Source organism: Bubalus bubalis, chromosome 7 (assembly GCF_019923935.1).
Source record: "Bubalus bubalis isolate 160015118507 breed Murrah chromosome 7, NDDB_SH_1, whole genome shotgun sequence".
Classification (NCBI taxonomy): domain Eukaryota; kingdom Metazoa; phylum Chordata; class Mammalia; order Artiodactyla; family Bovidae; genus Bubalus; species Bubalus bubalis.
The window spans coordinates 20,406,627-20,478,715 of NC_059163.1; the positions used below are offsets into that span (position 1 = coordinate 20,406,627).

At 40.5% G+C, this 72,089-nt stretch overlaps 1 protein-coding gene across 2 annotated transcripts; it reads right to left on the reverse strand.

The window, feature by feature from the left end:
• Positions 1–406: 406 nt before the first annotated feature.
• On the reverse strand, positions 407–33,260 carry LOC112586152 (vesicle-associated membrane protein 714). 2 transcript variants are annotated; one of them, XM_025289832.3, is made up of 6 exons: positions 32,969–33,229; positions 23,485–23,555; positions 19,518–19,614; positions 17,280–17,381; positions 9,484–9,642; positions 407–549 (listed from the first exon to the last, which is right to left on the reverse strand). In XM_025289832.3, the coding sequence occupies exons 1-6, from the start codon at positions 33,080–33,082 to the stop codon at positions 412–414; spliced, it is 681 nt and encodes a 226-aa protein (XP_025145617.3). In that variant the 5' UTR covers positions 33,083–33,229; the 3' UTR covers positions 407–411. The 2 variants fall into 2 exon arrangements, with proteins under 2 accessions (XP_025145617.3, XP_025145619.3); XM_025289834.3 differs by lacking the exon at positions 9,484–9,642 and having other exon boundaries at positions 32,969–33,260.
• Between the last annotated feature and the right edge of the window lie 38,829 nt (positions 33,261–72,089).

Sequence of the window (72,089 nt, forward strand, 5' to 3'; positions counted from 1 at the left end):
AAAAGCAGTGGCTGCTGCTGCTGTCGCTTCAGTCGTGTCCGACTCTGTGAGACCCCATAGACGGCAGCCCACCAGGCTCCCCCGTCCCTGGGACTCTCCAGGCAAGAACACTGGAGTGGGTTGCCATTTCCTTCTCCGAAAAGCAGTGGAGCAATGGTAATAACAAAAACAACTCCCCACCCCTCAAACCAAATGGGGTTTCAGAAATGGAAGAGATACAAAGACAACAGTCAAGAGACACCAAAGAGACAAGGAAATACAGCAACCCCCTCTTCCTCCTATCACTTTATCATATGAGTCACCAGGGAAGCTCTCCTACCACTACTAGAGAATGCTTTTGTAATTGGTGGTGGTAGAACTCTCTAGTTACATATAACAATTTATTGGTATCCTTGCGGATGGGGAGAAGGGTCAAGTTGGTATAACGTTTGTACTTAAAAGAATGATGATGATTGAAAGAAGAATTGCCATGCTGATGATTATGATCTTTTTGCAGTGTTTCCGCCATATCCTCCTAAGAATCTTCATTGTTTGGGGGGATTCTTTGGCCTGAAATAAACAAACAGATTTCATGATTTCTTATTTCTGGATTAATGTGTACCCTGTAATACATATTAGAACTATTTAGAAGAATGGATTTAATTTGATTTTGATCAATCACAAAGTCTCAGTAGGTCTGAGCAGCTGTTCTAAAACAGTACACCAAGATTCCGTATGGTGTTCAGCTGTACTTTTATTGGCTTTTAAAATTTGTGATGTTGAAAAGTTACTCTCTGAACTCCAGTTTCCTCATCTTCATGATTTTATAAGTGTCACTCTCCCTTACAATCCTATTTAAAATTGCTAACTCATCTCCATTCCAGCAACCCTTTTCCCTTTCAATACATTGTTTTTTCCCAAAGTACTTAACCTCTCCTCTAACAATATGTAATTTTTACTTTTATTGTTTGTTGAGAATGTAAGCTCTATGAAGGCAGGGATTTCTGTCTGTTTCATTCACTGCTATAGTCCCAACAGTGAACCAACGATATAAAGCAGGTGTTTAGTTAATGTCTGTTGGAAAAAAAATGAATGACTAAATCTGCTTATTAAATGAGGATAATAGTACCTGCCACAGAGTAGCTCAGATTCTGAGAATTCACCAAGATAGTGAATACAGTATATCAAGACTGGATATAAGAATAAATTATGCCATTATTAATATTTTGATGAATAATGAGATGGATTTCCTTAAGTATGATACAAAAAGTTTCATATCTTCACCTAATTAACCTAAACAAAACAGCTCACTTTTATTAAATATTATTAAAATTATTGAAAGAATTCAAGGAGCAATAAAGAGAAATGAAATGTGGCCACACAAAATTATAAAATCCTTATGCCCACCCTCCTATTTGGTCCACTCCTTTTTAAAATATATGTAACTGCTTTTCATCTAGTCATGATACAAGTGAATTGCTTGATGCTTACATGGATTTCTGCTGTCTGCCACCTGGATAAGGAAAACTATCATATTTCACTTATCTTTCTTCATGCATCACGTCTGCTGCTTTAGTCTCAGTGTACAGTGATTTTCCAAGAACAAAATCAAGGTGGATGCTTGCAGCGCTTACTGTAAGTGGCATGAGTCCTGGTATGCCACTCAGACGGCCTCATGACTCTAGTTTATGACAAGTTATGGGAGCCCAGGTTTGTATATCCAAGATGATGCTGATTATTCCCAAGGACTTGGAGTATGGAAGCTAGCGACTAGGTGTACTTTCCAATGTGTTATAATGCTTTAAGTGCAGGCACTATAGGACGTGCACTATATGTATTTCTGCACAATACTATGTAATACTCATAATAACCTTAGGTTAATATTCCTGTTTTACGCTGTTGAAGAAAAATGAGGCTCAGAAAGTTTGAAGTTACTTGCCTCAGATTTAGAGAAAGTGACGGAGCTGGAATTCAGATCTAGAATTGTGTGACTCTATACTGCCTTGTGTAGAAATACTGAATTAAGGTATAAATGGGCTTTACATTCTTCTCTTAGGTTATTTATTCTCTTTTATTAATGTAATATGCATGTACAGTTTGGGCAGTCAGAATTCTGTAAGGCGTGTTAGTAAAAAGTGCCTTCTCCTGTCCTGCTCCTTTCCACCCCAATCCTATTTTTCAGAGGTAATCTCTTTCAGCTCTTGTTTGTGTATTTTGTTAGTTGCTGTATCCCTATTGCCTGGAACAGTGGTTCTCACCTGGGGATGCTTGTGCCTTCCCAAGAGCATTGGGCAATATCAGGAGACATTTTTGCCTGCCATGAATGTAGGGGTTGCTGCTGGGTGTCTAAGGGCTAGGAGCCAGGGATGCTGTTGAACATCCTACAAGGCCTAGGGCAGTCCCAAGTGTGCCACGGTTGAGAAATCCTGACCTAAAACAGTGTCTGATGTATAGTGGGTGATCAGTAAATACCTGCTCAATCCATCTCATTTAGCTGTCTATTTTTTCCTGGTGTTCATTTTCCTATGGGTTACTAGAAATATTTACATATTATTATACATATATATTACTAGAATATATATATAGTTCTTGATTTTTTCTGTTTCCAACTATAGAAAAGAGGATATAATAATTCCTACCATACCTCCCCCCCCCAAAAAAAAATCCTTCCTTTGATGGCTCCTGTGTTGGATCCATTTGTTTTATCTATTATTTAAAATTTAAAAAAATATTTATTTTTAATTGAAGGATAATTGTTTAACAGAATTTTGTTGTTTGGGGAAACAGTGTAAGACTATCTTTGTAACCTGGGGAAAGTCACCTGGGAAGCCCTAAATAATACACAGAAAGCATAAATCACAAGAAGCAAGACATACATTTGCCAACATGGAAGTTAAAGACTTCTGTACTGGTAAATGGATAAAGAGATGTGGTACATATATACAATGGAATACTACTCAGCCATTAAAAAGAATGGAATAATCCCATTTGTAGCAACACTGATGCAAATAGAGATTATCATACTACATAAGTCAGAAAGAGAAAGATAAATACCCTATTATGATATGACTTTTATGTGGAATCTAAACTATGACACAAATGAACCTATCTATGAAATAGAATCATGGACATAGAGAAGAGACTGGTGGTTGCCAAGGGGGAGGAGGAGGTTAGGGGAAGGTTGGAGTGGAGGTTGGGGTTAGCAGATGTAAGTTTTTACACATAGGATAGATAAACAACAAAGTCCTACTGTAGCACAGAGAATTATATTCTATAACCTATGATAAACCACATGGAAAAGAGTATAAAAAGGATATTCATATATATGTATAACTGAATCACTGCTGTACAGCAGAGATTAGCACAACACTGTAAGTCAACTATCAGATCAGATCAGTTGCTCAGTCGTGTCCGACTCTTTGCGACCCCATGAGTCGCAGCACACCAGGCCTCCCTGTCCATCACCAATTCCTGGAGTTCACTCAGACTCACGTCCATCGAGTCAGTGATGCCATCCAGCCATCTCATCCTCTGTCGTCCCCTTCTCCTCTTGAGCCCAATCCCTCCCAGCATCAGAATCTTTTCCAATGAGTCAACTCTTCGCATGAGGTGGCCAAAGTCCTGGAGTTTCAGCTTCAGCATCATTCCTTCCAAAGAAATCCCAGGGCTGATCTCCTTCAGAATGGACTGGTTGGATCTCCTTGCAGTCCAAGGGACTCTCAAGAGTCTCCTCCAACACCACAGTTCAAAAGCATCAATTCTTCGGCACTCAGCCTTCTTCACAGTCCAACTCTCACATCCATACATGACCACAGGAAAAACCATAGCCTTGACTAGACGAACATTTATTGGCAAAGTAGTGTCTCTGCTTTTGAATATACTATCTAGGTTGGTCATAACTTTCCTTCCAAGGAGTAAGTGTCTTTTAATTTCATGGCTGCAGTCACCATCTGTAGTGATTTTAGAGCCCAGAAAAATAAAGTCTGACACTGTTTCCATTGTTTCACCATCTATTTCCCATGAAGTGATGGGACTGGATGCCATGATCTTTGTTTTCTGAATGTTGAGCTTTAAGCCAACTTTTTCACTCTCCTCTTTCACTTTCATCAAGAGGCTTTTTAGTTCCTCTTCACTTTCTGCCATAAGGGTGGTGTCATCTGCATATCTGAGGTTACTGATATTTCTCCCAGCAATCTTGATTCCAGCTTGTGTTTCTTCCAGTCCAGCGTTTCTCATGATGTACTCTGCATATAAGTTAAATAAACAGGGTGACAATATACAGCCTTGACGAACTCCTTTTCCTATTTGGAACCAGTTTGTTGTTCCATGTCCAGTTCTAACTGTTACTTCCTGACCTGCATACAAGTTTCTCAAGTCAATTATACTGCAATTAAAAAAATAGAAAAAAACATGACTTCTGTCCTAAAAAAGATACTATACACAAAGCTAAAATCAAGCCAAATATTGGGAGAACATATGTAAACTTTATACAACTGCCTAAGTATTAGGATGAAGAATTATATACTCATTCTTTATTCTAATAGTTATAAAATCATTGTTTTATACATTAATATATATTACAAACTATTAAAAAGATAAGCACCCCATTTAGCAAAATGGTCAAAGGATATCAACAAACAGTTCACTGAAGAAATTCTAATGGTTAATAAACATAAAAATTGCTCATTGTCATCCAAAATGCAAATTTAGACAATATTTTCTTCCCCCGTCAGATTGTTAAAAATTATAATCTCATAATCCCAAGTACTGGAAAGATACAGAACCTTTCATACAGTACTGATGGAAGTATAAATTGGTACAATCTTTGGAAAGCAATTTTAAATTATTTGCTTAATTCAAGGGTACATATATTTTAAGATCCAGAAATTCAATTTCTATGTATATATTCTAGATGGTTTAAAATAGGATCAAGCATCCCAAGGGGTTCAGATGACCCACTGGAGAGCAGGAAAGTAATATTAGAACCTCTATTTGTCTTAATCTAAAAAACAAGGAAATGAAAATATTTAAATTTTAACATATGGATAGCCACTTACATCTTCCCTAGGTATGGTGTAAAATAATTAAATCATGAAAGTTAAGGTGTTTTGAGAGTAGGGTGGAAATTCCACAGTGATGAAGAGTTGGCCACTGCAAACTCCTTTATCCATTCTCTTGCAGTGTGTTCTAACACCGACGATACATCTGGGTAAGTGAATGGATGGGTAATATTATTTAGTTTTAACTAAGCTAAAGAATAGACGTGGCTTAATTATATTAATACTAATAAGGCAAACCTAAACAACAAGAAAATGACAAAGAGAATATATCTCTGCTTCTAGTTTGAATAGTCCACCTTCCATATTTAAAGACTTTAAAGTCATTTGTAATCAGATCTGACTTTTAATCGCATTGCTATCATTAAAATACATTATTAACACATGTATACCTGTGGCAGATTCATTTTGATATTTGGCAAAACTAATACAATTATGTAAAGTTTAAAAATAAAATAAAATTTAAAAAATAAATTAAAAAAATTATTAAAAATTTTCTTAATTAGAGTTTTATTTTCTTAAGAAAACAAACTATTTAATTTTATTTCATCTTTGTCTCATTCTTTAAATTTCTACTTTTCTGTATGTTTTATATAAGATTATTATAGGATAATACATATAATTTATATATATTTAAATGCATTCTCAACAATACTCGACAAATAAATGTGCATGATCAAAAAATTCTGTAGACCTCTGTCTTAGAAACATTTTGCAAGCGTGTACCAAAAGACATGTACAAGGGTGTTCAATGCAGTGTTGTTGATAATAAAGAAGTTGGAACCTACATTAATGCTGATAAAAGGGGAAAGGACAAGAACACTATTTCTTCAAATAGTAATGAGATGCTGTCAGAAGCTAAATTGATAAATTAGAGCTAAGTGTATCAAAATTAATACATTTCAAAAAATAATAATGTTGAACTAAAAACAGATTGCAGAAGGAGAAGCTCATTAGAATGTCATACATAACAAAGTTAAAAAATGCAAACCAACTATAGATACATATTATAGCAAAGGAATCAAAACATGCATACAAATGATTCATATCAAATTCATAATAGTGTTTCTTCTAGTGAGAGAGTGGAATGAGCTTGGGAAAGATTCAGAGGTGACTTTAATTACATTTATAATTTTATTTCTTTGAAAACCAAAGGCCCATATCCAATGTGGCAAAATGCTAAGGCCATATAAGGCTGGCTGATGATTACAAGGGTATTAGATATATCATTCACAGAAAATTTTCACATACCTGAAATAAATGTTGAATGATATAATACTGAATTTAGAATTTAATGATTGTGATTTCAAAATGCATTGTAAAAATGTAGACACTATCAGTTATCCACTCTTTGGCTGTTACGCTTTATCCATCTTTTATGAACTTAACACATACTTATATTGCAGCTAGGCTTATACTAATATGTCTCCTGCAATAGATTAAACTTTGAAAAGTACCTCATTCATTTTTTTTAATCCCTGAAGACGACAAGCATAATACCCTCTACATAACAGGCCCCCAAAGAATGTTTATTAATGCATGAATCTAAATGGCTCAAACAGTTTTATCTGAACTCTTTTGTTATAATTCTCATAAAGTACAACTGAATCGTAGACAATGATTTTCTTTATTAATTCTTCTTTATAGATTATATAAACTGATGTGACCTATTCTTTTTCCTGCTATAAAAATAATGTAGAGGGTTGCCCCTGGAGAAGGAAATGGGAACCCACTCCAGTATTCTTGCCTGGGAAATCCTATGGACAGAGAAGTGTGGTGGGCTACAGTCCGCGGGGTCTCAAAGAGTCAGACATGACTTAGCAACTGAATGCGCACATACAGGTTTCTGTCAACAAACTGCCCTTGTTTTCTAGGGCGGCTGTAGCAAAGCTCTACAAACTGGGTAGCTCAGAACAACAGTACGCGTATTGTCTCAGAGTCCTGGAGAACACATGTCTGTCAAGTGTCAACACAGTTTAAGGGATGGTCCTTTCTTCTCTTCCAGCTTGTAGTGGCCCCAGGAAATCCTTGAATTTCCTTAACATGTAGATATAACACTCCAAAAAAAGAAAATGTAGAGGGTTGCTTTAAGTAAGTAATGTTTAACTTAACTAACATCGAGTGCTTGTTTGCTGCACCACTTATTATATTAGTGCCCAACATAGAGTTTGGTAGATGGTGCCTTGTTCTTCTTCTTACTATTATTCTTATTATTCTTAGTGCCTAACATAGAGTTTGGTAGACAGTAGATCTTCAAGAGATATTTTTCAAATTAATCAATAAATAAAAGATGCAGGGACTGCACAGATGAGAGAGGGATAGATTCAGCCTGAGAAATGGATGAGGAGATGATTCTTGAGTTGGGTTTTGATGGATGAGTAGAAGTTTTCCAAAGCAAGGAAAAAGAAGGAACAGTATGCATACAGGTATGAAATAATGCAACATGTATTTGGGAGAACAAGTAGTCTGATAATTTTTGAGATTTATAAACTATAAGACCATGACCTCTGGGTGATGTGACTGGCAATGTAGTCAGAAGAAAGCTCATTAAGTTAGGGAGGCTGGACTCTACCTCACTTGGACAGAGGTGTACCACAGGGGGATTTTAGGAAGGCTATGGATAGGGACTTCCCTGGTGGTCCAGTGGTTAAGAATCCACCTTCTAATGCAGGGGACATGGGTTCGATCCCTGGTTGGGGAGCTAAGATCCCACAGGCTGTAGGACAACTGAGTCCCTGGGACTCAACTAGAGAGAAGCCCCTGTGCTGCAATAATAGATACCGCATGCTGAAACTAAGACCCAGCACAGCAAAAATAATAATAATAATAATAATTTAAAAAGAGGGCTGTAGATAATGCTCACTACTTGCATTTTAAAAGAATACTCTAGTGTCACTGTGGAGGATGAAATGGAGCAGAGCGGGACCAAAAATAGGGAGAACAATTAGATCTGGGAATTACCATATTCAGACAAGAGGTAACTGACCTCAGAGTGAGACAGTGAGCGGCACTGGAATGGGCACAAGGTGGGTTTAAAAGAGATTTAGCCATTCTATGGAATACTATATAGCAATGATAAGGAAGAAAACATTAACATGCAACAACAAGAATATCAAAAACATTAAGTAAAAGAAGTCAGACACAAAATACTATACACTGTATGACTGTATCTATAAGACATTCCAGAAAAGACAACACTAGAGTGACAGAAAGCAGATGAGTAGTTGGTTGGGGTCAGGGGTGGGTGAAGAGTCAACTACAGAGGAGGGCAGATTTTAGGATGGAAGAGCTAGCCTACAACTTCACTGTGGTCACACAATTGTTCATAATTATCACAGTTCATCATACTCCATACTTAAGAGTGCATGAATATTATATGTGAATAATACCTTGTAAATTGTTTTGAAAGGTAAAAAAAATGAGGCTTATAATATAAAAGATTTAGGAGGTTGAACCAACAGAACTTGGTGAGTAAAAAGTATGTATACTTTGCTTTATATGGTTTCTAGAAAAGATCTGTAAAAATAAAATTTAAAATGCTCACCACAGGGAATTCTGTGGCAATCTAGTGGTTAGGACTCTGTGCCTCATTGCAGGGGGCACAGGACTGATCCCTGGTCAGGGAACGAAGATCCCACAAGTCGTGAAGCATGGTCAAGAAAAAAAAAATGTTCAGAGGGAACTCTTCAAACCTTAGTGATTGTTTTAAAACTGTTCTCTAATAGACAATTTCAGACATATAACAAAAGTTGACAGGATGGTATAATGAATCCCTATATACTCAACATCCAGATTCAACCATTGTTAATTTATGGCCAATTTTTGTTTAATTTATACCCTATTCTACTCCCCTACTCCTGAACTATTTTGAAGCAAATCTTAGATGTTACATAATTTCATTCATATATATTTTAGTATATATCTCTAATAAGTAAAGACTCTTCAAAAACATACCCAGAATGCCATTATCACACCTAAAAATTACTAACATTTCTTAATCTCATCAATATCCAGCCAGAGTTCAAATATCTGTTTCATGATACTGTAAATGTTCATTTTTGTAGTTTATTTGAATCAAAATCCAGTAATGACTACATATTGCAACTGATAACTCTTCTAAATCCTTTTTTCGGTAAGTTTCCCTCTCCTGTTCCTCTTGGAATTTATTTGTTGACTAACCTGTGTGTTTCTTAATATAGGAAATCCTTCAGTTACACAAATAACCATTTTTCTCCTTTAATAGGCTTTAAAATTTGGGTTGTTTAGAATTATTCTTTTACTATTTTAGTTGCACTGCAATAATCTTGGATAAAGAGACAGTCTGGTGATATAGGATCATCTCACCAAGTGTCCCAGAATGTTTTTGCTGTGGGCAGTTTGCCTCCAGAGCAGGGATCCTATGACTTAGAGCGCTGTTTGGGTATCAAGACAGCTGTGGAACACTCACAGTTGTTTGCGGATCATCCGTTCTACCAGTGAAGATATTCAATCTGTCTTCGCTTTCCAAAATTTTATCGATATTTTGGGTCATAACATTTTTTACATCAGTTACTTGACTCTTCAGTGTGGATATCGAGCTGTCAACTTGATTTGTATTGTATTTCATCTATAGAGAAGTGAAATATAATATGCATTTAATTTTCTATAAGTGAAATCTATTGTAATATATTGTACAAATCAGAACAAAGGTGTCAGAAGGACATCTCACTGGTTTTTCAGCATAGAGAATCAACTGAGCCTCAAATTGTTCTACCTTAATCTTGCAGAAAAAAAATGGGGAATGGTGAGAGAGGGAATATATCAATGTATTCAACCAGCAATGTTCTGAAGTGTTTTTTTTAATTTAAATTACTTATTTGTATAGACTTTCCCTGGTAGCTCAGGCTGTAGAGAATCTGCCTGCAATGTGGGAGACCTGGGTTCGATCCTTGGGTTGGGAAGATTCCCTGGAGAAGGGACTGGCTACCCACTCCAGTATTTTGACCTGGAGAATTCCATGGACAGAGGAACCTGGCAGACTACAGTCCATAGGCTCACAAAGAGTCAGACACGGCTGAGCAACTTTCACTTCACTTTTTAGGTTGACAATAAAATTGAGTGGAAATTTCAGAGTTCCTGCATATTCCTTACCCTGCCCCCACCTACACACACAGCCTCCCTCACCATCAACATCCTGTGCCTGAGTGGCCCATTTGTCACAATGGTTGACCCTACAGTGACGCATCATTATCATCCGAAGTCCATAGTTTACCTTAGGGTTCACTGTTAATAGTGCACATTCGGTGGATTTGGACAAATGTCTAATGACATGTATTTGTCACAAGAGAATCATACAGAACAGTTTCATAATGGCCCTTAAAATCCTCTGTGCTCCACCTATTCATGCTTCCCTTCTCCCTAAGCCCGAGCAACAACCGGTCTTTTTTTACTGTCGCCATAGTTTTGCTTTCTCTAGAATACCATATAGAGTCACACAGTATGGAGCCTTTTCAGATTGGCTTCCTTCACTTAGTCATATGTATTTAAGGTTCCTTCATGTCTTTTCATGGTTTAATAGCTCATTTCTTTATAGCGCTGAAAAATAGTCCATACTGTAGTTTATTTATCCATTCACCTATGGAAAGACATCTTGATTGCTGCCATGATTTTGCAATTATGAATAACACTTGTATAATATCCATATACAGGTTTTTGTGTAGATATGATTTTTAACTCCTTTGGGTAAATACTGAGAAACACAATTGCTCGGTCATACGGTAAGAGGATGTTAGTTGCATAAGAAAGTGCCAAATTGTCTACCAAAGTGACTGTACCATTTTGCATTCCCACCAGCAGTAAATAAGAGTTCCTCCTGCTCCACATTGTCAGCATTTGGTATTGTCAGTGTTTTGAATTTTAGCCATCCTAATAGGTAAGTTAGGGGTACTTCATTGTTGCTATAATTTGCAATTCCCTAATACATATGATATTGGGCCTTTTCATATGCTTATTTGTCATCTGCATGTCTTCTTTGGTGAGACATCTATTCAAATATTTGGCCCACTTTTAAAACTGGGTTGTTTATTTTCTTTTTGTTGAGTTTTAAGAGTTCTTTGTATATTTTGGATTATAGTCCTGTAACAGATTTGTCTTTTGCAAATATTTTCTCTCAGTCTGTGGCTTGTCTTCTCTTTCTCATGACAGTTTCTTGATCCAGTTTGACAGTCTCTGTCTTTTAATTGGTGTATTTACACTATTAACTTTTAAAGTGATTATTGATATAGCTGGATTAATAGCTACCATATTTGTTCGGTTCAGTTCAGTTCAGTTGCTCAGTCGTGTCCGACTCTCTGTGACCCCATGAATCGCAGCACGCCAGGCCTCCCTGTCCATCACCAACTCCCGGAGTTCACTCAGACTCACGTCCATCGACTCAGTGACGCCATCTAGCCATCTCATCCTCTGTCGTCCCCTTCTCCTCCTGCCCCCAATCCCTGCCAGCATCAGAGTCTTTTCCAATGAGTCAGATCTTCACATGAGGTGGCCAAAGTACTGGAGTTTCAGCTTTAGCATCATTCCTTCCAAAGAAATCCCAGGGCTGATCTCCTTCAGAATGGACTGGTTGGATCTCCTTGGAGTCCAAGGGACTCTCAAGAGTCTTCTCCAACACCACAGTTCAAAAGCATCAATTCTTCGGCACTCAGCCTTCTTCACAGTCCAACTCTCACATCCACACATGACCACAGGAAAAACCATAGCCTTGACTAGACGAACCTTTGTTGGCAAAGTAATGTCTCGGCTTTTGAATATGCTATCTAGGTTGGTCATAACTTTCCTTCTAAGGAGTAAGTGTCTTTTTGTTACTGCTTCCTATTCATTGCTCTTGTTTGTTATTCCTATTTTTGTTGTCCACTCTATCCATATTAAAAATATATCTATATCTGGAGAAAACTGTAATTTAAAGGGATACCTGCACCCAGTGTTCACTGCAGCACTATTTATAACGGCCAGGACATGGAAGCAACCCAAGTGTCCATCAATGGATGAATGGATAAAGATGTGGTGTATATATAACTGAATATTACTCAGCCATAAAAAGAATGAAATGAGGCCATTTGCAGCAACATGCATAAACCTAGAGATTATCACACTAAGTGAAGTAACCAAAGACAAATACCATACAATATCACTTAAATGTGGAGTCTAAGAAAAAAGATACAAATGAACATATTTACAAAACAAAAATAGAAAACAAATTTATAATTACTAAATGGGGATGTAGGGGCAGGGATAAATTAGGAGTTTGGAATTAACATATACACACTACTATATATAAAAATAGATAACCAACAAAGACCTAGTATACAGCACGGGGAACTATACTCAGCAATATTTCACTATACTCAAAGTACTCAACACTTTGTAGTAACTTATAAGGGACAAGAATCTGAAAGAGAATACATGTATGTAACTGAATCACTGTATTTTACACCTGAAACTAACATAACATTGTAAATCAACTGTATTTAAGTTAAAAAACAGATCTTTAAGATATAGTATATTTAAAAAATAAGCTGCAGCTGCAGTAGAGTATTAAATAATAACTTATTAAGCACTTTGTGTGTGCCAGGTACTGTTTCAAGCACTTCACATTTATTAGCTCATTTAATTCCCAAACCTTTATACAAAGTAGTAATCTTATCATCTTTTATTTTCTAAATAAGAAAACTCAGACTGAGAGAAGTAAATATATTGCCCAGTGTTACATAGTCATCGACTCAATGGACACGAGTTTGAGCAAACTCTGGGAGACAGTGAAGGACAGGGAAGCCTGGTGTGCTGCAGCCCCTGGGGTTGCAAAGAGCTGGACGTGACTTAGCGACTGAACGACAACACAACTAGAAGGAAAACTAGGATTTAGATCAAGAAGCTCTAGAGATTAAACCTTTACCTGTTGAATTAATGATCCCAGTTTTGTGAATTTACACACATATATATATATATATATAAACTTCTGGAAGGTTCACCCCAAACTGTTGAGTGCTCACCTCAAGAGTGTCTGTTTGACAGTGTAAGAAATACTTATGTTTCACTTTCTATACCTTTGTATTATCTCACCTTATTACTGAGCATTATTTTTTAAATAAAATTGATATTAAAATCCCCTATGCTTTGGCAAGTGATCACATCCACCTTAAACAGAACTCTCATCTTGGTCACTGGACCATGCAACTTAGGACTGACATTCTGTGAGGAGCTCACCAGTTGGATTTAGAAAAGAGGGAGTTGCTAGCTGAACTGTGTCCCCCTAAAAGCATGCTTTCAAGTCCTGATTCTGGATACCTATGAATGTGACCTTGTTTGGAAATAAGGTTTTGGTGGCGTGTGCTAAGAAATGTTAGGTAGATGCCTCTGTGGCTCACAGGTTAAAATTTTTATTAAGACACAGTCAAGATAAATGGTGAATCTTTGATTTTTCTTTTTATTTCTTTTCCCTTTTTCTCTCCTTTTAAAAATGTTTAATCTTTTTAATCTAAGCTGCTGCTGCTGCTAAGTCGCTTCAGTTGTGTCCGACTCTGTGCAACCCCGTGGACGGCAGCCCGCCAGGCTCCTCTGTCCCTGGGATTCTCCAGGCAAGAACACTGGAGTGGGTTGTCATTTCCGTCTCCAAGGCATGAAAGTGAAAAGTGAAAGTCAAGTCGCTCAGTCACGTCTGACTCTTAGTGACCCCATGGACTGCAGCCTACCAGGCTCCTCTGTCCATGGGATTCTCCAGGCAAGAATACTGGAGTGGGTTGCCATTTCCTTTATTCTAAGAGAATCATCTAAATTTTGTTAATATAATGTATTCATAGTCCATTCAATGTTATTTGGCACACACACACATATATATACACACACACACACATATATATAAATATTTAAAACTCCCTCAAAAAGACTTTTTTTCCCTGTGTGCATTTTGTTAATTACAGCATTAAAAAGTCAACAACTTTCATAAAAACTTTCTACAGATTTAAAGCTCATTGGGTTAGTTTATAAATGTTAAACAGAAATTTCTTTGATGTCAGTTGTGTTAACTGCTTAACATGTGCATATTTTCGCAGGGTAACTGGTTTTCAGGGAGCATGTTAATAATAGATTTTGGCTGTGATGAATACTGCAGAATTCTCCATAGAACAGTATGTAAATTTGATATATCTATCCTTCATTATTTTTTCAGGCATTGTGGTGGACACACGCTATGGGGACCCCCACGGAGTCACATCTTTGTAACATCCCCTCCCTTCAGTGTGATTTGCCCTTAGTGAATGGAAGAAAAGGTGATGAATGTCACTCCTGTGATTATCATATTATGTCATTCAGCAGACTGGAATGAGAGATTCCTCTGCTGGCCTCGAAGAAGCAAGCATGTGTGCTGAGGATGCCCTGGTGATAAAGAACTGCTATCAGTCTTAGGACTGAGGGTGTCCTCCAGCCAACAGCCAGCAAAAAGCTGCAGTCCTCACGCAGTTCTTAGGAAATCAATTCTGCAACAACCTGAATGAGGCTGGAGGCAGATTCTTCCCGAGCGCTAACAGATGAGAACACGGCTGGGCTGACATACTGACTGCAGCCTGGTGAGACCCTGAGCCAAAAATCCCAGTTACACCATTCCTGACCCACAGGAATGGTGAGGCAATAAATGTGTGCTGTTTGGGGCTGCTGACTCGTGGTGATTTGTTATACATAAACAGAAAATGAACTGTTTTAAAACATTTTATTATGGGGCATACTTAAAACATTTTATTATGGGGAATTCCCTGGTGGTCCAGTGGTTTGGACTCTGAGCTTCCACTGCAGGAGGCAAGGGTTTGATCCCTGGTTGGGGAACCCAGATCCCACAAGCTGCAAGGTGTGGCCATTTTTTTTTAATTATGGAAAAGTTCAAACATATACAGAAAGAGTGAATTGTTTAGTGTACCCATACCTAGTTTCAGCAGTTATCAACACGTGGCCAATCTTATTTCTGTCTGTCTTACTACTGATTGAAAAGTCAAAGTGTTAGTTGCTCAGTTGCATCTGACTCTTTGCGACCCCATGGACTGTAGCCGACCAGGCTCCTCCGTTGGGATTCTCCAGGCAAGAAGACTGGAGTGGGTAGCCATTCCCTTCTCCAGGGGATCTTCTCAACTCAGGGATTGAACCCAGGTCTCCCACACTACAGGCAGGTTCTTTACTGTCTGAACCACGAGGGAAGCCCCTACTACTGACTACCCCTTCCCCAAATGTATTATTTTAAAGGAAATCCTGGACAGTCTATTATTTTAATCTGTAAATGCTTGAGTTTGTACCTCTAAAAGCTATGGCCTTGTTTTTTTCTTAAAAACAAAACCATGGGGCTTCCCTGGTGGTTCAGAGGTTGGGAGTCTGCCTGCCAATGCAGGGGACACAGGTTCAATCCCTGGTCCAGGAAGAATCTGACATGCCACAACCGCAACTAAGCCCCTGTGCCACAACTACTGAGCCCATGCTCGAGGGCCCGTGAGCTGGAATTCCTGAGCCCTCATGTTGCAATTACTGAAGTTCGTGTGCTCTAGAGCCCGAGCTCTGCAACAAGAGAAGCCACTACAATAAGTCCGTGCACCACAAGGAAGAGTAGCCCCCGCACACGGCTACTAGAGAAAGCCCTTGTGCAGCAACGAAGACCCTGTGCAGCCAAAAATAAATACATACAATTTTTTAAAAAAGAATAAAACATTGCCAGTTGCAGCAGCATGAATGGACTTGGAGTGCGATATGCTAAGTGAAATAAGTCAGCTAGAGAAAGAGAAATCCTATATGATATCACTCATATGTGGAATTTAAAAAATATAACTAACTAGTGCATATAACATAAAAGAAGCAGACTAACAGATTAAAGGCACAAACTAGTGGCTCCCGGTGGGGACAGGAAAGGCAGGAGGGGAGGTAGGTGCAGGAGATTAAGAAGTACAAATTACTAAGTACAAAATAAGCTACAAGGATATACTGTACCACACAGGAAATACAGCCAATATTTTATAATAACTATAAATGGAGTATATAACCTTTAAAAATTGTGAATCACTATTTTGTACCACAGTAATTTATACAATATTGTTCAACAATATATATTCTTATATACTTCAAAAAAAGAAAAAACTTTATAAAATGTACAATTTTAACCATTTTAACTGTATGGTTCAGTGCATTAAGTACTCAGATTGCTGAACTGTCACCACCACCTATCTCCTGGATTTTTTTATTTTCCTAAACTGAAACTGTATATCCATTAAACACAATTCTTCCTGCTCCCTTCCACCCAGGCTCTGGCAACCAACCTTCTACTTTCTGTCTCTAAATCTGACTACTCTATGTACCTCATGTAAGTTGAATCACACGTCATTTGTCTTCTTGTCACTGTTTTATTTCACTTATTAGGGACCACTTTTTTTTTTTTTTAATACTTGGCTGTGCCATGTGGCATGTGGTATCTTAGGTCCCAGACCAGGGATCGAACCCACACCTCTGCAGTGGAAGTGTGGAATCTTAATCACTGGACTGCCAGGGAAGTCCCAGGACTCCTTTTAAAAACAAATTTTACTGAAGTATAATTGATTTACAATGTTGATTTCTGCTGAGGGCCTACTTTTAAAATATTTAGTAATTTTATACATATGTAAAATATGTACAGAATGATTGTGTAAATATTTTACAATTTTTAAAACTGCGTAAAATGTTTATGTGGTTCCAAGTCAAATTTGCAAGACAGGTTTCGTTCACAGAGGTCTAGTTCCTATTCTCATCCTCATCCCTATAGAGGCAAGTTTTCAGTTTATCCTTCCCTTGTCTCTCCAGCCTCCCCTTTTTCACTATAAGCAACACATATACTTGTATTTATTCCTCTTGCTTAAAATGGTTGTATATCAGGATGGTAAGTAAATAATAGTATGCCATATATATTTTCTCTCTCTTGCTTTATTCACTTACCAATATATTGTGGATATCTTTCCTTAGCATTATAGAAAGATAAAAGTTCTTCTTAGTTCTCATTCATCTTAACAGCTCTTAAAGTCCTAACTGATTTTTCAGAAGTGATACTGACACGTTTTTTTTTGGCCACGCTGCATGGCTTGGAGAATCATAGCTCCCTGACCAGGGACTGAATCTGGGCCCCTTGCAGTGGAGGCTGGAGTCCTACCCAGTGGACCACTGGGGAAGTCTCCCTGACAATGTTTAGGAATACAGTTAGAGGTTACATACCATATACTTTCCTAATACTTGTTGAAAATCTGCAGCAACTGCATTTGAAGGAGAAAAATGTTCTTGTGACATCAAAGGATTTTTCAGAAAAGTCTCACTAACCTGGAGAAATCAATGGAAATATTTAAACTGTGTAGATAATTTCAACCAGAGAATTACAGAACAAGTGTTAATTTGAAGCAAAGTCTGGTAGAAACTTGCAATAAGAGAAAACAGAACAGTTCTAGATTTTTGGTGGCAGGGTATGTTGCTATTTTAAAGATGCAGTATAATGAAAACTGCTCGTATCTCATATCATGAGACTGCAGGTGTACCTTGATTCTTTGGTGTTGATATTTCTCGGGACTTTGGGACCCACAGATGTTACCTCTGGCAGACAAGGAAAAATAGGGGGTCTATGATATTCTCTAAATAAGTGCCTTTCATTTTCCCCTCCTGCCTTACTTTCAAAATCCATTCAATGATAACAAAACAAACCCACCCAAATGTTAACCCTATAGAGTTGTTAAATGACATTTCAAAGCTTCAAGAAGGAATTCTGACAGCTGTTTGTACTTAATGTTGTATCATCCCAGAAGCAGTGGTAAAAATCATGCAGTTGAGAAATTTTGTGTTACCTGATTTTGAAAAGTTGGTAAAGTTGGGATGTTTTTCCATAATGGCAGAGAGGGGAAAAAAATTCTAGTCAGTTAAACGGCTAACAGTGTTTATCATGTAGGTGCTAACAACTGTCTAGGCATAAAGGTAGAGTGAATTACAATATTAGGCCTTATACTCCTTGATTCTATGTGGTTAAGATTTGAATTGTGTTAAAACAAGTTGGTAAGCTAAGCAAATAAAATCTATGAATGGTTCATGAATATGACTGGAGAATATCTATTAATAAGTATAATATACTTGACTGATTTTCCATTAATATTTCTTTGTTAAAATATTTATCTTAAATTATATACTTGTGAATAAAATTGAAGATTAGTATTATTTACTTTTTAAAATAAGAAACAAGCATACTATCTGGATCATAAAATTACTAGAATAATGGTTTATTCCTAGTCTGTCTCTGAGACTGCCTTTCACAATCTTGTTCTTGTTGTTGCTTAGTTGCTCAGCTGTGTCCGACTCTTTTCAACCCCATAGACTGCAGTTATCAAATTCTGGGTAATCGTCAGTAACAGATGATAGCTATTAGAGAATGTTAATTACCTTTTAAGAAATTTATAAAATCTCAAATATCTGCATAAGTACACACACATAATTACTCTATTTATATTTTATATTTGTTGGTAACTTTTACATAAAACATTCCCTGAAGGTAATGTAGGGCTTCCCAGGTGGCTCAGTGATAAAAGAATCTATCTGCAGTGCAGGAGATTCGGGTTTGATTTCTGGATTGGGAAGCTCCCCTGGAGAAGGAACTGCCAACCCACTCCAGTATTCTTGCCTGGAGAATTCCATGGACAAGAGGAGCCTGGTGGGCTACAGCAGATGGGGTTGAAAAAGAGTCAGAAACGACTTAGTGACTAAAACAACAAAGGTAGTATGAATGATTAAAAAATTTTTTTTAACTCTTGTAATTGATTCACATTTTCTGCCAGAAGTATCTTACATGTGTTTGAAAATTAAATACATATGCTACTGAGAACGGAGAAGGCAATGGCACCCCACTCCATTACTCTTGCCTGGAAAATCCCATGGACAGAGGAGCCTGGTAGGCTGCAGTCCATGGGGTCGCTAAGAGTAGGACATGACTGAGCGACTTCACTTTCACTTTTCACTTTCATGCATTGGAGAAGGAAATGGCAACCCACTCCAGTGTTTTTGCCTGGAGAATCCCATGGACGGGGAGCCTGGTGGACTGCCATCTATGGGGTCTCACAGAGTCGGACACGACTGAAGTGACTTAGCAGCAGCAGCAGCTAGTAAGAAAGCATACTAAATATTATTGATACTAAAGCTTAAGTTTTTCTACTTTGAAAGGACAAAAGAAATATAAAGAGAGATTCTGATAGATCTGGGTTGATTGTCTTTGCAGATCTTGCTTTAGAGTGGGGGAACGTGTGGAGGCAGGAGATAGGTGAAGGGTGAGGGTGAGAAATCTCTGAAGGTCATTAATGGCTCTGCTATATGGACAGATGGCTGATCTGCTCTTAGCTAGGGACATTACTACTAATAAACTATAAATCAGACCTCATAATTTCAGTAATTGAAAAAGTCAAAGTAGTATAAGAAATTACTTACATTTTTAAGAAATGCAGATGGTGTTAAAATATCTAAGGCATTGTCTGAGGCACAAAGGTAAGTGATTCCGTCAATAAAGAGAGTATGGTAGACAAAGCTTTGAAAAGAATACATTCATTTACATATAATATTAAAGAAATTAAGTACTGATACAGAGAATTGGATTTTGTTTTCAAGCTTTCATTAATAGTATAAAAACTATGTAGGTAACTTTTTATAATCAGAATAATTAGAAAATCTTTCATACATTTGAAGAATTAAATTATGTTAGATAAAAACTCTAAAATGTGAATATCTATTTAACATTGCATCAAGAAAAATAAATTACAACAGAGAAAAGTCTAATAATCTAATCATATATATGTATATTTGACATGCCTTTGATGGAAGTCACTCACATTCCAAGGTTACATCTAGATTCTGATCAAACAGAAAATTCTATTTGTTCACTGACTTTTAGTATTCTTATATTTTTAGGTAGACATACTTAATTTTGGCAGTTCTTGGCTTTCTATCATGACAGATTAGAATTTAAAAGTCATAAACTGCAAAGATCAAATATTCTGGAGAACATGAGTTGAAGGGGGAATTAAACTTCCCCATAGTAATCCAAAGTGTACCTTTTTTAGACCACTTAGCTTCTAGGTACCTTTTGTACCTTCTCAGACATTTTAGGAGGATATAAGATTTTTGGAGAGTGTCACCATTTTTACTGCCCAGCAATCCAGAAAACTTAGGGATATAGCAAGCAAAATAGTTGCTTGGTGCGTAGGCTTTAATCTAGTGATTTTTGAACACTCTATATCCAAATGGTTATATAGGCAACAGACATGTTCAAATGTTAAACTGGATATATATGAGAATGAGGAATCTCAAAACATGTAGAAAAGATAATCCTGGAGGTAGAAAATTTTAAATATGCACCCTTTCAAAACAAATCCTTCATATCATAACATGAATACAATATACTACAAATATTTTTAATGATGGTATTAGTTGACATGCATAATATCCACTAGGGCTTCCCAGGTGGCTCAGTGGTAAAGAATCCGCCTGCCAAGCAGGAGATATGGGTTCGATCCCTGGGTCAGGAAAATCCCCTGCAGAAGGAAATGGCAACTCTCTCCAGTATTCTTGCCTGGAGAATTCCATGGACAGAGAAGCCTGGTAGTCCATGGGGTCACAAAGAGTCAGACATGACTTAGTGACTTAAAAAATATTTATTTTTATTTTTAAATTGGGGCGAGTCTTTATAGGAAAACAGTTTCTAATTCTATCATCTCTTCAAAAGTTACATATGTGATTTGAAGTAAATTGATACTGGATGTGATTTTAAATTTATGTTTAGTATGCTTAGTGAATAACATTCAGAAATGTCCTTAAATATTAAAAAACTTGAATACATGATATCTAGGATATACTGTTAACTGACAAATGCAAGGCAGAGAAAAGTGCTTATGATGTACTACCATTTATCTGTCATTCTCGTATGCTACCATAAAGGAAACATAAATATATGGATGTATCTTTTACAGAAAAGAAAAAAAAGGAAAATGATAAACTAAAAACTTAGTCAAAATAGTTACCTACATAGAGGGAGAGAGAGTAGTATGAAGAAAGGAACAAAAATGAGACTTCTTGAAGGAAACTCATTTTGTAGATTTGACTTTGGAGCCGTACAAATGTTTTACATAATGATAAAATGTCATTAAATCAAACTTTAAGAGTGCAACCCTTAAAAATAAAAAACAAAAAGAAAAAAAGAAAAGAATCTAACTTGATGTCAAGTAACCCCAGCAAGAGATGGTGGTGGAGGTAGTCAGATTGTGGATATATTTGGAAGGGAAAGACAACAGGAGTTGCTGATGGGTTAGATTTGGAAGTAAAGGAGATAAAAATCAAGGATCATAGAAGTTTTAGACCTGAGGAATTGGAGAGGTGATGTGGGGACAACTCCAAGAGGAGGCTTGACTTCGAACCTAAGTTGGAGATGCCCATTAGACATCCTCTAGAGATATGGAATGAATGGTTAGGTATACAAATCTGGAGACCAGGGAAGAGGTCCTCAAAAGATTCAAATTAGAATGTTTGATATAGGTAAGCAAATAGAGGAGAGAATCCCTTTTTCACATCATTCCAGCTAGTAAGTAAAACAAAACTAGAATATCACTATTTTGCAACCTCCAATAAATTAATGGCTCTAGGGTGTAGGCCATGAATATCAATGGGTGCTATATGCCAAAAGGCAGAATGATGTACCCTCAGATCAAAACTAATGAAAAACCTACAGTCTTGCCAAAGGGATCAAGTCGCTGGACCCAACTGCTTTGATCAGGATGAACTTCATTTTGAATATGCAATCAGCAAAACCAGACTGTGGGAAACTCCATAGGTTCTTCAACAATAAATTGTAAGGAAAGGAAAGGGATGTAAGGGCAATATGTGGATTGCTATGTTATGCTATGCTAAGTCACTTCAGCCTACCAGGCTCCCCCGTCCCTGGGATTCTCCAGGCAAGAACACTGGAGTGGGTTGCCATTTCCTTTTCCAATGCATGAAAGTGAAAAGTGAAAGTGAAGTTGCTCAGTCGTGTCCGACTCTTAGCAATTCCATGGACTGGAGCCTACCAGGCTCCTCTGTCCATGGGATTTTCTAGGCAAGAGTATTGGAGTGGGGTGCCATTGCCTTCTCTGAATATGTGGATTAAAGAGACTTAAAAGACACCAAACTAAAAAATGGGTGGGACTGGGCTCTTTTGCCTGAAGATGCATATTCAGGTGCTCAGGTGATGAAGAAATAGGATAAGTGACTGCTGCAGAAGTTGGAATGGTTGTTGATTTGGGGGAGAGGGAGGAAGTTGTGAATGGGGTATCATGATGGGGAGTTTTTGGGGTAGTTGGCAGAGATCTATTCTTTGGCTTAGCTGGTAGCTGCAGCTGATTGCTGGGAGTGAGTCCTTTGAGAAACTTCATAAAACTGTGCATTCATTTAATGTGTCTTTACATTAAGTGTAAGCTAAAACAAACCTCCTCTTTAAAAAACAATGATGAGTCTAAAAAAAAAAAAAAAAGAAATTGGGCTTCCTTGGTGGCTCAGATGGTAAAGAGCCTTCCACCTGCAATGCGGGAGACCTGGTTTTGATTCCTGGGTTGGGAAGATCCCCTGGAGAAAGGAATGGCTACCCACTCCAGTATTCTGGCCTGAAGAATTACATGGACAGAGGAACCTGGCAGGTTACAGTCCACGGGGTCACAAAGAGTCAGATACAACTGAGTGATTTTCACTTTCACTATTCCCCACTTGTTCTTTTACTAGCAAAATATTTACTTGGGACATTACATGGTTTAAGCCACATCATATAATGTCTCAAGTAAAGTAGAATGATCTTATTAAAGATATTTTCAAGTGGAAATTGCCCTTTTTATTAACGAAATATTTTGGTATACCAAAAAAGGTACAGAGAATAAGATAAGAACATCTGTAGCCCTACTGTTCAGTCAAAATGTTACAGATACAATTAATGTCCCCCATATACTGCTCCTCAATTTCTTCTCCCTTCTCTTTGTAGAGGTAACCACTTTCTTGAATTTAATGTCATCCTTACCATTCATAATTTTATACCTTCATTTCTGAGGATTCAATCAAGAGTCCATGTGATAAATATTTCCCCCGATGTTATTATCATTATAATTATCAGTTTGTGGTGGTTGTTGTTTAGTCGCTAGTTCAAAAGAGTTGAACCCCATGGACTGTTGGCTGTCAGGCTCCTCTGTCCATGGGATTTCCCAGGCAAGAATATTGGAGTGGGTTGCCATTTCCTTCTCTAGGGGAACTTCTTGACCCGGGGATTGAACCTGCATCTCCTGCATTGGCAGGTGGATTCTTTACCACTGAGCCACCAGGGGAACCCAGCCCAATTATCAGCTGGTAATGATTAAAAAGTAGACTTTATTAGAATATAACTTACCTTCCCATTTGAATCATGGTCTTTGGTTCAGCTCTAAGAAGTACTAGCTTAAGCACTGCTGCTGCTGCTTCCTAAAAAAAATAATTGTTAGCATTTACGTAGAAGATTGTAGTGCCATTCATTATTCATCTCCTTAATTTACGAATGTTCTTTTTATTAAGGAACAACTGTTTACTAGGAGAACTGATGGGTACTTATTCATAATGCATGGTAAGAGTTATCATGAAATAGGCATATGAATCTGAAGGAATATATTAAAATTACATCCCTGGTTTGGGAAGATCCCCTGGAGAAGGGAGAATCCCATAGACAGAGGAGCCTGGTGGGCTACAGTCCATGGGGTCCCAAAGAGTTAGACATGACTGAGCAACTGACATTACTACTACTAAATATACATATATTTTGTTTTTATACATATAAGTGTGCAGATATAAGATGCACTAATTAGTTATTTTTATAACACATTATTAACATGACTGGTTATTGTTAATATAGTCAACAAAAGAGTCTGAAATGCAGTACTTGGGTACAGTCTCAAAAACGACAGAATGATTTCTGTTCATTTCCAAGACAAACCATTCAATATCACAGTAAACCAAGCCTATGCCCCAACCAATAATGCTGAAGAAGCTGAAGTTGAACAATTCTATGAAGACCTACAAGACTTTCTAGAACTAACACCCCCCAAATATGTCCTTTTCATTATAGGGGACTGAAATGCAAAAGTAGGAAGTCAAGACATAGCTGGAGTAACAGGCAAATTTGGCCTTGGAGTACAGAATGAAGCAGGGCAAAGGCTAAGAGAGTTTTGCCAAGAGAACACACTGGTCATAGCAAACACCCTCTTCCAACAACACAAGAGAAGACTCTACACATGGACATCACAAGATGGTCAATACCGAAATCAGATTGATTGTATTCTTTGCAGTCAAAGAAGGAGAAGCTCTATACAGTCAGCAAAAACAAGACCAGGAGCTGACTGTGGCTCAGATCATGAACTCCTTATTGCCAAATTCAGACTTAAATTGAAGAAAATAGGGAAAACCACTAGACCATTCAAATATGACCTAAATCATATCCCTTATGACTATACAGTGGAAGTGACAAATAGATTCAAGGGATTAGATCTGATACAGTGCCTGATGAACTATGGACGGAGGTTCATGACATTGTACAGAAGCAGTGATCGAGACCATCCCCAAGAAAAAGAAATGCAAAAAGGCAAAATGGTTGTCTGAGGAGGCCTTACAAACAGCTATGAAAAGAAGAGAAGTGAAAGGCAAAGGAGAAAAGGAAAGATATACCCATTTGAATGCAGAGTTCCAAAGAATAGCAAGAAGAGATAAGAAAGCCTTCCTCAGTGATCAATGAAAAGAAACAGAGGAAAACAATAGAATGGGAAAGACTAGAGAGCTCGTCAAGAAAATTAGAGATACCAAGGGAAAATTTCATACAAAGATGGGCTCAATAAAGGACAGAAGTGGTATGGACCTAACAGAAGCAGAAGGTATTAAGAAGAGGTGGCAAGAATACACAGAAGAACTGTACAAAAAAGATCTTCACGACCAAGGTAACCAAATGGTGTGATCACTCATGAAGAGCCAGACATCCTGGAATGTAAAGTCAAGTGGGCCTTAGGAAGCATCACTACAAACAAAGCTAGTGGAGGTGATGGGATTCCAGTTGAGGTATTTCAAATCTTAAAAGATGATGCTGACAATATGTCAGCAAATCTGGAAAACTCAGCAGTGGCCACAGGACTGGAAAAGGTCAGTTTTCATTCCAATCCCAAAGAAAGGCAATGCCAAAGAATGTTCAAACTACTGCACAGTTGCATTCATCTCACATACTAGCAAAGTAATTCTCAAAATTCTCAACTATGAACTTCTAGATATTCAAGATGGATTTAGAAAAGGCAGAGGAATCAGGGATCAGATGGCCAATATCCGTTGGATCATTGAAAAAGCAAGAGAGCTCCAGAGAAACATCTACTTCTGCTTTATTGACTATACCAAAGCCTTTGACTGTGTAGATCACAACACAGTGGAAAATTCTTCAAGAGATGGGAATACCAGAGCAGCTGACCTGCCTCCTGAGAAATCTGTATCCAGGTCAAGAAGCAACAGTTAGAACTGAACATAGAACAACAGACTGCTTCCAAACTGGGAAAGGAGTATGTCAAGGCTGTATATTGTCACCTTGCTTATTTAACTTATATGCAGACTTCATCATGAGAAATGCTGGATTGGATGAAGCACAAGCTGGAATCAAGACTGCTGGGAGAAACAGCAATAACCTCAGATATGCAGATGACACCACCCTTATGGCAGAAAATGACGAAGAACTAAAGACCTTCTTGAGGAAAGTGAAAGAGGAGAGTGAAAAAGTTGGCTTAAAACTCAACATTCAGAAAACTAAGTGGCATCTGGTCCCATCACTTTATGGCAAATAGATGGGGAAACAGTGGAAACAGTGAGAGACTTTATATTTTGGGGCTTCAAAACCACCACAGATGGTGACTGCAGCCATGAAATTAAAAGATGCTTGCTCCTTGGAAGAAAGGCTATGACCAATCTAGACAGCATATTAAAAAGCAGAGACATTACTTTGCCGACAAAAGTCCATCTAGCCAAAGCAATGGTTTTTCCAGTAGTCATGTATGGATGTGAGAGTTGGACTATAAAGAAAGCTGAGTGCCAAAGAATTGATGCTTTTGAACTGTGGTGTTGGAGAAGACTCTTGAGAGTCCCTTGAACTCCAACGAAAGAAAGCCAACCAGTCCATCCTCAAGCAAATCAGTCCTGAATATTCATTGGAAGGGCTGATGCTGAAGCTGAAACTGCAATCCTTTGGCCACCAGATGTGAAAAACTGACTCCTTGGAAAAGACCCTGATGCGGGAAAGACTGAAGATGGGAGGAAAAGGGGATGACAGAGGATGAGATGGTTGGATGGCATCACCAATTCAATGGACATGAGTTTAAGTAAATTCAGGGAGTTGGCGATGGACAGGGAGGCCTGGTGTGCTGCACTCCATGGAGTCATAAAGAATTGGACATGAGTTAGCAACTGAACTGAATATGACTGGGGATTAGAGTATCTAATCAAACATCTTTTCAGTGACCTCCGTGAAGCTATATGTAAAATGTTAATTGACTAAAAGAATTCAGCTTTTAGTTTCTGATAAACTATGCAGTCTTCTTTTTTTTGATTAAGATAAAAATTGTATTCATTATTATTCACTGATGTATTTGTATAAAAAATAATTGTTAAGATTTCTTCTACCTGTTTATTATAAGGCTCATTCTTTGGGGAAAATTTGCAAGGTATTATGATTATTCAGGGAGGAGGGCATGGCAACCCACTCCAGCATTCTTGCCTGGAGAATCCCATGAAGAGAGAAGGCTGGTGGGCTACATTCCATGGGGTTGCAAAGAGTCAGATACGACTGAAGAGACTTAGCAAGCAAGCACACACATGATTATCCAGAATACCTTAACTATATCGAATTATATGGAATCCCATTAACTGACTTTAGAAGCATGAAAGGAACCCGAAAATGACATAAGAAGACTTGAATAGGTATGCTCCCGATTAACTTTTCCATTTGCAGAAAATGATGCTTGAAATAAAAACTTTTTGGGAGAGAAGAGCTTATTATTAATGAGTTGGGAGAAAGTAAAACTTGAAATTCTTGGTATTACCTGAAAAATCTAAGTGTATTCTGTAGAAAATGATTTCCTAAGAAACATTAAGGGAATTAAGAGAATACATAATCTTTCAGTTACTCTGTTCTCAACACTGGAACATATTCCCCTAGCTTTTCCAAAGTGTCTCTTTAGAGTACGCAAACTACGACATCAGAAAAATGTGAAACAAAGCAAGTGGCAACATAAGGCAGTAAAATAACTGACACACGAGGCAGTAGTGCTGTTTCTGGGATTGACGTGCTCACAGTTTAAGAAAATGACTTGTCTGGGTCTGCTTCCATGTGTGAAGAATGAAGGGACTGGGCAAGATGAGCTCTACAAGAAACAGAGACACAAACAGAGAGAGCAAACGTATGGACACCTAGTGGGAAAAGGGTGGTGGTGGGATGAATTGGGAGATTGGGACTGACATATATACATTACTATGTATAAAATGGGCTTCCAAGGTGGCGCAGTGGTAAAGAATCCACCGGCCAACACAGGAGACGCAGGAGACGTGGGTTTGATCCCTGGGTCAAGAAGATCCCCTGGAGAAGGAAATGGCAATCTACTCCAATGTTCTTGCATGAAAAAATTCCATGGACAGAGGAGCCTGGCAGGCTACAGTCCATGGGGTTGCAAAGCTCTAGTGTTCTTGGGCTTCACTGGTGACTGAGAGGGTAAAGACTCTGCCTGCAATGCGGGAGATCTGGGTTCGATCTCTGGGTTGGGAACATCCCCTGGAGGAGGACATGGCAAGTATTCTTGCCTGGAGGATCCCCATGGACAGAGGAACCTGGTGGGCTATAGTCCATGGGGTCTCAAAGAGTCGGACACAACTGAGTGACTAAGTACTGGAATGAGAACCTACTGTATGGCACAGGGAACTCGACTCAACGCTCTGTGGTGACCTAAATGGATGGGAAAGAAATCTGCAAAAGGGGATATGTACACGTATGGGCTTCCCAGGTGGCGCTAGTGGTAAAGAGCCTGCCTGCCAATGCAGGAGACGTAAGGGACAGGTTTGGTCCCTGGGTCGGAAAGATCCCCTGGAGAAGGAAATGGCAACTCACTCCAGTATTGCTGCCTGGAGAATCCAATGGACAGCAGAGCCTGGGGAGCTACAGTTTATGGGTTTGCACAGAATCGGACACAACTGAAGCAACTTAGCATGTACGTGCTCATGTATATATATATAGCTAATTCACTTTGCTGTACAGTAGAAGCTATTAATGTGCTGTGTGCTCAGTCGTGTCCAACTCTTTGCATCCCGTGGACCACAGCCCACCAGGCTCCTCTGTCCATGGAATTCTCCAGACAAGAATACTGGAGTAGGTTGCCATTTCCTTTGCCAAGAAGCTATTAACAACACAACATTATTGTTGTGTGGTGGCCAGGATGGGAGGGGACTTTGGGGGAAAATGGATACATGTGGTATACATGGCTGGGTCCTTTTGTTGCTCACCTGAAACTGCCACAATATTGTTTGTTAATCGGTAATCCCCCAATTCAAAGGAAAAGTTAAAAAAAGAAAGTAACACAACATTATAAAGCAATTATATTCCATTAAAAATTAAAACAAAACAAAAAGATCATCTCTACAGTCCTGTCCAGCTCTATTTGATTTCATGATTACGCTTTGGTTGGTACTAGTCTTTTCTAATGAGTATAACACATTTGTGACATCAATATTTAGCACTGAAGGAATATATGACAGAACTGTCCCATAAAGTGCCTTCTTCTCCCTGGTGAGCCTTCCACACAGCAGTCATTTCAGACCTTTAATCCTGTCCTTCACTACCTTCCACTTTCTTATCTCTCTGCGTGCTTCATACAGAGAGTCCATTGGGCTTATAAACTCCTTCAACCTTCTGACCCTGTGTCTTCATAACTAATCAAATGGTTATTGAGAATCTACTATGTCTAGGCATCACACACTGTAAGGGCAGAGATGAAAACAGTCCCTGTCCTGAAGAAGTACAATGGCAGAGACCGATAAGTAAAAGAAGATTCCAGTTCAGCCTGGCGAGTAGTTTGTTAAAGGGATGTAAATTAGCCTGGGCATTGAGGAAGCTTCTAGGAGGAATGCAGAAACATCTCAAAGCACAGAAGAGGTGATACTGCTAAAAAATGGAGACAAGTGGGTTCTAGGGAGCGGGGACAGGAGATGTGAACAGAGACCTTGGTCAGACTGGAGAGCGGTGTGAAGTTGAGGGTGGGTGGAGCACCCGGGGGGCACGGAAGAGGAGATAGTCATGGAGAAGCCCTACCACGAGGGAGATGAATGCCAGTCTGAGGACAGTGAACTTTATGATGAAAGTAGTCAGTTGCCACCCGATGATTTGAAGCAAGGGAGTGACATGATCATATTTGCTTTTAGGAACAGTCTCCTGAGTAGCACTGTGGAGGCTGGTTTTGAGAGGAACAAGGCTGAAGTCTGGGAGATGAGTTAGGGGGCGTTTTCAATGACCCTGATGAGAAGTAATGAGGGCCATGATGAGATGTGGTTCTGATACAAGGAGGTGGATTCGAGATACACTCACAAGACGGAAATGATAGAACTTGGCAGCAAAGAACAGATGTGAGGGTATAGAAGAGGGAAAAATGGAAAGTGCCTCCCAGTTTCCAGCTTGAGTGGTTTGGCAGAGCTGTCCAGCAACATTAGAAATACAGGAGGAGGAATCTGCTAGGAAAGAATGAATTTAGTGCTGGACATCACCCGCTTGAACCTCTATTAGACAATCTGATGATGCAGAGAGGTGAATACTTTGGAAGTGGACTTGGCAGTGATCAAAGCAAAAGTAATCCAAGGGTGTGAATGAATGTGTCAAGTTAAAAAGGACTGAAGTTAGAACCCTGAGGAACACAGCATTTAAGGGACTGGCACAAAGACAAGCCTCAGAAGGAGACTTAAGTTCCATGTCTACACCCACACCCCTCCTTTCCCCAAGAGAAAGACTGCATTCCTCTAATCTAAGGCTCACTTCTCTACTGCCACATTGGATTCCAACCCTTCGTGCTCCTTCAGGTCTTACTCTCTCAATAACTGCCCTCTCCACAAAATTTTCCACCTCTTCGCTCCATTAGCCTACAAACATGTGAAAGTTCTCCCTACATTAACAAATGAAGCCTTTCCTGGACCAAGCTTCTTCTAGCTGTTGGCCTCTCTCATTCGCTCTCTAAATTCTTGAAAGAACAGTCTAACTTCATTCTCCCTGCTTCCATCTCCCATTCACTTGTTGTTGTTCAGTTGCTAAGTCTTGCCTGACTCTTTGCAACCCCATAGAGTGCAGCACGCCAGGCTTCCCTGTCCTTCACTGTTTCCCAGAGTTTGCTCAAACTCATGTCCATTGAGTTGGTGATGCCATCCAATCATTTCATCCTCGGTCTCCTCCCACCATCAATCATTCCCAGTATCAAGGTCTTTTCCAGTGAGTCGGCTCTTCGCATCAGATGGCCAAAGTGTTGGAGTTTCAGCTTCAGCATCAATCCTTCCAATGAATATTCAGGACTAATTTCCTTCAGGATTGACTGATTTTATTTCCTTGCTGTCCAAGGGACTCTCGAGAGTTTTCTCCAGAGCCACAATTAGAAAGCATCAATTCTTCAGCCCTCAGCCTTCTTTATGGTCCAACTCTTACGTCTGTACATGACTCCTGGAAAAACCATAGCTTTGACTTTATGTCAGCAAACTGATGTCTCTGCTTTTTAATACGCTGTCATAACTTTTCTTCCAAGAGGCAAATGTCTTTTAATTTCATGGCTGCAGTTACCATCTGCAGTGATTTTGGAGCCCAAGAAAATAAAACCTGTCACTGTTTCCGCTTTTCCCCCGACTTGGCCTAAAGCAATGTCTTCTTCCTCCACCTCTACCACTATCAGTAAGATCACTTATCATCTCCTACCTGTCCAAGTTGGCTCTTATTCAACTTCTCTGGGGCACAAAACATTCTTGTAACTTTTTTCTCTTGGCTTTCAGAATACCATTGCTCCTGTTTGGTGACCCACCTCTCTATTCTATTAAATTTTTTAAAATTACATTTATATTTACTGAATTATTTATTTGCCCATGTTGGGTCTTAGTTGTGACATGCAGGATCTAGTTCCCTGATCAGGGATTGAACTCGGGCCCCCTGCATTGGGAACATGGGAGTCTTAGCCACTGGACCAGGAGGGAAGTCTCTCTATTCTATTCTTAATAGTGTCCTGCCTTCTGGTGCTCTTCTCTTCTCACTCTCTTTCCTTTTCTTGGGCAGTCTTACCCACTTCTACCATCTTTAAGTGTTATCTCTGACCTGTTGGACATGTTTACAACTTAAATCTTTTGGGAATAAGATGGAGGAATAAATACACAAACAGATGGACTGCTTCCAAATGGCCACAAAATTCTACTTGTCCCAACTTGTACTCTCCTCCCTTGCAGTCCCTCTCCTAACTCCTTCTCCCACAATCCTATTCCTCCATCTGTAGCTGCCCTCTTATTTCATACCACTTAAGAAGACAAATGGAGAAAACATACACCTTAAACTTACGCAGTGTTGCATGTCAATTATATCTCAATAAAGCTGTGGGTAAAAAGATTAAAAAAAAAAAAAGGAAACAACAAAAACCAAAAACCCTGAAGACTTCCCCGATGGTCTAGTGGCTAAAGCTTCGAGCTCCCAATGCAGTGGACCCAGGTTCCATCCCTGGTCAGGGAACTAGATCCCTCATGCCTCAGCTAAGACCCAGCATAGCCAAATAAATAAATAAACAAATATTAAACAAACAAACCCTGAGATTCATCCCAAGCATGGCCCTGTTCTCTATCCTACATAGCCTACCAGTCATTAACTCCTGAGGACTAGTTTGCAAAGTCTGTTTAGTATCTGTCCATTCCTTTCCTTCTGCACTGTCTTTGCCTTAGCTCAGGCTCTTTGATCGTCTAAACTATTAAAAACACCATCCTAACTGTCTCTCTTTCCTCTAAACCACCTTCTATGTTGTAACCATATCAAATTTTCCAGAAAATGGATGAGATTTAGTCATTTCTCTATAAATCTTGACCTGCTCCCTGGTATCTCAAGGATAAGAGAACCAACTTAATCTAGGACCTTTCATTAACTAGTCTCTGTTCACTTTTCTAACCTCGTCGTTAGCCCCTCATGTATTGCGACGCTGCGCTCAAGTCACACCTGAGGTTCTTGAGGTTTCCCCAAGCCCACCATGCTGTTCCAGGCTACGGCGAACTTTTGGAATGCTTTTAAGCCAAGTACCCCACCATCATCTCTTTGGTTGGCAAGCAGTCATCCATCCTGAGTGCTACCGTAGCAATCTCTATCTACGTCCATTGAAATACTTATTACACATTGCAGGAGGACTGAATGCAGCCCTTGGGTATGAAAGGACAGCTCCAGGCGCCGTTTTCATTGTTGTATTGTTCCCTTACACCATGACTCTGGGATTTTGCAACTAAAACATGTTCATAAACGTGTGTTGAACTGCAGGCCATTTCTCCGCGGCGGAGAGAACATCTTTAAGGGGTCTCCGGAATTAAACGTGACAGCCAAGTCACCCTCAAGTACGTCGCGTGCAGCACCAACACTAACCCCTGGGCGGCGCACTTGCGGCTCGGCCGCCCGAGAGTGCGAGTGGCTCCCGCCAGGGATTCACAGCTCACCAGCCAGGCCGTTCACGGGGGCGGGGCCTCACGCCCCTCAGCCCGCTCGGGACCGCCCTTCAGCGGGTCCGGTGGGCGCCACCCTCGAAAGGTGGAATCTGAGAAGGCCGAAGGCTGAGGAGCCGACGGAGGGGTACCTGATAAGACCCGCCGGTTAGGGCCAGCTCCGCTAGGACCGCTCGGCCATTTGCAATGCAGCTGTAGGTGATCGTCATAGTGGGAGAGCTAATGAAGGAAAACTCCCGCCACATCTAACCGCCCGCAACAGTCTCGGGGCGGTGACTGGGGCGGGGCTTCGGGAGAGGGCGATGTCTGCGCAGGCGCGAGGGCCGGTTGATTGGCAGGCAGGAAGGCGGGGCCATCTCTTGCCTGGGCTGAAACTGATGAAACCGGGCGAGGTCTCTGAAAAAACTGGGTTTGGGTGAGTGAAGCCTTTCTTCGTGGTCATTCTTAAAATCATTTAAGAGCCAGTTACTTCACAGTGTTTACGTACATATGATTCATTCACAATCTAGGACATATGAAATATCGACCTTGATTTAAAAGGAAATTCATTCATGAATTCAACAAGCACTTTTTGAACTCCCAATGTGCACTCCCTAGGTACTTAGATGAACAGATATGCAGAAGTAGGTTCCAGACCCTGATTTTGAGGAGTTCATGTTCTAGTAGTGGTCAAAGAGGCAGGCAAATGGCAGTCTCAAGTGGTGGATGTGCGCTCTGACAGAAAGATAAACTGATCACACATGCTGGAGTGGACGCAACTAATCCTCCTTGGGAGAGGGAGCAAAGATTTCGAAGTCACTGTCCCATTGGGGAGGATGGGTTGGGGTTCTCTTAAATGGGGAAGAAAGGTAGGACAGTCTAAGCAGAGGGAACAGCTCTGTGAAGGCTTGGAAGAAGGCAAGTGAGTGTAGGGAATGGATGTGAGTGTGTGTCAGAGGGAAGGTGTGTGGTGGAGTGGGTAGGACATGAGAGTGGGAGGAGTGGTGGAATGACTAGTTATTCTAGACCTAGAGTTTCTTGACAAGAATATTTTAAAGTATGAACTTCAGATGAGCTTAGGTATTTTCATTAGCAAGGTGTTGTGGTAGAGTGAAATATAGGCATTGCCATTTACTCTGTGTCTTTATTGTAACTTAGCCTTCCTGAGACTCAGTTTGCTAATCTGTAAAACAGGGATAATTGTCAAGTTTAAATTAAGTAATTGTGCAGAATTCTCAGCACACCATAGATATGTAGTTGCAATCTTTAGTGTGATAAACACATTAATTACTGAGAATTACTGTCTTGCTTCTGATGGTATAACTTTAAAGGAAAAACAGTCGATCCCTCGCTGGACTTGAAGACAGGTAGTCGATTGAATTTATTTTAACCCAGTGCAATCAAATGGGATTTGACAAGCAAGCAGCAAAACTGGTCTGGACTGTAACTATTAAAAAATGGCTTGTTGACTCCTTTATCCTTTTGTATAAAGGAAATCTTGAATCAATGTGTCTTACCAGCTTAGAGATAATGTCTTGTGTTATAGGTGGGATGCCTGAATCACGAGCACTTACATGTGGGAAAAAGAAATATGTTAATTCTGAGGTGATACATTGGTATATTCTTGCTTACTGTAAAAATAAGCTTAGTAAGCTTGGCTGCACTGCCTTGCTTCTTCTGTTTAGTAAAGGGTGGTGCTGAAAGTGACTGGGCAATGAATCCTGAGCTGTGGTAATGACAACAAGCTTCTGATGGTTGGAGACATGTATATGGGACCTTCCCTATCATTGGTCTCATCTTGTCATATTAAAACAATCCTGTAAAACTAGTGTGGGGGGTGAACTTTGCACAGTCCACAAATTCAGGCCTCAGCAACAAAAGCATAATTTATAGCACACCTCTGCCTTTCTCGTGAGCCTCATTTTACCTGCTATCTGTGCTTAATCTAGTCAATGAGAGGTTTCCTCAGTGAACACAGAATTTCTCTTCTTCGTACAGGGGGTGCCATTTGTGTGTGTGTGAGGAACCTGGAGGAGCAGGAGGTCTCCTGATCGAGGATCTTCATCTCGCTCAGGTGGCATCTGCAGCTAATATTTGTTTTGTGTTTGTCTCTGCTCATCAGTTCACACAACCCACTTGGGACCTCCAGGGTCCCGCATGCACTTTGGGTCTCTCTCTACCTCTTCTGTGGCCCTCTGAGGGGCAGGGGAGACTTTCTGCTGCTCCCTCATGCCATTCTGAGGCTTTGAGAGGTTCAGGAGGCTGTCTCAGGACTCTGGCCAGCACACCTTGCTGCCTTCCCTCCTGTCATGCTGTCACTCTGTGGTCTTGAGGGAGCAGCTCTTGGGCCTTACCTCGCCTGGGTCCCCAGTGACTGAGCGTCTTCTCGTCCCACACGCTGTCACCCCTCACCTCCCAGCCGGGGCTCTGTGGCTGAGTGGATTGCTTCCCGTGGACCCTCTATGCTCCTCCAGCCTGGAGAGACTCCAGTAAGCCCAGGTGGGGAGCTGCCCAGCTCTCAGGCAGTCTTCTCGGTTTGTGGCATTACTGTTGGCTTCTGTACCTCCAGCCTTTTCTTTCTGTACACTCTCTCTTCAGGGAGTTTCCAAAATCTATTTTGAAACCTTTAGGGAATCTTTTCCTTCTTTCCCTGCTTGTCCTCCTTTCATTTTCTTTGTTTTCTGTTTTTATGCCAGCAGAGTAATAGAGCCTAAAAACCACAGCAGGCAATTTAAAACAGCATAGATATTTCTGTCTTTCCCTAGATGGTTTTGTAAAATCTTGAGGGTGGAGCAGAAGGATGAGAAGATGGACCCATGGGAAGGAGAAATGAGACATTGTGCTCTTGTCCATTTCTTTTATTTATTTTTTAAAAATTAATTATTTTTAAATTGAAGGATAATTGCTTAATATGTTCATTTCTTTTAAAATAAGGCTTTTAGACCTTTCATGGAACAGCAAATCTACTATCATTACTTTTTTTAAAGTTTATTGTTTCTGTTTTTTGGCCATGCTGTCTGGCATGTGGTATCTTATTCTATATATGTGTATGTATACACACACACACACATATTCCTTATCTGTTTCCCTGTTGATGGATGTTAGGGTTGTTTCCATGTCTTGGCTATTGTAAACAGTGCTGCAGTGAACACTGGGGTGCATATATCCTTTTAAGATCATGTTTTTCTCCGGATATGTGGGCAAAGAAAGAAAACCACAATCACAGAAAACTAATCAAATTGATCACATGGACCAGAGCCTTGTCTAACTCAATGAAACTGTGATCCATGTCGTGTAGGGCCACCCAAGACAGACGGGTCATGGTGGAGAGTTCTGACAACATGTGGTCCACTGGCGAAGGGAATGGCAAAACACTTCAGTATTCTTGCCTTGAGAACCCCAAGAACAGTATGAAAAGGCAAAAAGATAGGACACTGAAAGATGAACTCCCCAGGTTGGCAGGTGCCCAATATGCTACTGGAGGAGAGTGAAGAAATAACTCCAAAAAGAATGAAGAGACGGAGCCAAAGCAAAAACAACGCCTAACTGTGGATGTGACTGTGATGAAAGTAAAGTCTGATGCTGTAAAGAATAATATTGCATAGGAACCTGGAATGTTAGGTCCATGAATCAAGATAAATTGGAAGTGGTCAAATAGGAGATGGCAAGAGTGAACATCGACATTTTAGGAAATCATTGAATTAAAATGGGCAAGTTTAATTCAGATGACCATACATCTACTACTATGGGCAAGAATCCCTTAGAAGAAATGGTGTAGGCCTCATAGTCAACAAAAGAGTCTGAAATGCAGTACTTGGGTGCAGTCTCAAAAATGACAGAATGATCTCTGTTCATTTCCAAGGCAAACCATTCAATATCACAGTAATCCAAGTCTACGCCCCAACCAGTAATGCAGAAGAAGCTGAAGTTGAACGGTTCTATGAAGTCCTACAAGACCTTCTAGAACTAACACCCAGAAAAGATGTCCTTTTCATTATAGGGAACTGGAATGCAAAAGTAGGAAGTCAAAGAGATACCTAAAGTAACAGGCAAATTTGGCCTTGGAGTACAAAACGAAGCAGGTCAAAGGCTAATAGAGTTTTGCCAAGAGAATGTGCTGGTCATAGAAAATACCCTCTTCCAACAACACAAGAGAAGACTCTACACATGGACATCACAAGATGGTCAATACCAAAATCAGATTGATTATATTCTTTGCAGCCAAAGATGGAGAAGCTCTATACAGTCAGCAAAAACAAGACCAGGAGCTGACTGTGGCTCAGATCATGAACTCTTTATTGCCAAATTCAGACTTAAATTGAAGAAAGTAGGGAAAACCACTTGACCATTCAAGTATGACCTAAATCAAATCCCTTATGACTATACAATGGAAGTGACAAATAGATTCAAGGGATTAGATCTGATACAGTGCCTGAAGAACTATGGATGGAGGTTCATGACATTGTACAGAAGCAGTGATCGAGACCATCCCCAAGAAAAAGAAATGCAAAAAGGCAAAATGGTTGTCTGAGGATGTCTTACAAATAACTGAGAAAAGAAGAGAAGCTAAGGGCAAAGGAGAAAAGGAAAGATATACCCATTTGAATGCAGAGTTCCAAAGAATAGCAAGGAGAAAGAAGAAAGCCCTCCTCAGTGATCAGTGCAAAGAAATAGAGGTAAACAATAGAATGGGACAGACTGGAGATCTCTTCAAGAAAATTAGAGATACCAATGGAACATTTCATACAAAAATGGGCTCAATTAAGGACAGAAATAGTATGGACCTAACAGAAGCAGAAGATATTAAGAAGAGGTGGCAAGAATACACAGAACAACTGTACAAAAAAGACCTTCATGACCTAGATAACCACAATGGTGTGATCACTCATGAAGAGCCAGACATCCTGGAATGTGAAGTTAAGTGGGCCTTAGGAAGCATCACTATGAACAAAGCTAGTGGAGGTGATGGAATTCCAGTTGAGCTATTTCAAATCTTAAAAGATGATGCTGTGAAAGTGCTGCACTCAGTATGCCAGCAAATTTGGAAAACTCAGCAGTAGCCACAGAACTGGAAAAGGTCAGTTTTCATTCCAATCCCAAAGAAGGGCAATACCAAAGAATGTTCAGACTACCATACAATTGCCCTCATCCCACATGCTAGCAAAGTAATGCTCAAAATTCTCTAAGCCAGGCTTCAACAGTAGGTGAACCATGAACTTCCAGATGTTCAAGCTGGATCTAGAAAAGGCAGAGGAATTAGAGATCAAATGGCCAACATCAGCTGGATCTTTGAAAAAGCAAGAGAGTTCCAGAAAAACATCTGCTGCTGCTGCTGCTAAGTCACTTCAGTCGTGTCCGACTCTGTGCGACGCCATAGACGGCAGCCCACCAGGCTCTGCCATCCCTGGGATTCTCCAGGCAAGAACACTGGAGTGGGTTGCCATTTCCTTCTCCAATGCATGAAAGTGAAAAGTGAAAGTGAAGTCTCTCAGTCGTGTCTGACTCTTAGCGACCCCATGGACTGCAGCCCACCAGGCTCCTCCGTCCATGGGATTTTCCAGGCAAGAGTACTGGAGTGGGGTGCCATTGCCTTCTCCGAGAAAAACATCTACTTCTGCTTTATTGACTATGCCAACGCCTTTGACTGTGTGGATCACAATAAAATATGGAAAAGTCTTCAAGAGATGGGAATACTGGCGGACCACCTGACCTGCCTCCTGAGAAGTCTGTATCCTGCTCAAGAAGCAACAATTAGAACTGGACATGGAACAACAGACTGGTTCCAAATCAGGCACGGAGTATGTCAAGGCTGTCTTGTTGTATTGTCACCCTACTTATTTAACTTATATGCAGAGTACATCACTTTTCACTTTTCACTTTCATTCATTGGAGAAGGAAATGGCAACCCACTCCAGTATTCTTGCCTGGAAAATCCCATGGACGGAGGAGCCTGGTAGGCTGCAGTCCATGGGGTCGGTAAGAGTCGGATACAACTGAGCGACTTCACTTTCACTTTTCACTTTCATGCATTGGAGAAGAAAATGGCAACCCACTCCAGTGTTCTTTCCTGGAGAATCCCAGGGATGAGGGAGCCTGGTGGGCTCCCGTCTATGGGGTCGCGTAGAGTTGGACACGAGTGAAGTGACTTAGCAGTAGCAGCAGCAGAGTACATCATATGAAATGCCAGGCTGGATGAAGCACAAGCTGGAATCAAGAATGCTGGGAGAAATATCAATAACCTCAGATTCGCAGATGACACCACCCTTATGGCAGAAAGCAAAGAAGAACTAAAGAGCCTCTTGTTGAAAGTGAAAGATAGGGTGAAAAGTTGGCTTAAAACTCAACATTCAGAAAATGAAGATCATGGCATCTGGTCCCATCACTTCAAGGCAAATAGATGGGGAAACAGTGGAAACAGTGACCGATTTATTTTCCTGGGCTTCAAAATCACCACAGATGGTGACTGCAGCCATGAAATTAAAAGACACTTGCTCCTTGGAAGAAAGACTATGACCAACCCAGACAGCATATTAAAAAGCAGAGACATTACTTTGCCAACAAAGGTCTGTCTTGTCAAGGCTATGGTTTTTCCAGTAGTCATGTATGGATGTGAGAGTTGGACTATAAAGAAAGCTGAGCACCGAAGAAGTGATGCTTTTGAACTGTGGTGTTGGAGAAGACTCTTGAGAATCCTTTGGACTGCAAGGAGATCCAACCAGTCCATCCTCAAGGAAATCAGTTCTGAATATTTATTGGAAGGACTGATGCTGAAGCTGAAACTGCAATCTTTTGGCCACCTAATGTGAAGAACTGACTCCTTGGAAAAGACCCTGATGCTGGGAAAGATTGAAGGCGGGAGGAGAAGGGGATGACAGAGGATGAGATGGTTGGATGGCATCACTGACTCAATGGACATGAGTTTGAGCAGCTCCAGGAGCTGGTGATGGACAGGGAGGCCTGGCATGCTGCAGTCCTCGGTGGCACAGAGTTGGACACGACTGAGCGACTGAACTGAACTGATGAGTAAAGTGGAATCTTAACCATTGGACCATCAGGCAAGTCCCTGTCATTGCTTTTTAGAGATTAGCTTCTCAGAAGGAGAAGTCACTAATTTTGAATCATCCTATTTCTTAGGTTACTAGAGCGTTTCCGAATATGCCACAAGATGGAGACTTTCAAGTACTCACTAATTCAGGATGCTGCTTGTTAAGTATTAAGGTCTCCTGTAAAGGACTGTTCTTTTACTTATTGTTGTTCTTCAGAAATGGAAATATTTTATAGTTTTTTTTTTTCTTGTAGCATGTGATCACTGTAGAAGTTCAAACAGTACAGCAGTAAAAGTCTATTTGAAAGTGAAAGTGAAGTCATTCAGTCCTGTCGGAGTCTTTGCGACCCCATGGACTGTAGCCTACCAGGCTTCTCTGTCCATGGGATTTTCCAGACAAGAATACTTGAGTGGGGTGCCATTTCCTTCTCCAGGGGATGTTCCCAACCCAGGGATCGAACCCAGGTCTCCTGCATTGCAGGCAGATGCTTTACCATCTGAGCCACCAGAAAGTCTCTTTACCATCCCGTAAAAATAATGTAGTGATCTAATTTATATTTGTCTTTTCTTTTGTGCATTTTATATTTAATATTAATGAAGACTTTTATGAACTCTGTTTTTTGTTTTTAAAATTAATAATGCATTGTCTTCTCTGACTGTCATATATATCTCGAATATTTTTCCCCTGAAGTTTACCATTTTCTCTTTCTTTTTCGTGTCTGTTCATTTCCAGACATTTTGGTTTTTTTACCTCATCAAACATATCAGTATTTTTTAATCATAATGTTGGACCTGAGTGGCATTTGGGGCAAGGCATTCTTTTCTATCTCCATATAAAAATATTGCCTTATTTTTCTTTTGTTACTTTCATTTGTTTTAATGTTTAAATCCTTAATCCCCCTAGAATTTGTTTTTATGTCTCTTGTAAGAGTAGGAATTTGTGTTTTCTCAAATGTACAGCCAGCTGTTACATACCACTTATTGACTATTTTACCCACTAGTTTGAAATGCTACTTTTACCATAGACTAAACTCCTCATATCCATTGTTAATTGAATTTTAGAGTTGATGTATAGGTCCATTTCGGTGCTGACGTCACAGTGATTCAATAACCAAATCAATAAACCAAATTTACTTTTTGCATTTAACAAATTGAAGAGAATGAATATATTTGCAATATTGAGTCTTCTCATCCAGGAACTGCAGTTAACTTTCTATGTATTCTACATTATATGTTTCTATAAAAGCTCTGTAAGTTTCTTCATAAAGACAATGTTTATTCTGGGGTATTTGGATGCTCTTGTTAGTGGAAGTTGTTTTCCATTATGTTTTCAAACTAGCTGTTTTTTTGCCATGTGGAAAATCTATTGGCTACATTTAATTTATTTTGCATGTAGCCCCTGCTCCATTATTATTGTACACTCCTTAAGGCCAGGGCCTTCACACAGGCCTTTGCTCAGTATGAACATGAAATAGGATACTATTGTTGACCATTACATCCATTATCCTCAGTGGGCATCCCAGGTGGCGCTAGTGGTAAAGAACCCACCTGCCAATGCAGGAGACATGAGAGACGTGGGTTTGATCCCTGGGTTGGGAAGATCCCCTGGAGGGGAGCATGGCAACCCACTCCAGTATTCTTGCTTGGAGAATCCCATGGACAGAGGAGCCTGGTTGGCTACAGTCCACTGGGTTGCAAAGAGTCAGACATGACTGAAGTGACTTAGGATACACATTATACTCAGTGACCAAGTGGAGGGAAACCTCAGGTAGCAGTGATATTTATGGAAACTGATAATGTTCGTGGTAGTGTAGTGGGTGGAGATTAAAGGGACCTTGGAGCCAAGCAGACCTTGGCTTGAATGCTGACTCTGCCACTTTCTGGTTGTGTGATCTTGGCATCTCTGAACCTCAGTTCCTTCCTTAGGCTCATCTCTGAACCTAATTCATAAAATGAGCTAACACGCAGAAAACTTTTTGTGACTGGCTCCCAACAAGTATTCCGTAATAGTTGGCTGTTACGATCATTGGCTGAGTCCATATTGTCATGTAACCAAACATATCCAGTAAGATGCACATTTAAGAAGGCATGGCCTGCTTTGAGTTGCTTCTTCTTGATTTTCTTTTGGCCATGCTGCATGGCATGGCATGTGGGATCTTAGTTCCCTGACCAGGGATTGAACCCATGCCCCCTGCATCGGAAGCTTGGAGTCTTAACCATGGGACTTCCAGTGAAGTCCCTGAGTTGCTTCTTTATAGATTCAGTGAACTTACTGGAATCAGCATTCAAGGCACGTGTTACAGAAATTTTCTGAAATTCTTCCTTTTGAGAAATGCGTTGTATGTTGGGTTCCTCACTCTAACTTACAAGTTCCTTGAGAGTGGAGGCCAAGTGTTACTAATTTCTTATTCTTCAGCACCTCACATAGTGGTGGACACAATTTAGGTGGACTGCGTTTCACAGTATGAAGTATGATAATTTATTTTACCACTCCCTTTTTTTTTATCATCCCCCCCTACTTTTTGTTGTTGCTGATAGAAAAGAAGTTGAACTGTCATCTTTGCTAGGAAGCATAGCACCACCCAAATGTAACTTTTATGCTGTAGTTGGTTTTATTTTTTAATTTTTAAAATTAAAGTATTTTATTTTTTTGACCGCACCATGGGGCATGAGAGGTCTTAGTTCCTACGCTAGGTATCGAACCTGATGCCCCTGCAGTGGAAACCTGGAGTCTCAGCCAGGAAATTCCCCTATGCTGTGCTCAGTCGCTAAGTTGTGTCTGACTCGTTGCAAGTCCATGTACTGTAGCCCACCCGGCTCCTTTATCCGTGGGGTTTTCTGGTGAATAATACTGGAGTGGGTATCCATTTTCTTCTTCTGAGGGTTTTCTGGACCCAGGCATCGAACCTGTGTCTCCTACATTGGCAGGCAAATTATTTACAACTGAACCATCTGGGAAGCCCATGCTGTTCAGTTCAGTTCAGTTCAGTCGCTCAGTCATGTCCAACTCTTTGCGACCCCATGAATCGCAGCATGCCAGGCTTCCCTGTCCATCACCAACTCCTGGAGTTTACCCAAACTCATGTCCATCGAGTTGGTGATGCCATCCAGCCAGTCTCATCCTCTGTTGTCCCCTTCTCCTCCTGCCCCGAATCCCTCCCAGCATCAGGGTCTTTTCCAATGAGTCAACTCTTCGCATGAGGTGGCCAAAGTATTGGAGTTTCAGCTTCAACATCGGTCCTTCTAATGAACACCCAGGACTGATCTCCTTCAGAATGGACTGGTTGGACCTCCTTGCAGTCCAAGGGACTCTCAAGAGTCTTCTCCAACACCACAGTTCAAAAGCATCAATTTTTTTGGCGCTCAGCTTTCTTCACTGTCCAACTCTCACATCCATACATGACCTCTGGAAACGGACCTTTGTTGGCAAAGTAATGTCTCTGCTTTTGAATATGCTATCGAGGTTGGTCATAACTTTCCTTCCAAGGAGTAAGCGTCTTTTAATTTCATGGCTGCAATCACCATCTGCAGTGATTTTGGAGCTCCCCAAAATAAAGTCTGTCGCTGTTTCCACTGTTTCCCCATCTATTTCCCATGAAGTGATGGGACCAGATGCCATGATCTTCGTTTTCTGAATGTGAGCCCAAGCTGTAGTTGGTTTTAAACCTAACTGCCAGCAGAGGGCGCCCAGAGCACAGTTTTGAAGGAGAAATCTGACTGCAGCAGTGGAGGGGAAGAATTAAAAAGGCCACTCAGGGCGTTTGCAGAAGGAAATGAGAGCTAGGGAGACGGCCATTCCTGTTTTTATTCTCATCTACTTTTGTAACTCGTTCAAGCCCAGACAGGCCTGTTCTTCTCTTCTCTTTCTTGCTCAGCAGCTTTTCCCAGCCCTTCCCGTTCCTCTAGTTAATTACACAGACCAGCACACAGGGTCATTAGGCCCTCCGGGCTGGTTTCTCCTATAGCCAACGTTGTTGCTGCTGCTGCTGCTGTTGCTAAGTCGCTTCAGTCGTGTCCGACTCTGTGCGACCCCATGGACAGCGGCCCACCAGGCTCCTCTGTCCACGGAATTCTCTAGGCAAGAATACTGGAGTGGGTTGCCATTTCTTTCTCCGCCAGCTTAGTTACTTAGCCCATATTCCGGGCGTGGACATTGGTGAGGGTCTCAGAAAAACACTGAGAAACCCAGGAGCCTCACTTCATCATCCCCACTGAATAAAGCCCTCTGGAGGGTCTTAAAGGGTAGGAAGGGAGGGCTTCAGGTGGTGAAGAATCTGCCTGCAATGCAGAAGACCCAGGTTTGATCCCTGGGTGGGAAAGATCCCCTGGAGTAGGGAATGGCAACCCACTCCAGTGATCTTAGGGGGATAATCCCATGGACAGAGGAGCCTGGTGGGCTACAGTCCATGGGGTCGCAAAGAGTCAGACAGGACTGAACGACTAAAGCTTTCACTTTTTTTTCCCCACTGGGTAGGAAGGAGGGCTGGAGTAGGGTTCTCTGCATAAGGAACTGAAGAGGCAAATAGGAACAGACTGGAAGGGCTGTGGGAAGTGGGGTTTCTGGAGAGTAGGAGCAATGCCACTTCCTGCTTTATTATCTTGTGTAAGAAGATCTGGTGAGCACAAAACCACACGTGACATGCCACAGCCACACGCTAATGTTGGCCAGTGTTTCTTAACTTTTTCTGTGGAGTGCTAGGATCTTAATAGATATTATGTGGGAATAAGATTTATGATCAAATAAGTGTGTGGAAACTGGTATAAAAAACGGAACAGGGAGTTCTACAGTGAGAGTTCTTAGATCCTTTAGTAGGCTAATTAATATGGTTTGTGAACTCCGACAGAAAGGGATGTGATACGAGATTTCCCAAACTTAGGTGGACTGAACCTTTTTAATGAAAATCTATTGGTTGAGTATTATGTGAATTACTCTTGAAAAGTGCAGAAATAGTCTTGTCTAATGTTTAGGAAATTAGGTTATTACTCCATGAAGTACTTTAAAAAGTAGCTGTGAAGCATGTTAAAAAGGACAGCATTTTCTTCAAAAGTCCCCTGTGGCTTCCCACGGCTACCCACTCCAGTATTCTTGCCTGGAGGATCCCATGGACAGAGGAGCCTGGTGGGCTGCAGTCCAGGGGTGGGGTTACAAAAGAGTTGAACACGGCTGACACTGAGCGTGCAGGCAGGGATGAGTGGAGTGCTGAAGGAAGCAATATCAAAATGTCAAGTGGGTTTTTAAAAAACATTTATTTATTTATATTTTTGCTGTGTTAGGCTTTGTTGCTGCATGGGCTTTTCTCTAGTTGAGGATGGTGGGGGCTCCTCTCTAGTTGCGGTCCGTGGTCTTCTCATTGCAGGGGCTTCTCTTGACGTGGAGCATTGGCTCTAGGGCACTTGGGCTTCAGCAGTTGCGGTGTGTGGGCTGGCTAGTTGTGGCTCCCAGGCTGGGCAGCACAGGCTCAAGAGTTGCGGTGCACAGGCTTAGTTGCTCCATGGCAGGCGGGATTCCCTCCCCAGACCCCAAGTCAGGGATTGAACCCATGTCTCTTGCATTGGCAGATGGTCTTCACCACTGAGCCACCAGAGAAGCCCCTTCCTTAAGTGGGGTTTTTGAAATCTCTCATGTCCGTCACCACTCCTCCTTCCTTCTTGGATAGCCTGATATCATTCTCACTTCCACATCCCTATAGTTGAGGATCTATTGACCTGTGGGCCATTGCTGGCCCTGGGAATAACTGTATCCCTCAAGTATGCTGGAAGAGAGGATATGGTTGTGAACCATTGTCCTGGAGTCCAAAATTCTCTGCCTGTTGTTTAAAGTTTTCTCTTGTCTCCTTAAACCCCCCAAATCTCCCTCAATTTAACCTTCTTCTCTTTCCCACATTATTTACCACTATATTCTGCTCACTGACCTCAGAGCATATTATGCTGATTCTGGGCTGGAAGCTCTTGGACATAAAATCTTTCTCCTCATTCTCCTAAATCCTCTTCTATCCTGCAGAATTCCACTTAGATGTTACTTCCTTCAGAGGTCTCCAGTTATCCCCCAGCCTACACCACTTATTTTTTACAATATTGGTTTCAGCTCTTAACTGCAGACAGCTAATTTTTTTGTTGATGAAACTGTTGAGTTGAAAATGTTTATAAAAGGACTGGAAGGTAGAGCACATTTCTCTGCAGAAATATTGTAACTGAGTCAAGGTGTATTTGAAATAGAAATAGAATGCAATCTTTAGTAATTAAGCAAAACAGTAACTCTAGTGATTAAACAAAACAGGGAATCAATAAGATTGAATTAGCTTACTCTCATTTATCTTGGTGCTGGTGTTTAAGGGAGAGCAGGTTTAATTAAAGGCAGATGAACAGGTGCTGGAAATTAGTGGCTATTCTGATGGGCCTTATGGGGCAATTTCACAGAAGACATAGGCTTTACCTTATGTCTTCATTAGGTTAAAACTCCTAACTCTCTCTCTTTTTTTAAAGTCTTTATTGAATTTGTTATAATACTACTTCTGTTTTATGTTTTGGTTTTTTGGCCCCCAGACATGTGGGATGTTAAGGGATTGAACGCACACCCCCTGCATTGGAAGACAAAGTCTTAAGTACTGGACCGCCAGGAAAGTCCCACAATTCCTAACTCCTTGTTCCCATGATGCTCGTGTCTGCTACTAGTGCGTTTTTTTTTTTTTTTTAACATTTATTTATTTATTTGGCTGCTCTGGGTCTTAGTTGTGGCATGCAGGAATCTTTAGTTGTGGCACATGGGATCTAGTTCCCTGATCAGGGTTCGAACCTGGGCCTGCTGCACTGGGCGCTCAAAGTCTTAGCCACTGGACCGCCAGGGAAGTCCCTAGTGCGTTTGTATTTAGCCATAGTTCAGACTATTTTTGGCTTGACAAAGGTTATGGGTAAATATCAGGAAAAATGGCAGAAAATAAGACCTCCAAAGATTTTTTCTCTCCTTAAAGAGCAATGAAAAAACTGGGGGAAAATTTTCAGACTTAACTTCTTTAGAACTCTAGAAATTAATCAAAGGCTTGTTGTAACTCAGGAATTGTTTATTCATGAAAAATGGCTGAATCTTAGTGTGAACATTGAGCTCTCTGGCATTTTAGCTTGCCCTAGTCCTTCCTGCCCCCACTTTCCAGTTATGCAATAGTCTTAAAAAATAATTGCCTACATTTCCAGGGCAGCTTGACAGCTACCAGAGAGGCCTGGAGGGCAAAATGTATTTGGAGTTTATTCAAAGCCTCTCTTTTTATAGAATTGTTGTGATCTGACTTATCTGGTAGTTCCCTGGAAGGCTTCACTTACAAGACTGACGCAGAACTCACTCAGTGCTAAAAATCTTCTCTTTGCACAGAGGGAATTGTCAAGAACAATTAAAAGCAGGGATTTTAACTTTGCAGATGCTTTAGATGAATAGCAGTTGGGGCAAACGATAGACTAACAGCTTAAAAGGAATAGCTGGCGAATGCACTGTCCAAAGAGACTTTGAGAAACTCTTAAAATATTCCTGGTAATCTAGAAGGCTGTGTACATGGATGAGCTATGAGCATGCATAGAAGAGACCTGAGAAGCCCCAAAGCTCTCATTCTTGATTGACCTTGAGGTTATTTGCAAGCAGGAAGTGAAGGCTAAGGTGGAGTTATAAACTGAGTTTTAAAGATATGCTCCAACACTCACACAAAGCCATTTGCAGTAAAATCTGGGAGATTGATTGGTTCCAGTATTTAAGGAAATTTCTGTCTAATTGTTAGCTCACCAATAAACTAGCCAAGTAGAGACACCATGTGATGAAGAATGTAGACTTTACAGAATCAGTTCAGGAACGTCTCTAAACAAATAGCAACAGCTCTAAAAGGTGGTAACAATAAAGCACTATAGGTATGGTGAGCAAATCTGATTCCCAGAGTTGGCGTATTATTTTAAATGTTTAGTTTTTTTCCCATCAATATTTTTAAAAAATCTATTTAAAAATATTTATTTATGTGACTGTGCTGGGTCTTAGCTGTGGCATCCAGGATCTTTGATTTTTGTTGCAGCATGCAAAATCTTTACTTGTGGCATTCGAACTCTTAGTTGTGGCATGTGGGATCTAGTTCCCTGACCAGGGATTGAACCTGGGCTCCCTGAATTGGGATTGTAGAATCTTAGCCACTTGACCATTGGACCACCTTTTTGTTGTTGTTATTCAGTCACTAAGTCACGTCTGACTCTTTGTGACCCCATGGACACACCAGGTTCCTTTGTTCTCTACTATCTCCTGGAGTTTGCTCAAATTCATGTCCATTGTGTTGGTGATGCTATCTATTAAAAAGTCTCTTTTTAATCTATTTTAAATATAGCAGTATGTACATGTCAATCCCAAATTCCCAGTCTATCCCTCCCCACCCTTGGTAATCATTAAAGTTCATTAAATGTTCAGCTTATTACCAAAAATTATGAGACATAATTTAAAAACAGATTAAAAATATCAAGGCATAATTTAAGGCATAGATTATGAGGCATAGTTTAAAAAACAGAATTAAGGAAATATACTCCATACAAAGAAAAAATGCAATCAGTAGAAATTATACCTAAGGAACCCTGGATATTGAACCTATAAGACACTTTAAATCAACTGTTTTAAGTATTCCAAAGAGCTAAAGCAAACCAAATGTAAAGAATTAATGTGTGATAACAGCATCTTACGAAATAGAAAATATCAATAAAGAGGCATAAATTATGAAAAGAAATGGAAACTCTGGACCTTAAAAGTACAAAAACAAAATGAAAGAAATCAGTTGTGGAGCTAAACAGCACATATGAACAGGCAAAAGGAATCTGGGAACTTGAAGAAGGGTGCATCGATATCCAGTCTGGGGAAGAGAAAAAAAAATGAAGAAAAATGAACAAAGCCTCACAAACCAGTGGCACACCAAACATTTACCAATACAACCGTAATGGAAGTTCTAGAGGAACGGGGAGTGAGAAAAGGGCAGGTAAAAAATAACTGAAGAAATAACAGCTGAAAATTTCACAAATTTGATGGAAAACATTCACCTGCATATCCAAGATGTTCAAAAGCTCCACACAGGGTAGACTCATAGAGATTCACACCTAGACACATCATATAATCAAACTGTTGAAAGCCAAAGGAAAAGATAGAACCTTGAAAATAGCAAGAGAGGGGAACTCATTAGATATGTAGGCACCTCAATAGCATTAACAGCTGACTTCTCATCAAATGTCATGGAAACCAGAAGACAGAAGACATATTTAAAGCACTGAAAGGAAATATAAAACCTATCAACCAGGAATTTTTATCTGACAAGGAGGAATTAAGACCTTATCAGGTAAACAGAAACTGTGAGAGTTCATTACTAGCAGATCTGCCCTATGTGGAAAATTAAACAGTGAGGACACTATGCAGTATGCCAAATCCACATAAAGACCACTGATAAAGTGGGTGAACATGGGTAAATATGAGAGATAGTACAAATATAGCTTTTGTTTGTTACTCCTTCCCCCCATATCTGATGTAAGATAACTGCATAAAGAATAGCCAAATATATGCTGATAAGTACATAATGTATCAGATCAGATCAGATCAGATCAGTTGCTCAGTCGTGTCCGACTCTTTGCGACCCCATGAATCGCAGCATGCCAGGCCTCCCTGTCCATCACCAACTCCCGGAGTTCACTCAGACTCACGTCCATCGAGTCAGTGATGCCATCCAGCCATCTCATCCTCTGTCGTCCCCTTCTCCTCTTGCCCCCAATCCCTCCCAACATCAGAGTCTTTTCCAATGAGTCAACTCTTCACATGAGGTGGCCAAAGTCCTGGAGTTTCAGCTTTAGCATCATTCCTTCCAAAGAAATCCCAGGGCTGATCTCCTTTAGAATGGACAGGTTGGATCTCCTTGCAGTCCAAGGGACTCTCAAGAGTCTTCTCCAACACCACAGTTCAAAAGCATCAGTTCTTTCGGCGCTCGACCTTCTTCACAGTCCAACTCTCACATCCATACATGACCACAGGAAAAGATAGAATTCCAGTTGAACTATTCCAAATTCTGAGAGATGATGCTGTGTAAGTGCTGCACTCAATATGCCAGCAAATTTGGAAAACTCAGCAGTGGCCACAGGACTGGAAAAGGTCAGTTTTCATTCCAATCCCAAAGAAAGGCAATGCCAAAGAATGCTCAAACTACCGCACAATTGCACTCATCTCACACACTAGTAAAGTAATGCTCAAAATTCTCCAAGCCAGGCTTCAGCAGTTTGTGAACCATGAACTTCCTGATGTTCAAGCTGGTTTTAGAAAAGGCAGAGGAACCAGAGATCAAATTGCCAACATCTGCTGGATCATCAAAAAAGCAAGAGAGTTCCAGAAAAACATCTATTTCTGCTTTATTGACTATGCCAAAGCCTTTGACTGTGTGGATCACAATAAACTGTGGAAAATTCTTCAAGAGATGGGAATACCAGACCACCTGACCTGCCTCTTGAGAAATTTGTATGCAGGTCAGGAAGCAACAGTTAGAACTGGACATGAAACAACAGACTGGTTCCAAATAGGAAAAGGAGTACATCAAGGCTGTATATTGTCACCCTGTTTATTTAACTTCTATGCAGAGTACATCATGAGAAACGCTGGACTGGAAGAAACACAAGCTGGAATCAAGATTACCAGGAGAAATATCAATAACCTCAGATATGCAGATGACACCACCCTTATGGCAGAAAGTGAAGAGGAACTAAAAAGCCTCTTGATGAAGGTGAAAGTGGAGAGTGAAAAAGTTGGCTTAAAGCTCAACATTCAGAAAACGAAGATCATGGCATCCGGTCCCATCACTTCATGGGAAATAGATGGGGAAACAGTGGAAACAGTGTCAGACTTTATTTTTCTGGGCTCCAAAATCACTGCAGATGGTGACTGCAGCCATGAAATTAAAAGACACTTACTCCTTGGAAGGAAAGTTATGACCAACCTAGATAGCATATTGAAAAGCAGAGACATTACTTTGCCAACAAAGGTTCGTCTAGTCAAGGCTATGGTTTTTCCTGTGGTCATGTATGGATGTGAGAGTTGGACTGTGAAGAAGGCTGAGCGCCGAAGAATTGATGCTTTTGAACATAATGTATACAGATGAAATTTATGGTAATCACAGTATAGAGGAGAGGTGGGGAATGGAGTTGTTTAGGGCAATTTTTTTCACTGTTGAAATTATTAAGGAGTGTTAATCAGAACCAGATTATTATAAATTAATATGTTAATTGTAATCACCAGGACAGCTAGTAGGAAAATAAATAAAAAATACATAATATAAGAATTGACAAGGGGACTTCCCTGGTGGTCCAGTGGTTAAGAATCTACCTTGTAATACAGGGGACATGGATTTGATCCCTGGTTGGAGAACTGAGATCCTGCAAGTTTCATGGCATGGCCAAAAAAAAAAAAAAAAGGTACGTATAAAGTAAGAGGACTTAAAAAAATGAGAATTAACAAGGGGACTAAAATGCTGCAGCAGAGGCAGAAACCAAACAGTACTGTAAGGCAATTATCCTTCAATTAAAAATAATACAGAACAAAAAAATGAAAACCTGAAAAAGAATTATTGGGATGCTCAAAAAAAAAAATGGTACAGGGGAAAATATCTATTTAACACAAAAGAAGGCAGAATTGGAGGAATCAAGAGACAAAAATAACATCAGATATGTAGAAAATAAATAACAAATGGCAGATGTCAATCCTCCCTTATCAGTAATTAAATTAAATATAAATGGATTATACGCTTCAATTAAAAGGTAAAGATTGATAGGATGAATTAAAAAAAGATGATACAACTGTTTGCTGCCTGTACATATTAGATGAAAACAACTCAACAGCTTTTAAATAAAAAGGATGGAAAAAAGATATACTATGCAAATAGTCATGAGTAGTCACCAAAGCACTGATGTAGCTATACAAATATGAGACAAATAAACTTTAAGACAAAAATTCTAACTGGAGACGAAGAGGACATTTTATAATGATTGAAGTGCCAGTTCATCAGGAAGACATAAATTACAAACATCCATGTACCTAACAACAGAGTTTCTAGTACAGGAACTAAAAATTCATGGAACTGAAGGAAAAAATTGAAAATTAAAAAAACAAACAAACTTGGGACTTCAATGCCCCAGTTCCAATAATACATAGAATAAACAGGCAGAAAATCAGCAAGGAAATCAAAGAACTGTATAATGCTGTACACCAAGTAGACTGATTAACAGCTGTAGAACACTCCACCCCAGAATGGCAGAGCCCACATTGTTCTCAAGGGCACATGAAACATTCTACAGGCTAGACCATATATTGGGCCATAAAGCAAGCTTCAATAAATTTGAAGAGATTGAAATAATTACAAAATATATTCTCTGATCACAGTTCAATAAAATCAGAAATCAATAACAGGAGGGATTTTACAAAACTCCAAGTATGTGAAAATTAAATAACATACTCCTAAAATAACCAATGGGTCAAAGAAGAAATCACCAGAGATGTTCACTCATACTTTGACATTCGTGAAATCAAAGCACAACATGCCAAAATATAGGATGCAGCTGAAACAGTTCTTAGAGGGAAACTTAAAGGAATGCAAATCCTGAATACAGACAAACAAATACAGAAGGCATGTTTGCATGGTGATAGCAGAGGAACGAGAGCAAATAAGCTCAATCAAGCAAGCTCTTTCCAAGCCTCTGATTGTGTTCAGTTCAGTTCAGTTCAGTGGCTCAGTCGTGTCCGACTCTTTGCAACCCCATGAATCGCAGCACGCCAGGCCTCCCTGTCTATCACCAACTCCCGGAGTTCACTCAGACTCACGTCCATCTAGTCGGTGATGCCATCCAGCCATCTCATCCTCTCTTGTCCCCTTCCTTCTGCCCCCAATCCCTTCCAGCATCAGAGTCTTTTTCAATGAGTCAACTCTTCGTATGAGGTGGCCAAAGTACTGGAGTTTCAGCTTTAGGATTATTCCTTCCAAGGAACACCCAGGGCTGATCTCCTTTAGAATGGACTGGTTGGATGTCCTTGCGGTCCAAGAGACTCTCAAGAGTCTTCTCCAACACCACAGTTCAAAAGCATCAATTCTTCTGATTGTGTTACATTTGCTAATATCCTGCTCACTGAAATAAATTACATGACTGAGCCAGAGTGCAGGGGAGGGCACAGGACACTCCCCAGCGGGAGGGCCCTGGTGTTCTTCACCATATAATATTTCTCTGTAATGTTGCTTGTTTCTGTTTCCCTGCTGTTTTTTTTTAAACAGGTGCATGAGTTATTTATTATGATATTTAAAAACTTTATTACTGATAAAACTATTTCTTAAAGTTATCTACATCAAATAATGAGATCAATTGAATATAGTTTTAAAGGCAAGTTTTTGTTGGAGTATAATTGCTTTATTTATTTTTTATTTATATATATATATTTTATATAATTGCTTTACAATGTTGTGTTAATTTCTTCTGTCCAACAACGTGAATCAGCTATGTGTGTACCTATATACCCCCTTCTTGAGCCTCCCTCTACCCCCCATCCAGTCGTCACAGAGCACCGAGCTGAGCTCCCTGTGCTATACAACAGCTTCCCGCTAGCTGTTTTACACATGGTAGCATGTGTATGGGAGAAGGCGATGGCAACCCACTCCAGTGTTCTTGTCTGGAAAATCCCATGGACGGAGGGGCCTGGTGGGCTGCCGTCTATGGGGTCGCACAGAGTTGGACATGACTGAAGTGACTTAGCAGCAGCAGCAGCAGCATGTGTATGTTAGTGTTACTCTCTCAATTCATCCCACCTTCCCCTTCAAACAAATATTGTATGTTAATGTGTATATTGGAATCTAGGAAAAGGTACAGATGAACCTATTTGCAGGGCAGGAATAGAGACATAGACAACGGACATCTGTTTCTCTGCTTTTGAAGTAGGCATAAAATCATAAAAATGCAAAATAAAAGCAGTAAAAAACACATTGCTTTCCTTGTTGAAGATCCACTTAGCATGAGTTCATATGTTAGGCAATTGCTTCAGCTCTGTATACTCATCATTGATACATCCATGGGGAAAATATTTACCTGTTGTCACGCATTCCCTGATCAGCAGTGTCAGTTCTACTCAGATGCTACCATTTAAATGGTCCTGGAAAATGATTCTTTCATCTGGTTTATCTTTTGAGATTGCCCATCTTCAAACAGTGAGTTCTACTGAGTTCTGTTAGTTAGTCCAGAATTAATAACCCTTCACTAACCTGTGAAGTTGGGAGGATGGAATTGGAAAAAGCCTGAATATTGTATCATATAAACTGATTTTTGTATTGTCCACTTGGTGGTAGAGTTGTTTTTAGAAAGCACCGCGAAGAGTAACAAGCCAAGTAAAAGAGAAAAAAATCTCATAAATTCCTAGCCGCAAGAAAAATGCAGCATGCGTTTTTAGTAGGTATTCTTTTAGGCAACGTCATTAATTTTACTAGAGTAAAAGATTATGTAATCCAAGGTAGGTAGGTTCATGTTACAGGTTTTTCTTCTTCTTTTTGCTAAGGAGGCATGATTATTTCGTTTCCCAACACATCAGATGAAGCTATTTGCTTACTGGTTAGAGTTCAGTGACAGATTTTAGAGACTGTCTTAATTTGGGTAATCCTCAACACTGTCTAATATGATATCATCATCATTATTATTTTTAATTTAGAAAAGTCATCGTGTAAAGTAACACTCCTCATGGTTTAAAGTCCTTCTTAAATGGAGGTTTCCTGATCAGCCACATTGACATCACTTTGGAGCTTGTTAAAAATGAAGCATCTTGGCCCTCACCCCAGACCTCCTGAATTAGACTTGCAGTTTCACAGAATCCCCAGGCTTCTTGCATGCACTGTGCGATGCTTTCTTCTGCACCAGTGAAAGGCAAGCAGTGGATGATGTAAAAGGGAAGAGAAGTAGGGCAGATAGCTGGATTGGAATCAGTTCACAGATATTCACAGATTTATCCTGAACCTTTAGCTGCTTATTTGAAACTATCCTGAAATGACCATGCTCCAGCACTGGAGACTGTATACATGAAGCCATCTTGAGTTCTTTTAGATTCTAGAAGAAAAAGCAGGGTTCTATCAGTCACTCGCAGACTCATCAATCAATGCTAAAACACAGGAGATTCTGGAGACTGGTGTTCTAATCTGGCTCAGTCAGTGACCGGTGGTGTGACATTTGGCAGGATGTTAATCTCTTAGTCTTTAGCTTCTTTATCTGAAAAACAGGATGGTTGGGCAGGTTTATCCTTTTCAGCCTTTCTAAAACTGGTTTGGTTTTAGGTACAGTCAGGGTTGAGGTTCAACTGGTAAACCCAGAGAGCAGTGTGACCTAGCGGTTATTTAGTCGTGTCCAACTCTTGTGACCCCACGGACTGTAGCCCACCAGGCTCCCCTGTCCATGGAATTATCCAGGCAAAAATACTGGAGTGGGTAGCCATTCCCTTCTCCAGGGGATCTTCCTGACCCAGGGATTGAACCCGAGTCTCCTGTATTACAGGTGGATTCTTTACCATCTGAGCCACCAGGGAAACCACCAGAGAGCTCTGTACTCATCTATATTATGGTATCTGTTAAGTGGCTGTTGCTTTTGCCCCACCGGTTGTCATATAGTGTGACTACTGTCAACTGATGATTTTAGGGGAGCTAAGTGCCAGGGACTGTTGTTCAGTCGCTATGTCCGATTCCTTGTTTCTTGTACTAAACCTTGGTTCAGTCAGAGTTAAAGTAGAAAGATGAATGATGTGGCATTTTCAACTTTGAAAGAGGAGCTTATGATAATGGGTGTCAAGTTGCCATGATATTTAACTTTTTTTCATTAAACTTGTTTTTTGGCTATGTGCCACAGTGTGTCGGATCTTTGTTCCTCAACCAGGGATCAAACCTCTCCCCCTGCATTGGAAGCACAGAATGTTAACAACTGGATCACCAGGGAAATCCCTTGTTATGATATTTAGATTCATCTGTGTACACTATTCACAGCATGCCAAGATTGTATCATTTGAAAGTACTTCTGTTTTAATGAAAAATTTAGATGTTTCATTTAAAACTATGTCAGATAACTAGTCTTCAAAACTCTGATGCTGTACTATGCTTCGTTGCTCAGTTATGTCCAACTCTTTGCAGCCCTGTGGACTGTAGCCCGCCAGGCTCCTCTGTCTAGGGGGATTCTCCAGGCAAGAATACTGGGGTAGGTTGCCGTGCCTTCCTCCAGGGGATCTTCCCAACTCAGGGATCGAACCCAGGTGTCCCGCACCGCAGGCAGATTCTTCACCGACTGAGCCACCAGGGAAGCCTTCAAAACTCTGATAGGTGAGATGAAAGCACAGGAGTCCGGCATCTTGCTTTTAGGCTGGGCATCATTATCTCTAGAATGTCCTTTGAGGTGAAGGACCATGATTTTTGGCTTCATTCTTTAAAAAAGTTTACTTTTACAAATCATTTTTTGTTTGATTCCTTCCATGATAAAACAACATGTGTTTAGTAAAAGTTGCAGCACAGTACAGATGTGATGGTCCGACCTACAACCACACTTCTATTGGTAACTGTACTTAGCAGATTTTTGTTTTGAGATCTTTCTCTGATGCAGGAGCTGTAGGAGAAACTTACTGGGTACAGTGGATGACTTCATGAGCTGCCTCCTAGCATCTGAGATTGAAATACAAATTTGGTGCCTTCAACTGGACTCTCTTTGAGTTCCTAGCACAGTGCTCTCCCTTTGGTACTTATTGAATCTTCGTTGATGTCGACCTCTAATTTAAATGATTCAGATCCTTGAAAAGGAGCTAAAAAGTAGATCATCTAAGATGTTAGTCTGAAGCACACCTCTTAAGTAAAGATCTTGTGCAAAGCTGGTGCTTTTTTATAATTAAAGGTTACATTCACTTTTAAATGGTAGATAACTATCACAGAGAAATAACAAAGGTCTTTTTAGTCAAATCTTACCTTCTTGATCTTCTCAAAATGCAGTGATTCCTCAGGCTATATCATTTCAGTAGAGGTAATACTGATAACTCTTGACATTTGTAGTTGCTTTGTGTTTTACAAAGAACTTTGAGGTGTGCTTGTTGATGCAGACTTGCTGCTGCTGCTAAGTCACTTCAGTCATGTCCGACTCTGTGCGACCCCAGAGATGACAGCCCACCAGGCTGCCCCGTCCCTGGGATTCTCCAGGCAAGAACACTGGAGTGGGTTGCCATTTCCTTCTCCAGTGCATGAAAGTGAAAAGTGAAAGTGAAGTCGCTCAGTCGTGTCTGACTCTTAGAGACCCCATGGACTGCAGCCTACCAGGCTCCTCCGTCCATGGGATTTTCCAGGCAAGAGTACTGGAGTGGGGTGCCATTGCCTTCTCCATGATACAGACTTAGTAAGGAGTATAGCTCAGAGGTTAAAGCCTCTGCCTGCAATGCAGGAGACCGGGTTCGATCCCTAGGTTGGGAAGATCCCCTGGAGAAGGAAATGGCAACCCACTCCAGTATTCTTGCCTGGAGACTCTCATGGACGGAGGAGCCTGGTGGGCTACAGTCCACGGGGTCACAAAGAATCGGACAGGACTGAGCGACTTCACTTTGACTTTACTTTCATACGCATCTTAGAGATGAGTAAATGGAGTTTGACAGAGTTTCATTGACCTTCTCAAGGTTACATAGTTAATGGTAGAGCTTGAACTAAAACATTTTTACTTTAGTGTTCTTTTGCCCACCTACACATAATGATTGCCTTTCTTAAATGACGATTTTTTAAATTAGTTTTTATTGGAGTGTAGTTGCTTTACAATGTTGTGTTCATTTCTGCTATATAGCAAAGTGAATCAGTTATACATATACATATATCCATGCCCCATGGACAGTGGAACCTGGTGGGCTACAGTCCACGGGGTCACCAAGGGTAGAACACGACTGAAGCGACAGCAGACATTCTGTTTTGGATTTCCTTCCCATTTAGGTCACCACAGAGCATTGAGTAGAGTTCTCTGTGCTGTACAGTAAGTTAGCATTAGTCGTCTATTTTATGCATAGTATCAATAATGTGTATATATTAGTCCCAGTCTCCCAGTCCATCCCACCATCCCTCTTCCCCTCTTGGTATCCATTTGTTTGTGGTCTGTGTCTGTGTCTCTATTTCTGCTTTGCAAATAAGATTATCTATATCACATTAAATGATAATTTGGGTAAGATGACTTTGGGGGACAGTTATGGGATGGCTGGCATATGCTTCTGCAATTTCCGCTTATTCTTGTACAGTTTTCCTATCTTGGAAGCTAAGTGACAGTTCAGCACTATTAATATAACTCAATAACTAGTTGTGGCCCGATGAGGGCGCTCTTATTCAATGCATGGTTCAAAACCTGATGTTCAGTCTCGCTTGTAACTTCACATATAGCTTAAATAAATGAGGGTGAGTATAGTTATCTTGGACCAAATAGAGGATTTCAGTTCAGTTTCACCTTTTTTTCCACCTATTCAAAGAACTGGAATCTGCTCTTTCCCCCTTCCTTCTACAGTGTAGATTGAAAATAATAAAGAACCTTCCAAAGATTGGATTGATTTAACTCTGATTCCAGAAGGAGAGTGTGGAGGGGGAAATGGGGCTGGATCTGTCCATCTCTGAGATGATGGTCAGCAACTGGTGACACTTTTTAAAGGAGCCTTTTGACCTGCAATGCAGGAGGCCCAGGTTTGATCCCTGGATCACGAAGATCCCTGGAGGAGGGAATGGCAACCCAGTCCAGTATTCTTGCCTGGAGAATCCCAAGGACAGAGGAGCCTGGAAGGCTACAGTCCATGGGGTCGCAAAGAGTTGGACACAACTGAGCGACTAACACGTTCCCTTCACTCAACCCTCTTTCTCTAACTCTGTCTTAGCAGCGCAGATATCACATAAACAGAGTTTGCTACGTATGTGCAGACCTTCAGTGTTCAGATTAGCTTGCCTGAACTTTTGGCTAGGGCCAGAAGTCATAAAGTTTACATTTGTGTTTGTTGATTTGTCGATAGAAAAATTAGAGCTTCTGTTAACCAGAGCTATTCTAATATTTCTAACCCTAGAAATTGTGAGATAATAAATACTTGCTCTTTTTTTTTTTTTTTTTTAAAGTTAGGTATTTATTTGTCTGTGCTGGGCCTTTGTTCTGATTCAGCACATGGGATCTTTAATCTTCATTGCTGGCATGCAGGATTGTTATTAATTACGGCATGTGGGATCTACTTCCCTGACCAGGAATGGAACCCAGACTGCCTGCTTTGGGAGTGCAGAGTCTTAGCTACGGGACCATCAGAGAAGTCCCTAAAAAAGTTGCGTTTTAAAAAAGTACTGAAAAATGAAGAAGAAAGAAAATACAATCTACAGTCTTGTGAATAAGAGTAGTATCTATCCCAACAGTGCAAAAAGGAAAAATTAAAACTCTTCTCCCATCCCTTATCTCTACTTTCCTCCCCAGTTTTATTTAGATGTCATTGACATATAACATATTAATCCAAGGCATGCAAAAAAATGATTTGAAATCATTATTCATTGTTGTGAAATGATTGCCACAATAAGTTTGGTTAGCATGGGTCACCGCCAATTTCCAGTTCTTCATCGCAAGATGACCAAATTATTCTTCTACAAACTTCATGTATATGCAAGTTTCATCTTAAAATCCTGTTAAGATGTTTATAAAAATTATATTACATCTTGAAAAAGCTTAATGTATCTTGAAGGTGCCTTCCTACCCGTACCTACATCTCTATCTTATTCTTTTTAGTGGATTTTTCATTATTTGAAAGCATCATATTTCTTTAAATCAATCCCCACATTTGGATATTCAGGATATTTACACTTTTATTCCATTATAAAAATGTCATGATGAACATTTTTGTGCTTTTGTGGGTACCCTCAGGTAAATTCCTAGTGGTGGAATTCTGACATTAGAGGGTGTGTGCATTTAAAGTTGATACTATCCACCTCTTTCTCAACCTTTGCCCACAATTTACACTAAGTATGAGAATGCCAATTCCCCAGAAACCTGTGCATATCTTTGATAGGAAGCATCTTTTATTTTTTTGCCATTTCTTTTTCTTTTTTGAGAATTGCTAGTGCCTAATAGAGTGCTTGTCTTATAACATGTAACATAATAATAGCAATATCTAGCATTATCTGAGCTTTCTTGTACTTTGAATGCCTGTGTGCTAAATCGCTTCAGTAGCGTCCAACTCTTTATGATTCTGTGGACTGTAGCCCGGCAGGCTCCTCTTTCCATGGAATTTTCCAGGCAAGAATACTGGAGTGAGTTGCCATGCCCTCCTCTAGGGGATTTTTCTGACCCAGGGATCGAATTCATGTCTCTTGCGTCTCCTGCATTGGCAAGTGGTTCTTTACCTCTAGCGCCACTGGGAAGCCCCTTCTTGTACTTTATGTAGATTTGAATACTTACAAAGACCTATGAGATATTATTATCATCTGCCTATGGCTGGTGGGAAAACTGAGTCAGAGAAAGGTTAAATAAACTGCTCATGGTTATACCACTAGAAAGGGTGGAGCCAGGATGCAAATGATACTGAAACTAAAAAAAAAATGAATAGCTATGGAATGAGTGATTGAATGACCTGTTTGTTTTTCTTTTGCTCACTTTTCTACTGAGTTGTTTTTCTATTCTATTGGTAGTTCTTTATATATCATGAAGATAAACTTCTTTCCTATTCTACATGTTAGAAATAGTATGTTACTTCTCTTTAACTTATTTATTTGTCACATTTCTTGCTCCCATTAGAAAATCCCAAAGCAGTAGTTAAAAATATGACCCAAGATATTGTTGTTAAAATTTGTACTGGCTATTTGAAAATAGTAGTGAGAATCATTTAGGTGTAACAGAGGAACTGTGATGTGGGTAATATAAAGTCTCAGTAAATTAATCTAAATATGAAAAATAATCTCAAGGGAATTAGTTGCTTTGTTCACACTGAGGTCTTTTAAAATTACGAATCCCCTTTAGGCATCTTTGTAATGGAAAAAGAAGGAGTTGGGGGTTTTCATATGCATTAGATTGACATTTGGGGAAATGAATTTTTACTTCATTTTCAACAAATGAATCCCAATCAGTTAAGTGGCTCTGGGCTAAGGGAACTATAGTGGCTTCTGTCTCTCGTTTTGTTTCCGCTCTTTGAAATGCCCTTTTTGGCCCCATGAAACTCCCATCCCGCTGGCTAATTCACATGTCACTTCCCTTGAGGCCTCGAAACCTCCTCTGATCCCCTAAAGCATTTTACACAGAGGCTTTGGCAAACATCTTTCTTGCTGTGAGAACCCCAGATTTGCCTAGGTGATCACTTTTCCTCCTGCATCCTGAGGGATAGACTCATACCGTAGGTTAGAGGTTGAATCAGAACTGGCCAAAACCTAGATTGGTGTTCTCAAACTTTAGCATGATCACCTTAACTTGGGGGGCTTGGTAAAACACTGATTGCTGAGCTCCATCCCCAGAATATCTGATTCAGTAGGTGAGGAGGGGTGGGGTGTTTCTAACAAGTTTTGAGGTGATGCTGATGGTTCAAGGCCCATGCTTTGAGAATCATTGATCTGAGCCAGTCATGATGGTCCAACTTTGCCCGTGATTGACTTAGCTACATTCTTTTTCATCTTCTTTGTTTTGTCATGCAGGCTATCTATCATACCTGGAAAGTGACACGAAAATAACTTCCTAGGAGAGCTCTCAGTATGTACCATGTAAAACGTGGTTTCCATTTTATACAGTTCCTGCTTTTGTTTCTGAAGATTGTGCACATAACACAGAGCCAAGTCTCTGTTTTTATTTCAATTTATTTATATTTTTTGGCTGTACTGGGCATCATCGTTGCAGTGAGTGGGGCTACTCTCTGGCTGTGCTGCTCGGGCCTCTCATCGCGGTGGCTTCTCTTGGGGCTGCAGGCTCTAGGGCATGCGGGCTTCAGTAGTTGCAGCACGAGGGCTCGGTAGTTGTGGTGCAGGGGCTTGGTTGCTCCAAGGTACATGGGATCTTCCCAGACCAGGTATCAAACAGTGTCCTCTATATTACAAGGCAGATTCTTAACCACTAGACCACCAGGGAAGCCCCGGACAATCAGGGAAGACCCAGAGTCGAGTATTTAAATACACAGGATTCATAAAGATGCGTTTGTGGCTCTGTATTTCGGGTTAACTTGGTTTGTGAAAAAATCTGGTACATGGACTTGGATGTTAGAGCAGCCTGTGTTTGAACTATACTTTTTCTGCACTTATATGAACTTGGGCAAATGACTTAATTTTTTGACCTTTAATTTTCTCATCTGTAACCAAATAAGAAAATTTAAAATTCAAAACAAATCACGATGAAGTCCTTGTTGTCCCCAGTGACTCTCTACAGTTTGGTACATACAGTTAATAATGTTTAGTAATATTCATGTGACTACTTCTTGCATTATTACTAGCTGTTAGTGCTGCTGGCAAAGAACTCACTTGCTAATGCAGGAGATGCCGGAGATACAGGCTTTTCTACCTGTCTAGGTCCTAGGACCTGGTTGCAGGGCTCTGATTCCAGCTCTCCATCTCAGCCCCAGTTCAGACTCCATGCCACCCCTTACCTACCATCTCTGTTAACAATCTGATACATGTTATTTTATGAAACACTACCAAGCTCCTTCAGATTCCCCACCTCGATAAATAGCAACTCCATTCCTCCCATTGTTCAGACCAAAACTTAGAGCCATTCTCAACATCTTTGTCTCTCTCACTCCTCATATACAATTCACCAACAAATCCTTCTGATTATATCCAGAATTCAGCTGCTTCTCATCATTTCCATCACTACTACCCCACCACCACCAAACATGTCACCTAATATGCCAACATTATTTCTTTATATGATTGCAAAAACTTTTTTCAACAAACCATTTGCCTGGATCTAACATCTAACTCTGGAAGTGGCAAAGTCACTGCTGTCTGACACTATTTAAGAAGTCCAGGGCTTCCCTAGTGGGTCAGTGGTAAAGAATCCGCCTGCCAATGCAGGAGACACAGGTTCAATCCCTGGTCCGGGAAGATCCCACATGCCTTGGAGCAACTAAGCCCGTGTGCCACGGCTACTGAGGCCAGCGCTCTGGAGCCCATGCTCCGCAACAAGGGAAGCCTCTGTAACGAGAAGCCCATGCCCTGCAACGGAGAGTAACCCCACTCGATGCATCAAGAGAAAGCCCAAGCAGCAGCGAAGACCCAGCACAGCCAAAAATAAGTAAATAAAATTATTTTTAAAAAAGAGAGAAATTCAGTGTACTGTGGTATAATGGATTTCAATAAACTAAAGACAGACTAGCCCATGAGAGTGATTAGTGGGTTGACAGGCCTCGTGATGCTCCTGTACTCTCTAGGGACTCCCAGGCCTAGGTGGGCGGGACAGCACCTGCTCAAGAGAGACCTGAGTGTGTGCGTGGGTTTGTGATGGTGGCAGGTGAGGGAAGTGAATCAGCCCAGTCAGGAAGGTCTGACCCAAGTCTGTCCATGAATAGCAGCTCAGAAACAAAACTGAGCTAAAACAGAAGCTCTGGTTAATTTTTCCATCAATACGTCAACAAACACAAATGTAAACTTTATGACTTCTGGCACTAGCCAAAAGTTCAGGCAAGCTAATCTGAACACCGAAGGTCTGCACATACATAGGGAACTCTGTTTATGTGACATCTGCATTACTAAGACAGAGTTAGAGAAAGAGGGTCAAGTGAAGGGAACGTGTTAGTCGCTCAGTTGTGTCCAACTCTTTGAGACCCCATGGACTGTAGCCCTCCAGGCTCCATCTGTCCTTGGAATTCTCCAGGCAAGAATACTGGACTGGGTTGCCATTCCCTCCTCCAGGGATCTTCGTGATCCAGGGATCAAACCTGGGCCTCCTGCATTGCAGGTCAAAGGGCTCCTTTAAAAAGTGTCACCAGTTGCTGACCATCATCTCAGAGATGGACAGATCCAGCCCCATTTCCCCCTCCACACTCTCCTTCTGGAATCAGAGTTAAATCAATCCAATCTTTGGAAGGTTCTTTATTATTTTCAATCTACACTGTAGAAGGAAGGGGGAAAGAGCAGATTCCAGTTCTTTGAATAGGTGGGAAAAAAGGTGAAACTGAACTAAAATGCTTTATTTGGTCCAAGATAAATATACTCACACTCATTTATTTAAGCTATATGTGAAGTTACAAGCAAGATTGAACATCAGGTTTTGAACCATGCATTGAATAAGAGTGCTCTCATCAGGCCACAACTAGTTATTGAGTTATATTAATAGTGCTGAACTGTCACTTAGCTTCCAAGATAGGAAAACTGTACAAGAATAAGCGGAAATTGCAGAAGCATATGCCAGCCATCCCATAACTGTCCCCCAAAGTCATCTTACCCAAATTATCATTTAATGTGATATAGATAATCTTATTTGCAAAGCAGAAATAGAGACACAGACATAGAGCACAAACATATGGATACCAAGGGGGGAAGAGGGATGGTGGGATGGACTGGGAGACTGGGACTGATATATACACATTATTGATACTATGTATAAAATAGACGACTAATGCTAACTTACTGTACAGCACAGGGAACTCTACTCAATGCTCTGTGGTGACCTAAATGGGAAGGAAATCCAAAACAGAGTGTCTGCTGTCGCTTCAGTCGTGTTCTACCCTTGGTGACCCCGTGGACTGTAGCCCACCAGGTTCCACTGTCCATGGGGCATGGATATATGTATATGTATAACTGATTCACTCTGCTATATAGCAGACATAAACACAACATTGTAAAGCAACTATAGTCCAATAAAAACTAATTTAAAAAATCGTCATTTTAGAAAGGCAATCATTATGTGTAGGTGGGGAAAAGAACACTAAAGTAAAAATGTTTTAGTTTAAGCTCTACTATTAACTACGTAACCTTGAGACGGTCAATGAAACTGTTAATCTCCATTTACTCATCTCTAAGATGGATATACTTCTTACTAAGTCTGCACCAATAGGCTCAAATAAGACACATCTCAAAGTGCTTTGTAAAGCACAAAGCAACTACAGATGTTAAGAGTTATCAGTATTACCTCTACTGAAATGATATAGCCTGAGGAATCACTACATTTTGAGAAGATCAAGAAGGTAAAACTTGACTAAAAGACCTTTGTTATTTCTCTGTGATAGTTATCTACTGTTTAAAAGTGAATGTAGCCTTTAATTACAAAAACAAAAACAAAAACCCGCTTTGCACAAGATCTTTACTACACCTAAAGATGTGTGCTTCAGACTAACATCTTAGATGATCTACTTTTTAGCTCCTTTTCAAGGATTTGAATCATTTAAATTAGAGGTCGACATCAACAAAGATTCAGTAAGTACCAAAGGGAGAGCACTGTGCTAGGAACTCAAAGAGAGTCCAGTTGAAGGCACCAAATCTGTATTTCAATCTCAGATGCTAGGATGCAGCTCATGAAGTCATCCGATGTACCCAGTAAGTTTCTCCTATAGCTTCTGCATCAGAGAAAGATCTCAGAACAAAAATCTGCTACATACAGTTACCTCTAAAAGTGTGGTTGTAGGTAGGACCATTACATCTGTACTGTGCTGCAAGTTTCAAATAAACACATGTTGTTTTATCATGGAAGGAATCAAACAAAAAATGATTTGTAAAAGTAAACTTTAATTTTTAAAGACTGAAGCCAATAATCGTGACTTTTTCATTATATGAAAAGATGTCCAATACTTTGGCCACCTGATGCGAAGAGCTGACTCATTTGAAAAGACCCTGATGCTGGGGAAGATTGAGGGCAGGAGGAGAAGGGGACAACAGAGGATGAGATGGATGGATGGCATCACCGACTGGATGGACATGGGTTTGGGTAGACTCTGGGAGTTGGTGATGGACAGGGAGGCCTGGTGTGCTGTGGTTCATGGGGTCGCAAAGAGTTGGACACAACTGAGCGACTGAACTGAACTGAACTGAATAATCATGGTCCTGCACCTCAAAGGACATTCTAAAGATAATGATGCCCAGCCTAAAAGCAAGATGCCGGACTCCTGTGCTTTTATCTCATCTATATAGGTTTGACGGCTTCCCTGGTGGCTCGGTTGGGAAAGAATCTGCCTGCAGTGTGGGACACCTGGGTTTGATCCCTGAGTTGGGAAGATCTCCTGGAGGAAGGCATGGCAACCCATTCCAGTGTTCTTGCCTGGAGAATCCCCCTAGACAGAGGAACCTGGCGGGCTACAGTCCACGGGGGTCACAAAGAGTCAGATATGACTGAGTGACTGAGAACAAACAGCATCAGAGTTTTGAAGACTATTTATCCTACATAGTTTTAAGTGAAACATCTAAAATTTTCATTAAAACAGAAGTACTTTCAAACGATACAATATTGGCATGCTGTGAATAGTGTACACAATTGAACGTAAATATCATAACAAGGGATTTCCCTGGTGACAGTGAAAACAGTGTCAGACTTTATTTTTTTGGGCTCCAAAATCAGTGCAGATGGTGACTGCAGCCATGAAATTAAAAGACGCTTACTCCTTGGAAGGGAAGCTATGACCAACCTAGATTGCTATTGCTAAGTCACTTCAGTCATGTCCGACTCTGTGTGACCCCATAGACAGCAGCCCACCAGGCTTCCCCGTCCCTGGGATTCTCCAGGCAAGAACACTGGAGTGGGTTGCCATTTCCTTCTTCAATGCATGAAAGCGAAAAGTGAAAGTGAAGTCGATCAGTTGTGTCCGACCCTCAGCGACCCCATGGACTGCAGCCTTTCAGGCTCCTCCATCTATGGGATTTTCCAGGCAAGAGTACTGGAGTGGGGTGCCATTGCCTTCTCCGACCAACCTAGATAGCATATTCAAAAGCAGAGACATTACTTTGCCAACAAAGCTCTGTCTAGTCAAGGCTATGGTTTTTCTTGTGGTCATGTACGAATGTGAGAGTTGGACTGTGAAGAAGGCTGAGCGCTGAAGAATTGATGCTTTTGAACTGTGGTGTTGGAGAAGACTCTTGAGAGTCCCTTGGACTCCAAGGAGATCCAACCAGTCCATTCTGAAGGAGATCAGCCCTGGGATTTCTTTGGAAGGAATGATGCTAAAGCTGAAACTCCAGTACTTTGGCCACCTCATGTGAAGAGTTGACTCATTAGAAAAGACTCTGATGCTGGGAGGGATTGGGGGCAGGAGGAGAAGGGGACGACAGAGGATGAGATGGCTGGATGGCATCACTGACTCAATGGACGTGAGTCTGAGTGAACTCCAGGAGTTGGTGATGGACAGGGAGGCCTGGTGTGCTGCGATTCATGGGGTCGCAAAGAGTCGGACATGACTGAGCAACTGAACTGAACTGAACTGAACTGGACTCTGTGCTTCCAATGCAGGGGGAGAGGTTTGATCCCTGGTTGAGGAACAAAGATCCGACATGCTGTAGCTCATCGCCAAAAAACAAGGTTAATGAAAAAAAATTAAATATCATGGCAACTTGACACCCATTATCACACAGTAATAAACAAGCTCCTCTTTCAAAGTTGAAAACGCCACATCATTCATCTTTCTACTTTAACTCTGACTGAACCAAGGTTCAGTACAAGAAACAGGGAATCGCACATAACTTAGCGACTGAACAACAGTCCCTGGCACTTAGCTCCCCTAAAATCATCAGTTGACAGTAGTCACACTATATGACAACCCGTGGGGCATGAGCAACAGCCACTGAAGCGGGTACCATAATACAGATGGGTACAGAGCTCCCTGGTGGCTTCCCTGCTGGCTCAGATGGTAAAGAATCCGCCTGTAATACAGGAGACTCAGGTTCAATCCCTGGGTCAGGAAGATCCCCTGGAGAAGGGAATGGCTACCAACTCCAGTATTCTTGCCTGGATAATCCCATGACCAGAGGAGCCTGGCGGACTACGGTCCATAGGATTACAAAAAGTTGGACACGTCTGAAGTGACTTAGCACATTCACGTAAAATCTAATTTGTCTTTAGGACAAGGGTTACTCCATCTCTTTTTGTGAAAATGGACTTCACAAGCCATTAGAACTTTTCAAATGCAGATTTTCACTGCAATTGTGACCACTGGAGCAGGTCCAAGATCTGCTCCAGTGGTATTATGGAAACGTTTTAGAGTCATGTATAGGTCAGGTAATTACAAATTGTAAATCTTTTTTATTTTGATGCCTTTAATATGGTTCAAAAAACCTTGAAAGGTCAGGAAAAATGCTTCACAGGAGAAAACCTATATAGGAATTTTATTTTCTCTTTATTAGATCAATGCAATTTATTTTTTATCTTTTTTCAGTTGAAGGATAATTGCTTTACATAATTTTGTTGGTTTTTCTGCCAAACATCAACATGGATTTTATTTTTTATCTTTTAAAGCCTAAGTTGCTCAAGTGCCGACCCTCCAAAAAAAAAAAAAAATCTGTCTTGAAATAGTCGATTCCAAAATTGGCCTTTGCTCTGTTTTTTTCTAAGGATATCAGATTGTAAGTATAGTTTCTAACCAATTTACATATCATTAGACACGCACATATTAAACCAGTTTGGATTTTCTGTGATCATCACTCAAACTTATTTACTAATTATTTTTCTAAATAGCAAGATAAATCTGCACTCAGTCTTCCCCCCTTGGGCAGTCCCATAAGACATCATTTTGCTATTAGTCTGGAAATGTTCCATAAACAGAACAGTGTGGTGGCAGTCTGCAGCATGGCCTCAAGGGGGACATCAGATGTTGGTTCAAATGTGACTTTTATGCTCTTGATCCCACATCTGAAAGTAAAGATGCAATGTGTCTCTGCAAAGGTGGTGCTGAACGGGGGCATTCTATCTCTGTCAGCATCTCAGCCTCTGGGGAAGTGCAGTCTGAAAGCCATCAGTGGACTCCTGGGCATTGTCTTTCATCTGGGTCTTTTGGGGGTTCTTGAAATATGGCAGCCAATTTAAACCAGTGAATGCTAATCCTGCAGCAGTCAGCCACATGAACACTTCTCATCTGGGGATTTAAAAACACTTTGCCAAACATAAGTCATTAATCTTCACAGTGGCCCTTTGGAGTCATAAACATCTATCACTACCCATCTTTACCACTAGGAAATCTGTGATTTCAAAGGCACAGGGAAGGGCTATGCCCAGGGTCCCAGGTGGGTCTCTGTGATCTGGCCATCAAGCTCTGGAATTAATCTTGGGAGCATGGCACAGTGGCCCGTGGGGAGATGTGACTGATGTGGGAATGGGTCACAGTGGGGTCTTTGGAAGGGTTGGTTCTGTCTGGAGCCCACCCAAATGCTGTGTGTTATTTGAAGAAATGTTAATGGGAGAAGACTGAGCTGTTACGTTCTGGTCTTTTCCTTTTACTGATTATTTCTCTCCCTAGAGGTCTTTTTTTTCTTATAATCATTCTGTTAATTTGATCTCTCACTTCTGAAACCATAGATTCACAGCCCTTCAGAACACAAAGAAACTTCAGAAGTTGAGTACTTTTAATCTTTCTATAAAATTTAGATACTCTGGGCAGGGGTATAAAGTTGTTGACAGCAAAAACCCAAGCACTGAACTCTGTTTCTGTTGCTTTATCGTTTCCTGAAAATTTCTGGCCCATGGCAGTTGCTTCATAAATGTTTTCTGAATGAATGTATGAACGGGTAAAACTCTGTTGGGAATAAGGCTTGGAAGAAAAGGGATCATGGCAGTGGTAATCATTCAGATATTACTCAGGTAAGGCTCAGAGATTTACTAGATCGTCTTTTCTGGTTGTTACAGCGAAGCCTGGGAACCTTTAATCTATTTAAGGCCCTAACGTTATAGAACAAAATACCAAGGACACGCAGGGACTTTAAGTGACATGCCTAAAGCTGTATGATTCTAAAAACGTATGAGAAACCAGTGCATTCTTTCCTGTTTTGTGGAACCTAAAAGTAAGTGGTGTAATTTCTCCAGTTACAATGTGTGTTGTGTGCGTGTGTGTGGGGGGCACATGCACTCGTTCATCTCCGACTCTTTGTGACCCCATGGACTGTGGCAAGAATACTGGAGTGGGCTGCCATTTCCATTGACTTAAAGCCCTAATCTGTCACTTATTATTGACCAAAGCCACTTAATTCTAATCTGTTATTTCTTCATCTGTAAAATGCTAATAATGGTATTAACCTTACAGAGTCACAGTGAGAGTTAATAAGATAGTGAATAGGAGAGTGTTTAGTAGATGGTGGAGTATTAGATAGTAATAAGTAAATATTTTATAATCCTATTTGAATATAATGTTTTTATTGGAGTTTTTTCCCCAAATTACTAAATTACATATAGTAACTTATTCTTAGATGGTAAAGAATTTGCCTGTAATGCGATGCGAGAGACCGGGGTTCCATCCCCGGGTCCGATCCCTGGGTCAGGAAGATCCCCTGGAGAAGGGAAAAGCTATCCGCTCCAGTATTCTTGCCCATGGACAGAGGAGCCTGGCAGACTACAGCCCATGGGATCGAAAACAGTTGGACATGACTGAGCGACTAACACACACACACACACACACACACACACAACGTGTTCATCGTGACTCACTAGGCTTCCAGACAAGTTTGGTAGTTATCAAGCAGAAGAGGATAGAGATCATCTAGAAATATGTCTGGGTAATTTCAACCATTCCAAAACACAGAACAGTTTTAGGTACTATATCACAGACAATGTTGAAATGAAAATATTAGAAAGTACGTTGCCAAAGGCTTCTTGAAGGCTTCTTGCGTGTGAGGAGACGGGAGTGAACCCAGGAAGGGAGACAGAATGTGTGGGAGTGTCATGACATATGTCATGATCTGTTCAGTTCAGTCGCTTGCTCAGTCGTGTCTGACTCTTTGTGACCCCATGGACTGCAGCACACCAGGCTTCCCTGTGCGTTACCAACTCCTGGAGCTTGCTCAAATTCATGTCCATTGAGTTGGTGATGCCATCCAACCATCTCATCCTCAGTTGTCCCCTTCTCCTGCCTTCAATCTTTCCCAGCATCAGGGTATTTTCCAGTGAGTCAGTTCTTCGCATCAGGCGTATATGTCATGATACATAGTTAGAAGCCTTAAAGGCAAAAATTTCGACCTTAAAGTTGGACCAAAAAAAAAACTTTATGTAGATATGTAAACACTTGTCCACCCCTCTGCTCACCACCAGCCCCATCCATATGTCCTGTATCTAAAGCTGTCAATTGATTGTCTACTCAGTGTGTATTTTATACCACCTCTTCCCATGTAGCAAATTTCACTTCTGTCTTTTTTAAAAAAGTAATTAATTAACGAGGCTGTACAGGGTCTTAGTTGCAGTGTGCAGTATCTTTAATTGTGGCATGTGGGATCTAGTTCCCAGACTAGGGTTTGAACCTGGGCCCCCTGCGCTGCGTGTGTGGCATCTTAGCTGCTGGACCACCAGGGAAGCCCCAAAGCGCAGCTCTCTTGAGTGAAGTTAAAAATGTCAGGTTTTCTCGTTTTCTTAATGTGTTTGCAGCTAATGATGACAATATGACCCGATGCTGGTCAGTGAGCTGCCAGAGACGTCTGCTGGGATGCAGTTGGGAAAGACGTCTTCCTGTTGGAGAGATTTGTCTGAGGTCATTTTTCCCCTCTTCTGGGGTTATGTTCTGTGAGGTGAGGACATGATATTTGGAGTTGTTGTAGCGATCTTAATACCATGAGACAACCCACCAGAGGATGACAATCCAATGTGTTGAGGCTCTCAGAGCAAAAGGATGGAAGGAGCCTGGGACCTCGAAGACATCACTGAGCTGCTGGACCAATTCTTGAACAGTGTGTCTTCAGACTTATGACTTGAAAGGATTATGTGTATGTCTTTATTGTTCAAATCACTCTAAGTTGACCATTCTGTTAACTGCAGTCATAAATATACAGATGTACTCTTAATTTACCTTTTCTTTGTCTCAGGAAGAATTTAAGAATTAAAGAATTTCTTTAATCACACTGTCCCTGTACAGTGTGATTAAAGAAATTTGAAATAGGTAAAAAATGATGCAACATAAAAACATAAAGGGAAGGAAGGAAAGATGGGCTGAGGTCTGATGTTAACACACAAAAAGTGTGCCATGACATCCAATATACTTTCTAGAAGAGTGCTAACGTTTTATTTTGTGGTCAAAGAAATACCATCAGAGCACAATATTCAGAAGTTTCTCTTAAAGATTTGTTGAATAAGTAAATGCT

Bases quoted from the DNA above. Each gene is read 5' to 3' on its own strand.
- LOC112586152 (XM_025289832.3), bottom strand. From the start codon at position 33,082: ATGTGGCGGGAGTTTTCCTTCATTAGCTCTCCCACTATGACGATCACC. The intron at 23,556-32,968 runs GTACCCCTCCGT...TATTTTTTTTAG, and splicing joins TAACCGGCGGGTCTTATCAG to GAAGCAGCAGCAGCAGTGCT. The intron at 19,615-23,484 runs GTAAGTTATATT...TTCTTTTCAAAG, and splicing joins ACCATGATTCAAATGGGAAG to CTTTGTCTACCATACTCTCT.